Below are 72,089 nucleotides of genomic sequence, written 5' to 3'. Positions count from 1 at the left end.
AGAAATATCCTAATATATATAGCTAATTGGAAGTGGGTTTTCATAAAGCATTATTGTTGACATTACCCTTGAGGTAAAAGGTTGGGAGGCAAAACCATAAGCCCCTATCTTTCTCTGTGTCCGATTAAAACTTCATACCCATAAGTATCGCGTGAGTGTTAGCAATTGTGAAATACTAAATGATAGTTGAGTATGTGGACTTACTGAAAAGCTCTTATATTGACTCTTTCTGATGTTATGATAAATTGCAATTGCTTCAATGACTGAGATTATAGTTTGCTAGTTTTCAATGAAGTTTCTTATTCATACTTTACATTGTGAATAAGATTATTACTTTAGCATAAGAAATCATATGAAAATATATATATATATATGTTGTTGTTCTAAGAATGATCATGATGCCCTCATGTCCGTATTTTATTTTATCGACACCTCTATCTCTAAAGATGTGGACATATTTTTCAATATCGGCTTCCGCTTGAGGATAAGCGAGGTCTAAGCTTGGGGGAGTTGATACATCCATTTTTTATAATGCTTTTATGTCGATATTTATTGCATTATGGGCTGTTATTACACATTATGTCACAACACATGTCTTTTCTCTCTTATTTTACAAGGTTTACATGAAGATGGAGAATGCCGACAGCTGGAATTCTGGGCTGGAAAAGGAGCAAATATTAGAGACCTATTCTGCACAACTCCAAAAGTCCTGAAACTCCAGAAAGTCAGTTTTGGAATATATTAAAAATATTGGGCGAAGAAAGCACCAGAGGGGAGCCAGCCACCGTCCACGAGGGTGGGGCGCGCCCTACCCCCTAGGCGCGCCCCTGCCTCATGGGCCACCTGGCAGGTCTCCGATGCCCATCTTCTGGTATAAGGTGTCTTTTGCCCTGGAAAAAATAAGAAGGAAGCTTTCGGGATGAAGCGCCGCCGTCTTGAGGCGGAACCTTGGTGGAAACAATCTAGGGCTTCGGCGGAGCTGTTTTGCCGGGGAAACATCCCTCTGGGAGGGGGAAATCGTCACCATCATCATCACCATCGATCCTCTCTTCAGGAGGGGGTCAATCTCCATCAACATCTTCACCGGTACCATCTCCTCTCAAACCCTAGTTCATCTCTTGTATCCGATCTTTTTCTCAAAACCTTAGATTGGTACCTGTGGGTTGCTAGTAGTGCTCATTACTCCTTGTAGTTGATGCTAGTTGGTTTATTCAGTGGAAGATTATATGTTCGGATCCTTTATGCATGTTAATACCCCTCTGATTATGAACATGAATATGATTTGTGAGTAGTTACATTTGTTCCTGAGGACATGGGAGAAGTCTTGTTATAAGTAGTCATGTGAATTTGGTATTCGTTTGATATTTTGATGAGATGTATGTTGTCTTTCCTCTAGTGGTGTTATGTGAACGTCGACTACATGAGACTTCACCATTTTTTGGGCCAAGGGGAAGGCATTGGGAAGTAATAAGTAGATGATGGGTTGCTAGAGTGACAGAAACTTAAACCCTAGTTTATGCGTTGCTTCGTAAGGGGCTGATTTGGATCCATATGTTTCATGCTACGGTTAGGTTTACCTTAATTCTTCTTTCGTAGTTGCAGATTCTTGCGAAAGGGGTTAATCATAAGTGGGATGCTTGTCCAAGGAAGGGCAGTACCCAAGCACCGGTCCACCCACATATCAAATCATCAAAGTAACGAACGTGAATCATATGAGCATGATGAAAACTAGCTTGACGATAATTCCTATGTGTCCCCGGGAGCGCTTTCCTTTATATAAGAGTTTGTCCAGGCTTGTCCTTTGCTACAAAAAGGATTGGGCCACCTTGCTGCACCTTGTTTACTTTTGTTACTTGTTACTCGTTACGAATTACCTTATCACAAAACTATCTGTTACTAATAATTTCAGTGCTTGCAGAGAATACCTTACTGAAAACTGCTTGTCATTTCCTTCTGCTCCTCGTTGGGTTCGACACTCTTACTTATCGAAAGGACTACGATAGATCCACTATACTTGCGGGTCATCAAGACTCTTTTCTGGCACCGTTACCGGGGAGTGAAGCGCCTTTGGTAAGTGGAATTTGGTAAGGAAAAATTTATATAGTGTTCTGAAATTTACTCTCACTTGTTACTATAGAAAACAATCCTTTGAGGGGCTTGTTCGGGGTATCTTCACCCCGACCAGTAGAGCAAAGAGTTGCTCCTCAACCTACTGAACCTACTGAAAATGTTTACTTTGAAATTCCTTCGGGTATGATAGAGAAACTACTAGCTAATCCTTTTACAGGCGATGGAACATTACATCCTGATATGCATCTAATCTATGTGGATGAAGTTTGTGGATTATTTAAGCTTGCAGGTATGCCCGAGGATGTTATCAAGAAGAAGGTCTTCCCTTTATCTTTGAAGGGAAAGACATTGAAATGGTTTAGGCTATGTGATGATATTGGATCATGGAACTACAATCGATTGAAATTGGAATTTCATCAGAAGTTGTATCCTATGCATCTGGTTCATCGTGATCGTAATTATATATATAATTTTTGGCCTCGCGAAGGACAAAGTATCGCTCAAGCTTGGGGGAGTCTTAAGTCAATGTTATATTCATGCCCCAATCATGAGCTCTCAAGAGAAATTATTATTCAAAAAATTTATGCTCCGCTTTCTCTTAATAATCGCTCCATGCTCGATACTTCTTGTACTGGTTCTTTTATGATGAAGACTATTGAATTCAAATGGGATTTATTGGAAAGAATTAAACGCAACTCTGAAGATTGGGAACTCAACGAAGGTAAGGAGTCAGGTATAACAGCAAAGTTTGATTGTGTTAAATCTTTTATGGATACCGATGCTTTTTGTGAATTTAGCACTAAATATGGACTTGACTCTGAGATATACTTCTTTCTATGAGTCATTTGCTACTCATGTTGATCGCCCTAAGGATAAGTGGTTTAAATATCATCCTCCCATTTAAATAAAAGTAGTTGAACCTATTAAATTTGAAGAAAAGACTATTACTTATAATGTTGATCCTATTGTTCCTACCGCTTATTGAGAAACCACCTTTTCCTGTTAGAATAAAGAATCATGCTAAAGCTTCAAAAGTGGTTTGTAAGAGTAATGCTAGAACACCTACACCCCCTGGGCAAATTAAAGTTGAACCTAGTATTGCTATGGTTAAAGATCTCTTGGTCGATAATATTTATGGGCATGTTATTTACTTTTGTGATGAAGGTGCTAGAATTGCTAAACCCGATACTAAAGATAAACATAGACCTGTTGTAGGCATGCCTGCTATTTCTGTTAAAATAGGATATCATTGCTATCATGGCTTATGTGACATGGGTGCTAGTGCGAGTGCAATACCTCATTCTTTATACGAAGAAATTATACATGATATTGCACCTGCTGAGATAGAAGGTATTGATGTTACAATTAAGCTTGCCAATAGAGATACTATTTCACTAGTTGGGATTGTTAGAGATGTTGAAATCTTGTGTGGGAAAGTTAAATATCCTACTGATTTTCTTGTTCTTGGTTCCCCACAAGATGACTTTTGTCCCATTATATTTGGTAGACCCTTCTTGAATACTATTAATGCTAACATAGACTGCAAAAAGGATATTGTTTCTGTTGGTTTAGGGGATATGTCCCATGATTTTAATTTTGCTAAATTTTGTAAACAACCCCATGATAAAGAATTTCCTAGTAAAGAATTACCTTATCACAAAACTATCTGTTACCGATAATTTCAGTGCTTGTAGAGAATACCTTACTGAAAATTGCCTGTCATTTCCTTCTGCTCCTCGTTGGGTTCGACACTCTTACTTATCGAAAGGACTACGATAGATCCCCTATACTTGTGGGTCATCATGCCTAGGCACAATGGATTCAGTCAGAGTCTTTCCGACTCACATTGGATCAGAACGCTTCAAATGAGATCATGAGGAGGAGGCACCGGAGTCATCTACTCCCGTTTTATGAGCCAAGGAACCTCTTCAACACACCTGGAGCGGGGACCAGTAACCCGCCGGTGGTGAACCAGGCAGACGAAGCGCTTGGGACTGGAGCATCGGTTCAGCCGCGTGCGATCGACCCGCCACGTTTGAATAATACTCCGCCTCAACATGTTCCGACACCTCCGGGTCATTATTCTAAACTTTTGGATAATATGATTGCTGCGGCAACGCGATTGGCGGCTCTACCAGTTGAAGGCGAGTCTCCGACATCGATAGAGACACGGAGGGCCAAAGAGCTTCTTTAGACAGCTATGGCTCAACAGGTAGATTATTCTTATAGCCGTGAATGGATTCATTCAACCCCTCGACCAAGCTGGAGTTACAGCAGGCACATTGAGTCGCCAGCAGTTTCAAGCAGTGAGCAGCACCGCAACCAGCCTTGTGGGCATGACCCGGTGCACAAAGGTAATAATGCTTAGGCTTTGGTGGATCAGGGCAGGGCGCGTCGGGAGGCTTAGTAGGTGGCTCAGCTGACGGCTCAACAACAATCTTCGGTTTATCCATCGTCTTCGGTGGAGGCAGGTGTAACCTCTAGAACCTTGGGTGTGCCGTGTTTAGTGCCGGCTCTGTGTAACGAGCGTTTACCTAAGGATTTTAAGGGTCCTCGTAAGGTGCCTAATTACACAGCAGATCAGCCCCCTGAGGCTTGGATTGAGAGTTATGAGATGGCCATGGAGATGTTGGATGTTAGTGATGTTGCATGTGCTAAGTATTTCGCCATGATGCTTGATGGGCTGGCCCGTACCTGGTTGAAGGGGCTCCCTGCTAACTCCATCAGGTCATGGGCGGAGTTGAAGGCTCGTTTTATCCAAAAGTTTAAAGACACATGCAAGAAGCCTCTATCGATTTTAGATTTGGACTCCTGTGTTCAAGGGGAGGGCGAGTCAACAACCCATTGGGTGCGCCGAATCTCAGCTGTTATACACTCGTCGGACAGTATCAACGTTAGCTCAGCAGTCCTGATGTTGGAGAAAAACTGGCGTTTTCTCCCTTCGAAGCAGAAACTGGGGCTGCTTAAGCGCCACTGTAATGACATGGGGGAGCTAATGGTGGCTCTTGTTAAGTATGCCGACTCTGATGGTACCATGGACCCCGAGTCTGATTATGAGAAGTCGGGTAAGGGAAAGAAGAGCAGCAATACAAGAGGGCAGCAGCATAACGCGGCAAGTCAAGGTGGCAATGGTAAGCGCAAGGCTGATGGTAGCTTGGATTTTGTTGCTAACACCAACATGCAGAATAATAATCAGCGCCGCAGAGGAAAGCCGCCCCTCGGTTTGGAGGGCCAAAATTCAATCTTGAGGCGATGATGAATTAGCCCTTCCCAAAGCATGGTACGCGGGAAAAGCCGGCCTCATGTCTGGAAAGATTGCTTCATTATGAGGGAGTATAGGAATTCTAATTTTTCCAGAACAATCATGGGCCGGGCGGCGGCTCAGGATCCGGATCTCACGGTCCTGGTTATGGTGGTGGCGGTTCAAATTCTGGTTTTCAGGGCCAAGGCAATCAAGGTGGTTATAGTCAACAGCCTAGTCCACGGAATCAGCAGCAGCAATCTGGTTATCAGAGCAACCCGAAGTAGTTGAATAGTGAACAGTACCACATCTTCGCCACGAGTTTATGCAAGTGGTATCAGAAGCTCCATAAAAGGGCAGTGAACGCAGTTGAGCCGGCGATTCCCCATTACTTGCGCTGGTGTGAACACCCTATCCTCTGGAGTCGTGAGGATCACGCGCCCCGAGTTGATAATCTGGGTCATTTGGCTCTAGTAGTGGCGCCTCAGGTTGGAGGGTACTGAAGGAATTATGCCCTATAGGCAATAATAAAAATTGTTATTTACATTTCCTTATATCATGATAAATGTTTATTTTTCATGCTAGAATTGTATTAACCGGAAACTTAGTACATGTGTGGATACATAGACAAACAGAGTGTCCCTAGTATGTCTCTACTAGACTAGCTCGTTAATCAAAGATGCTTAAGTTTCCTAGCCATAGACATGTGTTTTCATTTGATGAACGAGATCACATCATTAGAGAATGATGTGATGTACAATACCCATCTATTAGCTTAGCACTATGATTGTTTAGTTTATTGATATTGCTTTCTTCATGACTTACATGTTCCTATGACTATGAGATTATGCAACTCCCGAATATCGGAGGAACATTTAGTGTGCTATCAAACATCACAACGTAACTGGGTGATTATAAAGATGCTCTACAGGTGTCTCCGATGGTGTTTGTTGAGTTGGCATAGATCGAGATTAGAATTTGTCACCCCGATTGTCGGAGAGGTATCTCTGGGCCCTCTCAGTAATGCACATCACTATAAAGCCTTGCAAGCAATGTGATTAATGAGTTAGTTGTGGGATGATGCATTACGGAACGAGTAAAGAGACTTGCCGGTAACGAGATTGAACTAGGTATGATGATGCCGACGATCGAATCTCGGGCAAGTAACATACCAATGACAAAGGAAACAACATATGTTGTTATGCGGTTTGACCGATAAAGATCTTTGTAGAATATGTAGGAGCCAATATGAGCATCTAGGTTCCGCTATTGGTTATTGACCGGAGATGTGTCTCGGTCATGTCTACATAGTTCTCGAACCCATAGGGTCCACACGCTTAACGTTCGATGACAATTTGTATTATGAGTTATGTGATTTGATGACCGAAGTTTGTTCGGAGTCCTGGATGAGATCACGGACATGATGAGGAGTCTCGAAATGGTCAAGACGTAAAGATTGATATATTGGAAGGCTATATTCGGACATCGGAAAGGTTCTGAGTGGTTCGGGTATTTTTCGGAGTACCAGAGAGTTACGGGAATTCGCCGGGGGAAGTAGTGGGCCTTAATGGGCCATACGGGAAAGGAGAGAAGGGCCTCAAGGGGTGGCTGCACCCCTCCCCCCCATGGCAAGTCCGAATTGTACTAGGGAGGGGGCGGCGCCCCCCTCTCTTTCCTTCTCCCTCTCCTACTCCTTCCCTCTCTCCCCTCTTGGAAAAGGAAGGGGACTCCAACTAGGATTGGGAATCCTAGTTGGACTCCCCCTATAGGTGCGCCCCTCCTAGGCCGGCCTCCTCCTCCCTCCTTTATATACGTGGCCAAGGGGGAACCTCAAAGCACAACAGACAATCTCTTAGCCGTGTGCGGTGCCCCCCTCCACAGTTACACACCTCGGTCAAATCGTCGTAGTGCTTAGGTGAAGCCCTGCGCCGGTAGCTTCATCATCACCATCACCACGCCGTCGTGCTGACGGAACTCTCCCTCGACCTCAACTGAATCAAGAGTATGTGGGACGTCATTGAGTTGAATGTGTGCTGAATGATACGTCTCCAGCGTATCTATAATTTTTGATTGCTCCATGCTATATTATCTACTGTTTTGGACATTATTGGGCTTTATTATCCACTTTTATATTATTTTTGGGACTAACCTATTAACCGGAGGCCCAACCCAGAATTGTTGTTTTTGCATGTTTTAGGGTTTCGAAGAAAAGGAATATCAAACGGAGTCCAAACGGAATGAAACCTTCAGAACGTGATTTTCTCAACAAACAAGACCCGGGAGACTTGGACCCTACGTCAAGACACAAAAGAGGAGGCCACGAGGTAGGGGGGCGCGCCCACCCCCACCAGGCACGCCCTCCACCCTCGTGGGCCCCCTGTTGCTCCACCGACGTACTCCTTCCTCCTATATATACCTACGTACCCCCAAACGATCAGATACGGAGCCAAAAACCTAATTCCACCGCCACAACTTTCTGTATCCACGAGATCCCATCTTGGGGCATGTTCCGGAGCTCCGCCGGAGGGGGCATCGATCACGGAGGGCTTCTACATCAACACCATAGCCCTTCCGATGAAGTGTGAGTAGTTTACCTCAGACCTACGGGTCCATAGTTATTAGCTAGATGGCTTCTTCTCTCTTTTTGGATCTCAATACAATGTTCTCCCCCTCTCTTGTGGAGAACTATTTGATGTAATCTTCTTTTTGTGGTGTGTTTGTTGAGACCGATGAATTGTGGGTTTATGATCAAGTTTATCTATGAACAATATTTGAATCTCCTCTGAATTCTTTTATGTATGATTGGTTATCTTTGCAAGTCTCTTCGAATTATCAGTTTTGTTTGGCCTACTAGATTGATCTTTCTTGCAATGGGAGAAGTGCTTAGCTTTGGGTTCAATCTTGCGGTGTCCTTTCCCAGTGACAGTAGGGGCAGCAAGGCACGTATTGTATTGTTGCCATCGAGGATAACAAGATGGGGTTTTCATCATATTGCATGAGTCTATCCCTCTACATCATGTCATCTTGCTTAAGGCGTTACTCTGTTTTTAACTTAATACTCTGGATGCATGTTGGATAGCGGTCGGTGAGTGGAGTAATAGTACTAGATGCAGGCAGGAGTCGGTCTACTTGTCTCGGACGTGATGCCTATATACATGACCATAGCTAGATATTCTCATAACTATGCTCAATTCTATCAATTGCTCAACAATAATTTGTTCACCCACCGTAGAATACTTATGCTCTCGAGAGAAGCCACTAGTGAAACATATGGCCCCCGGGTCTATCTTCATCATATTAATCTCCTACTACTTAGTTATTTCCTTTGCTTTTTTACTTTGCCTTTATTTTACTTTGCATCTTTATCAAAAAATACCAAAAATATTAGCTTATCATATCTATCAGATCTCACTCTCGTAAGTGGCCGTGTAGGGATTGACAACCCCTATTCGCATTGGTTGTGAGGATTTATTTGTTTTGTGCAGGTACGAGGGACTCGCGCGTAGCCTCCTACTCGATTGATACCTTGGTTCTCACAAACTGAGGGAAATACTTACGCTACTTTGCTGCATCATCCCTTCGTCTTCGGGGAAAATCAACGCAGTGCTCAAGAGGTAGCTAGAAGGATTTCTGGCACCGTTGCCGGGGAGGTCTACGCAAAAGTCAACATACCAAGTACCCATCACATACCCTTATCTCCCGCATTACATTATTTGCCATTTGCCTCTCATTGTCCTCTCCCCCACTTCTCCCTTGCCATTTTATTTACCCTCTCTCTCTCTCCATCCTCCCACTCTTTCTCTATTTGCCTCTTTTTGCCCGCTTGCTTTTTGTTTGCTTGTGTGTTAGTTTGCTTGCTTGTCACGATGGCTCAAGATAATACTAAATTGTGTGACTTCACCAATACCAACAACAATGATTTTATTAGCACTCCAATTGCTGCTCTTACCGATGTTGAATCTTGTGAAATTAATACTTCTTTGCTAAATCTTGTCATGAAAGATCCGTTTTCCGGCCTTCCTAGTGAAGATGCCGCTACCCATCTAAATTGCTTCGTCGATTTGTGTGATATGCAAAAGAAGAAAGATGTGGATAATGATATTGTTAAATTGAAGCTATTTCCTTTTTCGCTTAGAGATCGTGCTAAAGCTTGGTTTTCGTCTTTGCCTAAAAATAGTATTGATTCATGGAACAAGTGCAAAGATGCTTTTATCTCTAAGTGTTTTCCTCCCGCTAAGATCATCTCTCTTAGAAACAATATTATGAATTTTAAGCAACTTGATCATGAACATATTTCACAAGCTTGGGAGAGATTGAAACTAATGATATGTAATTGCCCTACTCATGGTTTAAATTTGTGGATGATTATACAAAAATTTTATGCAGGATTGAATTTTGCTTCTAGAAATCTTTTAGATTCGACCGCGGGAGGCACTTTTATGGAAATCACTTTAGGAGAAGCTACTAAACTCCTGGATAATATTATGGTTAATTATTCTCAATGGCATACTGAAAGATCTACTAATAAAAGGGTGCATGCAGTAGAAGAAATTAATGTTTTGAGTGGAAAGATGGATGAACTTATGAAATTATTTGCTAATAAGAGTGTTTCTTCTGATCCTAATGATATGCCCTTGTCTACTTTGATTGATAATAATAATGAATCTATGTATGTGAATTTTGTTGGTAGGAACAATTTTGGTAACAACGCGTATAGAGGAAATTTTAATCCTAGGCCTTATCCTAGTAATCCCTCTAATAATTATGGTAATTCCTACAACAATCCTTATGGAAATTATAATAAGATGCCCTCTGATTTTGAATCTAATATTAAAGAATTTATTACTTCGCAGAATAATTTTAATGCTTTGATTGAAGAAAAATTGCTTAAGATTGATGAGTTGGCTAGGAATGTTGATAGAATTTCTCTTGATGTTGATTCTTTGAAACTTAGATCTATTCCACCTAAGCATGATATCAATGAGTCTCTCAAAGCCATGAGAATTTCCATTGATGAGTGCAAAGAAAGAACCGCTAGGATGCGTGCTAAGAAAGATGCCTTTATAAGAGCGTGTTCTTCTAGTTCCTATGAAAATAAAGATGAAGATCTAAAAGTTATTGATGTGTCCCCTATTAAATATTTGTTTTGTAATATGAATCTTGATAATGATGGGACTGAATATGATCCACCTTTACCTAGAAGGTGTTTCAAGAATTTGGAATTTTTTGATCTTGATGCTAAAATTGATAAAAGTGGGATTGAAGAAATTAAAACCTTAGATGTTGCTAAACCCACTATTATGGATTTCAAGGAATTTAACTATGAATATTGCTCTTTGATTGATTGTATTTCCTTGTTGCAATCCGTGCAAAATTCTCCTCACGCTTATAGTCAAAATAAAGCGTTTACTAAACATATCGTTGATGCCTTGATGCAATCTTATGAAGAAAAACTTGAATTGGAAGTTTCTATCCCTAGAAAACTTTATGATGAGTGGGAACCAACTATTAAAATTAAAATTAAAGATCATGAATGATATGCTTTATGTGATTTGGGTGCTAGTGTTTCCACGATTCCAAAGACTTTATGTGATTTGTTAGGTTTCCGTGATTTTGATGATTGCTCTTTAAACTTGCACCTTGCGGATTCCACTATTAAGAAACCTATGGGAAGAATTAATGATGTTCTTATTGTTGCAAATAGGAATTATGTGCCCGTAGATTTTGTTGTTCTTGACATAGATTGCAATCCTTCATGTCCTATTATTCTTGGTAGACCTTTCCTTAGAACGATTGGTGCAATTATTGATATGAAGGAAGGAAATATTAGATTCCAATTTCCATTGAGGAAAGGCATGGAACACTTACCTAGAAATAAAATTAAATTACCTTATGAATCTATTATGAGATCCACTTATGGATTGCCTACCAAAGATGGCAATACCTAGATCTATCCTTGCTTGTTATGCCTAGCTAGGGGCGTTAAACGATAGCGCTTGTTGGGAGGCAACCCAATTTTATTTTTATTCCTTGCTTTTTGCTACTGTTTAGTAATAAATAAATAATTTATATAGCCTCTGTTTTGGTTGTGTTCTTTGTGTTTAATTAGTGTTTGTGCCAAGTAGAACCGTTGGGAAGACTTGGGGAAAGTCTTATTACACTTGCTGTAAAAAAACAGAAACTTTAGCGCTCACAAGAACTACTACCACTTTTATTTGGAGAGTGATATTTAGTTAATTATTTTTGAAGATGATTAATAGATAAATTCCTCACGTTCAGAAATTTATTTTAGAATTTTTGGGGTTCCAGATCTTGCGCTAGCTACAGATTACTACAGACTGTTCTGTTTTTGACAGATTCTGTTTTTCATGTGTTGTTTGCTTCTTTTGATGAATCTATGGCTAGTAAAATAGTTTATAAACCATAGAGAAGTTGGAATACAGTAGATATAACACCAATATAAATAAATAATGAGTTCATTACAGTACCTTGAAGTGTTCTTTTATTTTCCTTCGCTAACGGAACTCGCGAGATTTTCTACTTTAAGTTTTGTGTTGTGAAGTTTTCAAATTTTGGGTAAAGATTTGATGGATTATGGAACAAGGAGTGGCAAGAGCCTAATCTTGGGTATGCCCATGGCACCCACAATATAATCTAAGGACACCTAAAAGCCAAAGCTTGGGGATGCCCCGGAAGGCATCCCCTCTTTCGTCTACTTCTATCGGTAACTTTACTTGGAGCTATATTTTTATTCACCACATGATATGTGTTTTGCTTGGAGCATATTGTATGATTTGAGTCTTTACTTTTTAGTTTACCAAAATCATCCTTGCTGTACACACCTTTTGAGAGAGCCATACATGATTTGGAATTTGTTAGAATACTATATGTGATTCGCTTATATCTTTTGAGTTATGTAGATTTGCTCTAGTACTTCACTTATATCTTTTAGAGCACGGTGGTGGATTTGTTTTATAGAAACTATTGATCTCTCATGCTTCACTTAGATTATTTTGAGAGTCTTAAAAAGCATGGTAATTTGCTTAAAATCCTAATATGCTTGGTATACAAGATTAATAATAAAACTTTCTTATGAGCGTGTTGAATACTATGAGAAGTTTGATACTCGATAATTGTTTTGAGATATAAAGATGGTGATATTAAAGTTGTGCTAGTTGAGTAGTTGTGAATTTGAGAAATACTTGTGTTAAAGTTTGTGATTCCCGTAGCATGCACGTATGGTGAACCGTTATGTGATGAAGTCGGAGCATGATTTATTTTTTGATTGTCTTCCTTATGAGTGGTAGTCGGGGATGAGTGATGGTCTTTTCCTACCAATCTATCCCCCTAGGAGCATGCGTGTAATACTTTGCTTTGATAACTTGTAGATTTTTGCAATAAGTATATGAGTTCATTATGACTAATGTTGAGTCCATGGATTATACGCACTCTCACCCTTCCACCTTTGCTAGCCTCTCTAATACCGCGCACCTTTCGCCGGTATCATACACCCACCATATACCTTCCTCAAACAGCCACCATACCTACCTATTATGGCATTTCCATAGCCATTCCGAGATATATTGCCATGCAACTTTCCACCGTTCCATTTATTATGACACACTCCATCATTGTCATATTGCTTAGCATGATCATGTAGTTGACATTGTATTTGTGGCAAAGCCACCATTCATAATTCTTTCATATGTGTCACTCTTGATTCATTGCATATCCCGGTACACACCGGAGGCATTCATATAGAGTCATATTTTGTTCTAAGTATCGAGTTGTAATTGTTGAGTTGTAAGAAAAATAAAAGTGTGATGATCATCATTATTAGAGCATTGTCCCAGTGAGGAAAGGATGATGGAGACTATGATTCCCCCACAAGTCGGGATGAGACTCCGGACAATAAATAAATAAAAAAGAGAAAGAAAAGAGGCCATAAAAAAGGCCCAAATAAACAAATGAGAGAAAAAGAGAGAAGGGACAATGTTACTATCATTTTACCACACTTGTGCTTCAAAGTAGCACCATGATATTCATGATAGAGAGTCTCCTATGTTATCACTTTCATATACTAGTGGGAATTTTTCATTATAGAACTTGGCTTGTATATTCCAATGATGGGCTTCCTCAAAGTGCCCTAGGTCTTCATGAGCAAGCAAGTTGGATGCACACCCACTTAGTTTCTTTTTGAGCTTTCATATACTTATAGCTCTAGTGCATCCGTTGCATTGCAATCCCTACTCACTCACATTGATATCTATTGATGGGCATCTCCATAGCCCGTTGATACGCCTAGTTGATGTGAGACTATCTTCTCCCTTTTTGTCTTCTCCACAACCACCATTCTATTCCACCTATAGTGCTATATCCATGGCTCACGCTCATGTATTGCGTGAAGATCGAAAAAGTTAGAGAATGTCAAAAGTATGAAACAATTGCTTGGCTTGTCATCGGGGTTGTGCATGATTTAAATATTTTGTGTGGTGAAGATGGAGCATAGCCAGACTATATGATTTTGTAGGGATAACTTTCTTTGGCCATGTTATTTTGAGAAGACATAATTGCTTTATTAGTATGCTTGAAGTATTATCATTTTTATGTCAATATTAAACTTTTGTCTTGAATCTTTCGGATCTGAATATTCATACCACAATTAATAAGAATTACATTAAAATTATGCCAAGTAGCACTCCGCATCAAAAATTCTGTTTTTATCATTTACCTACTCGAGGACGAGCAGGAATTAAGCTTGGGGATGCTTGATACGTCTCCAACGTATCTATAATTTTTGATTGCCCCATGTTATATTATCTACTGTTTTGGACATTATTGGGCTTTATTATCCACTTTTATATTATTTTTGGGACTAACCTATTAACCAGAGGCCCAACCCAGAATTGCTGTTTTTTGCCTGTTTTAGGGTTTCGAAGAAAAGGAATATCAAACGGAGTCCAAATGGAATGAAACCTTCGGGGACGTGATTTTCTCAACAAACAAGACCCGGGAGACTTGGACCCTACGTCAAGACACAAAAGAGGAGGCCACGAGGTAGGGGGGCGCGCCCACCCCCACCAGGCACGCCCTCCACCCTCGTGGGCCCCCTGTTGCTCCACCGACGTACTCCTTCCTCCTATATATACCTGCGTACCCCCAAACGATCAGATACAGAGCCAAAAACCTAATTCCACCGCCGCAACTTTCTGTATCCACGAGATCCCATCTTGGGGCCTGTTCCGGAGCTCCGCCGGAGGGGGCATCGATCACGGAGGGCTTCTACATCAACACCATAGTCCTTCTGATGAAGTGTGAGTAGTTTACCTCAGACCTGCGGGTCCATAGTTATTAGCTAGATGGCTTCTTCTCTCTTTTTGGATCTCAATACAATGTTCTCCCCCTCTCTTGTGGAGAACTATTTGATGTAATCTTCTTTTTGCGGTGTGTTTGTTGAGACCAATGAATTGTGGATTTATGATCAAGTTTATCTATGAACAATATTTGAATCTCCTCTGAATTCTTTTATGTATGATTGGTTATCTTTGCAAGTCTCTTCGAATTATCAGTTTGGTTTGGCCTACTAGATTGATCTTTCTTGCAATGGGAGAAGTGCTTAGCTTTGGGTTCAATCTTGCGGTGTCCTTTTCTAGTGACAGTAGGGGTAGCAAGGCACATATTGTATTGTTGCCATTGAGGATAACAAGATGGGGTTTTCATCATGTTGCATGAGTCTATCCCTCTACATCATGTCATCTTGCTTAAGGCGTTGCTCTGTTTTTAACTTAATACTCTAGATGCATGCTAGATAGCGGTCGATGAGTGGAGTAATAGTAGTAGATGCAGGCAGGAGTCGGTCTACTTGTCTCGGACGTGATGCCTATATACATGATCATACCTAGATATTCTCATAACTATGCTCAATTCTGTCAATTGCTCAATAGTAATTTGTTCACCCACCGTAGAATACTTATGCTCTCGAGAGAAGCCACTAGTGAAACCTATGGCCCCCGGGTCTATCTTCATCATATTAATCTCCTACTACTTAGTTATTTCCATTGCTTTTTACTTTGCCTTTATTTTACTTTGCATCTTCATCACAAAAATACCAAAAATTTATCTTATCATATCTATCAGATCTCACTCTCGTAAGTGGCCGTGTAGGGATTGACAACCCCTATTCGCGTTGGTTGCGAGGATTTATTTGTTTTGTGCAGGTACGAGGGACTCACGCGTAGCCTCCTACTGGATTGATACCTTGGTTCTCAAAAACTGAGGGAAATACTTATGCTACTTTGTTGCATCATCCCTTCCTCTTTGGGGAAAACGAACGCAGTGCTCAAGAGGTAGCACTGAACGCGGAGGTGTCGTATGTTCGCTACTTGGATCGGTTGGATCGCGAAGACGTTCGACTACATCAACCACGTTACTAAACGCTTCAGCTTTCGGTCTACGAGGGTACGTGGACACACTCTCCCCGCTCGTTGCTATGCTTCTCCTAGATAGATCTTGCGTGATCGTAGGCAAAAATTTCGAAATACTACATTCCCCAACAGGTACAGATTTACTAAGGTACTCATGGATGGGGGCAGCAGCATCAATATTCTGTATTATGAAACTTTTCGTCACATGAGCTTGACTGACAAAGATCTTAAGCCGTCAAACACTGTCTTTCACGGCGTGCTGCCCAATAAGTCGGCGTACTTGATACGTCTCCAATGTATCTATAATGTTTTGTCGTTCCATGCTATTATATTATTCATCTTGGATGTTTTATATGCTATTTTATATGATTTTTGGGACTAACCTATTAACCTAGAGCCCAGTGACAGTTTCTATTTTTCCTTGTTTTTGAGTTTTACAGAAAAGGAATACCAAACGGAGTCCAATTGATGTGCCAATTTTTGATGATTTTTTATGGACCAAAGGAAGCCCCCGGAGTAAAATAGTTGGGCCAGAAGAGTCCCGAGCCATCCACGAGGGTGGAGGGCGCGCCCTACCCCCTGGGCGCACCCCCCTGCCTCGTGGATGACTCGGAGACCCCCCTGGCGTGAGACCGACGCCAAAAATTCCTATAAATACAGAGACCCCCGAAAAGAAACATAGATCGGGAGTTCCACCACCGCAAGCCTCTGTAGCCACCAAAAACCAATCGGGACCCTGTTCCGGCACCCTGCCGGAGGGGGGAATCATCACCGGTGGCCATCTTCGTCATCCTGGTGCTCTCCATGACAAGGAGTGAGTAGTTCACCCTCGGAGCTGAGGGTATGTACCAATAGCTATGTGTTTGATCTCTCTCTCTCTCGTGTTCTTGATATGGCACGATCTTGATGTATCGCGAGCTTTGCTATTATAGTTGGATCTTATGATGTTTCTCCCCCTCTATCTGTTGTAATGGATTGAGTTTTCCCTTTGAAGTTATCTTATCGGATTGCGTCTTTAAGGATTTGAGAACACTTGATGTATGTCTTGCATGTGCTTATCTGTGGTGACAATGGGATATTCACGTGATCCACTTGATGTATGTTTTGGTGATCAACTTGCGAGTTCTGTGACCTTGTGAACTTATGCATAGGGGTTGGCACATGTTTTCGTCTTGACTCTCCGGTAGAAAATTTGGGGCACTCTTTGAAGTTCTTTGTGTTGGTTGAATAGATGAATCTGAGATTGTGTGATGCATATCGTATAATCAAATCCACGGATACTTGAGGTGGCATTGGAGTATCTAGGTGACATTAGGGTTTTGGTTGATTTGTGTCTTAAGGTGTTATTTTACTACAAACTCTAGGGCTATTTGTGACACTTATAGGAATAGCCCAATGGATTGATCGAAAAGAATAACTTTGAGGTGGTTTCGTACCCTACAATAATCTCTTCATTTTTTCTCCGCTATTAGTGACTTTGGAGTGACTCTTTTTTGTATGTTGAGGGATTGTTATGTGATCCAATTATGTTATTATTGTTGAGAGAACTTGCACTAGTGAAAGTATGAACCCTAGGCCTTGTTTCAAAGCATTGCAATACCGTTTGTGCTCACTTTTATCATTAGTTACCTTGCTGTTTTTATATTTTCAGATTACAAAAACCTATATCTACCATCCATATTGCACTTGTATCACCATCTCTTCGCTGAACTAGTGCACATATACAATTTACCATTGTATTGGGTGTGTTGGGTACACAAGAGACTCTTTGTTATTTGGTTGTAGGGTTATTTGAGAGACACCATCTTCATCCTACGCCTCCCATGGATTGATAAACCTTAGGTCATCCACTTGAGGGAAATTTGCTACTGTCCTACAAACCTCTACACTTGGAGGCCCAACAACGTCTACAAGAAGAAGGTTGTGTAGTAGACATCAGTACTTAGTGGGCAAAATATCTTTGGGAGTTGCCTTTGGAGATGATCATGATACCATATCTAAGACATTGACTTTTGAGGTGGTTAAAATCAAGATCCCTTATCATGCTCTGTTTGGACGGTCGGCTTATGCTAAGTTCATGGAAAGGCCTTGTTATGTTTATTTTTAGCTTAAGATTCCGGGTCACAAGGGCACCATCACAGTGCATGGAAACCGGAATATAGCCTTGGAGTGTGAAGAAGGCGATGTTGCTTATGTTGAGTCTGTCTATGCAACAAAAGAATTGAAATTTTACAAGGATAATGTTGACCCAGCGGATATGACATCTTTGAAGAAGCCAACCACAGAGCATGGCCCCCTATTGAAATTTAAGTCGGCGGATGACACTAAGCTAGTTGATTTCGTTCCTGGCGATTCATCCAAGCAGTTCAGCATCAGTGCTAATTTGGATCCGAAATAGGAAAGCGCGCTCATCGAGTTCATCCGTGAGAACCGGGACATTTTTGCATGGAAACCTTCAGACATGCCAGGTGTACCGAGGGAACTTGCTGAGCACACTCTCGATATTGATCCAAAGTTTAAACCGGTCAAGCAATTCCTTCGCCGTTTCAATGAAGATAGGCGCAAGGCCATTGGTGAAGAAGTGGCCCAACTCTTGGTGGCTGGGTTTATTGTTGAAGTTTTTCATCCTGAGTGGTTGGCTAACCCGGTGCTAGTACTTAAGAAAAACGGTATTTGGCGTATGTGTGTGGATTACACGGACTTAAACAAGGCTTGTCCGGCTGATCCCTTTGCTCCCCCTCGTATTGATCAGATCATTGATGCTACGGCGGGTTGTGAGTGTTTGAGCTTTTTGGATGCTTATTCTAGTTATCATCAGATGATGGCAGTTAAGGACCAGGAGAATACAACCTTCATCACTCCCTTTGGAGCCTTCTGTTATGTGTCTATGCCTTTTGGGCTCAAGAGTACCCAGGCGACTTACCAGTGGTGTGTGCAAAATTGCCTTCATGATCAGATTGGGCGCAATGTTCATGCTTATGTGGATGATATTGTGGTGAAATCCAGGAAGAAGCAAACTTTGATAAATGATTTGAAAGAGAGATTTGACAATCTCCGGGTCTACAAGATGATGCTTAACCTGGCCAAGTGTGTCTTTGGTGTACCAGTAGGCAAGCTCTTAGGCTTTCTGGTTTCTGAACGGGGCATTGAACCTAACCCGGAGAAAATAAAAGCTATCACTTCCCTGGCTAAACCGGCGTGTATTAATGATGTTCAGCGTCTGGCGGGTCGTATTGCGGCCTTAAGTTGGTTCATAAGCCGGCTGGGTGAAAAAGCTATCCCTTTATACCAAATGATGAAGAAGAAAGATCACTTTGTCTGGAGTGATGCTGCTGATCAGACGTTTGAAGCCTTGAAGAAACAGTTAGCTGAGCCACTGGTTCTTGCTACTCCCATTGATAAAGAGCCCTTGTTGTTGTACTGGTTGCCAATAGCCGAGCTGTTAGCGTAGAAATTGTGGTGGAGATGAAGGAACCAGGCAAGGAATATCTGGTTCAGCGGCCGGTTTACTACATCAGTGAGGTGCTCATTGAGTCCAAGAAGAGGTATCTGCATTGGCAGAAGCTTGTATATGGGGTGTTCATGGCTAGTCGGAAGCTCAAGCAATATTTTCTGGTTCATCCCATCATTGTGGTTAGTTCTTCTCCCTTAGGGGATATCATTCAAAACAGAGAAGCCACAGGTCAGGTAGCCAAGTGGGCCATTGAGCTTGGACCCCATGGTCTGAAGTATATGCCTCGCACAGCTATCAAATCGCAAGCACTTGTGGACTTCATAAATGATTGGGCAGAGCTACAAATGCCTGAGGAGAAGCCAGATAGCACATATTGGACTATTCACTTTGATGGATCCAGGCAGTTGGAAGGCTCGGGGACTGGAGTTATTCTGACTTCCCCACGACGTGATAAATTTTTTTATGTTTTAAGGTTGATGTTCCCTTGTACTAACAATGCAGATAAGTATGAGGCCTTGCTCCATGGTCTTCGGATGGCTAAAGAGATGAACTTAAGCCGGGTGAGGTGTTTTGGTGGCTTGGATTTGGTAGCTCAGCAAGTTTCAAGCACTTGGGATTCTAAGGACCCACTCATGGCGGCTTATCGCCGAGAGGTTGATGCTACTGCTGGTCACTTCAAGGGCTATCAAGTGGAGCATGTTGATCGAAGGAAAAATGAGGTAGCTGATGCTTCGAGCCGATTGGGGTCCCAGCGTAAGCCGGTGCCACCCAATATTTTCCTTGATATTCTGCATAATCCTTTAGTCAAACTGCCTACAGAGGAAGATCTTGCTATTCCTGACCCGGACGCACAGCTGGTGGCGGCTCTTCATGCTATTCCTGATTGGACAGTTCCATATTTGGCATATATGACCCGGGGTGAGTTACCTGTAGATGAAACCTTGGCCAGGCAGATAACCCGGTGGTTTAAGTCAATGACTATTGCCAATGGAGAGTTGCATCATCGCAGTGTTACAGGGGCGTTTCAACGTTGTGTCTCTCCTGAAGAAGGTTGTGAGATCCTACGAGAGATTCATGAAGGAGATTGTGGTCATCATGTCGGCTCTAAGTCTCTCGTAGCCAAGGCTTTTCGTCATGGATTTTATTGGCTGGCGGCTCATGCAGATGAAGAGGATTTGGTCAGTAAATGTGATGGTTGTCAGAAATTCTCAAGATGAGTTCATGTGCCGGCTCAAGAGTTGAGGATGATTCCAATTGCTTGGTCATTTGCAGTCTGGGGGATTGACATGGTTGGACCTTTCAAAAGGTCCAAGGATAAAGAGACCCACCTTTTGGTGGCGGTTTACAAATTCACAAAGTGGGTTGAAGCAGAGCCGGTTAGTAAGTGTGACGCGGCCACAGTGGTTCAATTCATCAAAAAGGCAATCTTATATTTCGGTTTTCCACACAGTATAACAGATAATGGCACCAATCTGTCCAAGGGTGCTATGAAAGAATTTTGTCAACGAGAACATATTCGACTTGATGTGTCATCAGTGGCTCACCCCCAGTCCAATGGTCAAGCTGAAAGGGCCAATCAAGAAATCTTGAGAGGCATCACGCCCGGGCTTATGGTCCCTTTGCAGAGGACGCCAGGTTGTTGGGTGGAGGAGTTACCCTCAGTGTTATGGAGCATCAATACCACCCCCAACAGATCTAAGGGTAACACGCCTTTCTTCATGGTTTACGGAGCAGAGGTGGTTCTCCCTAGTGACATCCATCACGACTCGCCCCGTGTGGCGGCTTACATTGAAGCTGATAATGAAAAAGCACGTCAGGATGCTATTGACCTGTTGGATGAGGAGTGTGACCTTGCGGCGGCTCGTTTGGCGATTTACCAGCAGGATCTGCGCCGTTATCACAGCCCTAGGTTAAAACCAAGACCTTTCAAGAAGGCGATTTGGTGCTCCGGCTTATGCGCGGTCAAACTGATATGTACAAACTATCCCCACCTTGGGAAGGACCCTTTGTGGTTAGCAAAAATCTGAACAATGGGTCATACTACCTTATCGATGTTTGAGACCACAAGGACTCACACATGTCGGAGAAGGAGACCCACCGGCCGTGGAATATTGCTCATCTTCAGCCTTATTACACCTGAGCCACTGGCTCTTATGATGTACATATTTTGACAATGTATATATTATGATGAATATAATAAAGTCGGCATCCCTGCTACGTCAGGGCCTCTATCTTTTCATTTCTGAGAATAATGAGTCTTTATTGTCACTTCATACAATCACTTGGGGGCTTCCTGCTTATTGAGCATAGCTATGACTACCCTCTTGATCCGGCTTGTACACCATGATTACAAAATACTTGGGGGCTTCCTGCTCATTGAGCATAGTTATGAATACCCTATTGATCCGGCTTGTACGCCTGGAATGAAATATTACTTGCACTAGTGCAGAACCTTTTTTCTAGGCTTTGCTTTCCCACTACAAGAGGATTAAAAAAGTCAGCATGAGTTTAAAGATGTTGAAAGATCAGATAAAGTTGGTACCCAGGAGCAGTCTTGAAAGCCGGAAGCAAAGTCTGAGATGAGTCGCCAGACGAAGAATGAGAAGTTCCCTGGTAATTTGAATCGGGATAACTAAGTATTTGATGAATAAAATTTACCTGAGAATAAATAAGAGTTAGAGTTTTGGAAGTACCTCATTCTGGCGTTTACGTGGGGCTGGTGTGTTGGGCAAACAGGAGGAAAGTTCTTCGCCTCCACTGGTCCGGGTTCTGCGCCGGTTCTCATGTTGTTGTTGCTTCAAAATAAAGTTGGGATCCAAGTGAGCTAAAGGGTTAGAAAACCTTACATTCCGGATCACTCGTCAAATTTCCTGGCTTGACAAAGGCTCTGAGTCAGAGGAAATAATAGTTACCTCATCGTCACCCGCCTGGCTGGTTTCCGCATCATCCTGATAGCAATCAGTGTCAATAAGATGGATAAAAAAGCCAAGGGAATCAAGGTCTACCTCCGACTCATCATCATCTTCATCTAAATTGAGCAGATTAGAAGCGGTGGATTTCTTCTTGTTCCTCTTCACAGCTTTGGTCCTCTTGGTGGCTTTTTCATCATATATTGCTCATCTTTAGAAGCGGTGGATTTTTCATCATATTTTTTATCCCAAAAGGCCGATTTAGCCTGCAAACAAATTACAATAAAGATTGGGGATTTCCAGGTTCTATAAACAATGAAGAAAAGTATATAAACCGGACAGACTTACATCTGGTGGCGGTTTAAGTGTACAGTAGGGATTTAACCCCACTTGGCTGCAGCTCTCCAAGATTTCATTGAGAAGAGTATTGGTTATTTCATTGATGGCTTTGTCAGACAAACATGTGGAACTGTAGCGCAGTGGATCTTTGGTGTCACCAGTATATGTACATATTAAGCCGGACCGGTGACTTAAGGGTATGATCTGCCACGCTACCCAGCATCGAACTAAATCAACCCCGGTCAATCCATTGCCCAATAGCGCTCTAACCTTTGAGAAGATAGGCGCAAGTTTGGCCCATTCAGCAGTGCTAAGACGGTCAGGGAGAGGATGTTTTGGGTTGAGCCGTTGGTCACGAAAGCTGGGCATGGGGTTTTCATCAGCAGGAGACGTGTCCTTGCAGTAGAACCAGGTTTTATTCCAATCCTTGGGATGGCTTGGAAGTTTGGCATAAGGAAAAAATGGCGTCTCTGCGTCGTTGAATTGAGATCCCTCCGAGCTCCTGACTAAGCCCATCAGTAAATTCATTTTGGCGGTTCAAGTAAAAATACTCCCTAAAGAGTTCAACACTTGGTTCCTCTTGAAGATATACTTCACAGAAGACTTGAAAATTGCAGATATTTGACATGGAATTGGGTCCAAAGTCTTGAGGATGAAGTTGAAAAAAGTACAAAACGTCATGAAAGAATTTTGACCCGGGCGGTGAGAATCCCCGGTTCATGTGATCAGTAAAGACAATCACTTCACCATCCTGTGGTTGAGGTCTGACTTCGTTTGGTTTTGGAATACGCCACTGAATGATGTTTTTTGCTGGTAAGAAGCCAATTTTGACGTACTCCTGGAGCATTGCCTCAGTAACAATGGATGGGACCCAATCACATGATGTGATGGTCTTAGTCATGGTTGGATGCACAGCCTACACAAGGTGGTTCAAGATGTTATTAAACCGGCAGATATATGGTGACTTACAAATTATTGTTCAATTCGTTGTACAAGGCTAATGGTTATGGAGATATAGTTCAAAGTATGCAATTGTTAAAACTAGAAGGATATTACATAAGTTATTGACTAAGGTAAATGATGGCGGCTTAAACGGGGCCTAATGATATATAATAGGTTACGGTTTATGTCATAACACTACTAGGGAAAAGCCTATACACAGAATCTTACCAGCAGCGCGCTATAAAATCAGGCGTTGGTGGTAAGTAGCAGTAGCGCGGGCTGTGGAAACTCGCTGCTGAAACAAGTTTATCAGTAGCGCGCGCACTCCAAGCGGCGCTACTGCTAAAATTCCCACGACGCCGCCGCGAGGCCAGTTATAGCAGCAGCGCGTTAAAATAGACAGCGCTACTGCTACGTAACGTAGCAGCAGCGCATTCAGGCAATAATCGCTACTGCTAAATTAACTACAGATCTCACCAGCTAGCCTCATCCACAGATCACACTCACACACACTCACGGTCTCCTCCTCACCCCCCGCGCCGCCGGTCCTCCCTCGTCGCCCCTCCCCCGATCTGCGCCGATGTCGCCTCATCCTCCTCCGTCCTCCCTCCACTCACCACTGGCTGCCCCCTCCTCGCTCTGCCTTCCTCCTCGATCCGTCCTCCCTCCACTCGCCGCCGGCCAGCCCCTCCTCGCTCCGCCTTCCTCCTCCATCCTACTATCTTCTCCCTCCTCGAGTCGCCCCTCCTTGTCCCTCCTCCCTGATACATTTTGATTTAGTAGGCTTTCATATGTAACATTTTGATTTAGTTGATTTAGTATGCTAGTGGATTTAGTATGCTAGTTGATTTAGTATGCTAGTTGATTTAGTCGATTTAGTTGATATGATTCAATTGATTTAGTAGGCTAGTTGATTTAGTTGATTTAGAACATTTTGATTTAGTTTATTTAGTAGGCTAGTTGATTTAGAACATTTTGATTTAGTTGATTTAGTAAAATGGCGCCACCAGTAGCACCACTATGTCGACTGTGCAAGTCAAGGTGCGCCAGCAGCCTTGCAACTGGCAAGCTGTTCGGCATCTACTTCCATCCGAGTTTTCGTCATGCGGCGGTAAGAAATTAGATGAAATGTAACAACTATTTTATTTTTAGTGTTGGCATTACTGCATTGTGTCATTTTGCTTTTCTTACACAGATCGTCCCATGCAATGTGAGGTTGAAATTCAACAAGCTGACAGGAGACACTGTGACATTTGAGGCTCCTGGGGGGCGTACACTATGGAGGTCGAGAAAGGACGCAATATGTCGCAGATTGGAGGAGATGGATGGGCCCGTTTCCTCTCTCGCATGCGTCTTACTGGTGGTGAGTTGATCAGATTCTCCTTCAGAGCAGAAAGACCCAAGCTGGTTGTCATTTATATCAACCTGGTGGAAGATGATGAAGATGACGAAGATGATGAAGATAATGAGGACCCACTCAATGAAGGTGATGAGAACCCACTTCATGAAGCCATCATAGCTCAAAGAATGAGGCTGAGCGAGGAGGAGGTGTGCAACCTATGGGACATAATTCCGCCACGTGATGACTTTGTCGGGGTGCCATTCATGACCCGCCTGACAAGTACCATGGTCGATCGGCATGAAATGGTATGTTATACGTACTGCATGTAGTAATTTGATGATATATACATGTTGTATTGTTATACTTACAAATCTAGTCGATGATATACTTTAGTGTAGAGTCTAATCACATGCTTAGGCTATTTATTAATTGATATGTTTTTCTTATTCAGAGATTGCCAAAGAACCTATCTGTGAGTTGTGGTATCGAGCCTGATGAAGAAGGCTCAGTTGGACTACGCCTTACCGCAAGGGGCTCCGTCACCACATGTACTTACCGCATGGGCACAGATGGTCGCACACACTTGAACTCGGTTGGGTGGAAGAGATTCCTCGTTGGCAAGAATCTTCGTGCTGGACAGGCCATCCTAATTACTATCAGGAACACCCACCGCCCAGGCTTGAGGATGATGATCGTCGTCGATATCATCTAGAACTACATATGTGTATGTGGCTATATCATCTAGAACTACATATGATGATTGTCGTCGATATCATGTAGAACTACATATGATGATCGCCGTCGATATCATCTAGAACTAAATATGATGATTGTCGTCGATGTCACCTTGTACTGGTTGAGGATGCATGTTGAGTATATATGAAATTGTTATCTAGTACTCCCTCGGTTCCAAATTACTCGTCGTGGTTTGAGTTCAAATTTGAACTAAAACCACGACGAGTAATTTCGAACCGAGGGAGTACTACCTAGTACCTATAATGCTTTATGAAATTGATATCTAGTAGTACCTAGTATCTGGAAATTGCAGCTTATCGAAGCCGGAATGGGGAAATGGTGAAAGATATAACAGTAGCGCTGGACCGGGAAATCGCTACAGCTAAGTAATAGTAGCGCGTTCCTGAAAAGCGCTGCTGCTATAGTCAATAGTGGTAGCGCGGGTACAGGCAGCGCTACTACTAAGAGTTAGCTGTAGCGCCTTATTGGTAGCGCGGGTACCCGCGCTGCTGATAGGCCTAAAACCTGCGTTGTTGCTAGCCTTTTCCCTAGTAGTGTAAGCCGCCATGACAGTGTTGGTGCTTCAGATTGGTCGAAAGAAAATTTTGCTAAGGTGGTGGAAAAACATATTTCACAAGTTCAAGCTATATTTTTGGATCTATGGCAGTTCAGAAAAGCAATAAAAGTAAACCTAAGGTGGCGGCAGCGGAAGGTTGTGATGCTCTGATGAGGGTTTCTATGGAGATATGTTACTCTGATGATGAAAATGAATGTTAAAACTACTTCCGCGCAAAGCTTAGGACTTATCCATATTGAAAGCTATCAAAGTGGATGGAAACAACGCAAGAACGGCAAGAACACCGACAAACGGCCTGAACCCTAAATACAGATCTGAGATGAAAGGGGGAGATGCACTTACAGGTGATGAGCAGCAGGGGTGGCGCACCGGAGTTCTCTGGTCCGATCAGGTCGATGCAGCGGCCTAGGTTGGTGCAGTGATCGGAGGTCACGGCGGTGGAGCTCGAGTACTAGTGCGGCTGTGCAAGGAAGGAAGACGAAGGAGGAAACGAGGGGGAAATGATAAAGGACCCTTGACCCTATTTATAAGGGGGTGGATACAAGGCATGCGCGAGAATCGAGGAGGTCAAAATCATCATGTGGCTATATGGATGCCTCGATTCTCGGGATGTTTATTAAGATAAGGATCAGTTAAGATGTTCTGAGCCTCGTGCGAAGTTAATGTGAAATGACATCATGGCGGTTTAAGAAAATTCTATGAGCTGACGTCATGGCATGTTACAACAAGGTTTATCAGACAAGCGATGCAAGATTTTGACAAGTCAGACATTGAAGATTGACATGAACAAGTTCAAATCAACTTGGGGCCTAATGTTGGGGATATAACTACTGGATATGAACCACCCAGGAGGGGACAGGTCATACCACTAACGGCTTACCAATGAAGATGGCAGATCATACGAGCCTGGTGACGGCTCAAGAACCATAGGTGACTTAAGGCCCAGGAGGATGAACCGCCATGTATGTATGACTTGTATTGTAAGGCAAGCATAGTTAGTCACCGAGCCGGACATGTTGTGTATGAGCCGACCAGGACTCCATGAACCGCCGGGCATCAACCTGTGTATATAAAGGGATGACCTGGCGGTGGCTTAGGAAAAGAGACAAGAGCTCGAGAACTAGGTCAAGTGTATTCGCTCCTTGGTAATCGAAACCCAAGCAATACAATCCCAAACTGGAGTAGGCCTTTACCTTCACCGCAAGGGGCCGAACCAGTATAAATTCTCTGTGTCCCCTGTCCCGATTAACCCCTTTAATCTAACTTAGTTGTGATGGCTCCACGACTAAGTCCTTCCGCTAGGACATCCGCCGTGACAATTCTATGACAAGTAGCACGGGCCCAGAGGCGCACTGCTAGTACTTACTAGTAGCGCGTTACCAAAAACTCACTACTACTAAGTAGGTATAGCTGTAGCGCCTTATCAGTAGTGCGGCACCACGCGCTACTGCTAGGCCAAAAACCAGTGCTACTGCTAGGCTTTTCCCTAATAGTGATCTACCACAAGTGAAATCAACTGAAGTTCGAGGAACTTCACGCTGAGGAGAATAGGACGAAGAGAGTTTATCTTCTGTGTTCAATCATCTTGCTACTTGTGAGCTGCGTTAGAATTTTCCCGAAGAGGAGAGGATGATACAATACAGTAGAGATAAGTATTTCCCTCAGTTAAGAACCAGGGTTATCAATCCAGTAGGAGAATCACGCAACACCTCATTAGCAGTACATGCACACAAAATAACAAATACTTGCACCCAACGCGAACAAGGGGTTATCAATCCCTCGGCGGTTAATTGCAAAGATTAAATTTGTAGTGATAGATAGATAAACAAAGACAAAATAAATAAAGAAAAGAAAAATTGCAGCAAGGTATTTTTGGATTTTAATATATGATAAAAGTAGACCCAGGGGCCATATTTTTCACGAGAGGCTTCTCTCTTGAAAATAGCATACGATGGGTTAACAAATTATTGTTGGGCAATTGATAGAAAAGCGAATAATCATGACGATATCCAAGGCAATGATCATGTATATAGTCATCACGTCCGAGACAAGTAGAGTGACTCCTGCCTGCATCTACTACTATTACTCCACACATCGATCACTATCTAGCATGCATCTAGAGTACTAAGTTCATAAAGAACGGAGTAACACCTTAAGCAAGATGACACGATGTAGACAAAGTAAACTCATGCATGAATAAACCCCATCTTTTTATCCTTAATGGCAACAATACAAATATGTTTCATGTCCCTTTCTATCACTCGTATTGAGCACTGCAAGATCGAACCCATCACAAAGCACCTCTCCCTTGCAAGAAAAAACAATCTAGTTGGCCAAACCAAATCAATAGATCAGATAGAAATACCAAGCTATAATAATCATGCATAAAAGAGTTCAGAGAAGACTCGAATAATATTCATGGATAATCTAATCATAAACACAGTTCATCGGATCCCAACAAACACACCCCAAAAAGTGATTACATCGAATAGATCTCCAAGAACATCGAGGACAACATTGTATTGAAGATCAAAGAGAGAGAAGAAGCCATCTAGCTACTAACTATGGACCAGTAGGTCTATGGTAAACTAATTACACATAATCGAAAGGGCGGCAAGGTTGATGTAGAGCCCCTCCATGGTTGGTTCCCCCTCTGGCAAAGTGCCGAAAAAGGCCTCTAGATGGGATCTCTCGAGAACAGAAGCTCGCAGCGGCGGAAAAAGTATTTTGGGTGGCTCCCTGTTGGTTTCCTGATTTTAGAGAATTTATAGAGGCGGAATTAGGTCAAACGGGTGAACATGGGCCCCATGAGCCACAAGGGCGTGTCCCCCCCCCCCCCCCCGGGCACGCCATGGTGCCTTGTGGGCCCCTCCTTCATCTTCTAGCCCTCTCCCGGAGCTTCCAAGGTCTCTTTTGTCCAAAAAAATCTCAAAAAAGTTTCGTGGCATTTGGACTTCGTTTGGTACTGATATTCTGGAAAACTAAAACAGGCAAAAAACAGCAGCTAGCATTGGGCACTAAGTTAATAGGTTAGTCCCAAAAAATGATGTATAATTGCTTGTAATTGCATATAAAACATCCAAGATTGATACTATAATAGCATGGAACAATGAAAAATTATAGATACGATGGAGACGTATCAAATCACAAGTCCCTCCAACTAGACATAGCTCTTTTGCAAAAGAGTGAACTGGTCTACCAAATCATCTGTCGCCATCGAGCACCACTAATTTCTATCCTACGGCATTTATTTCGGTAGTTTATTTCTGGTGCTATTTTCCATTGATAGTATCTATTTGTGTACAGTGATACTTTATCTTCCAAGCATTCCTTTCAGTACTGTGACAGTTTTCCATTGCATTTTTCTTTCGCGGCGCTTAAGGTTGCTTGTCTCTATGTTCATTTGCTTTTCATATGGTTCTACCTAATCATTCTACTCTGATAGTCATTTCACAGTAGTGTGCATGTTTTGTATTTGTGATGTGTGCAAATGTTTCATGTGTACAATTCTATCTATGTTGATAGTTTCGTTTCCGTACTAGTTTTGTTTCAGAACGAATTCTGTTTCGGAACTAGATTTGTTTCAGAACTAGTTTTGCTTCGGAAATGGTTTACTTTCGTAGAACTAAAAATGTTTAGTTTATTATCTGATGTGTTGTGTTGAGAGTATTCAACATTTCGAGAGAAAAATTGAATCTCCCATTCACCCCGACCCCCTCCCCCCCGCACCCCTCTAGTTGATACACTCGAGTCCTAACAATCGCGAAAACCCAAACCACCTCTCCTTTTTGGAAGACAAAGCTTCCACCAGGCAAACCAATGTATCTTCCTTCCTTCCTTCCACCAGGCAAACCAATGTATCAAGCCCTAACAAATTAACTCGATTACATGATAAATCTCATCCAACCCCATCGTTGTCCAGCAAGCCTACGAAGAAATTACTTACTCCCGATGGTGAGCATCATGTAATTGGTGATGATGATGGCGACGAATCCCCCTCTCTGAAGCCCCAAACGGAATCTAGATCTGGCCTCCCGATGAAAAATAGGAGGTGACGGCGGCTTCGGATTGTAAAACGTGATGAAACTTCTTCTCTTATTTTTTTCTCAGGGAAAAGGAATTTATAGGCTTGAGATTAGGGTTAGCGGAGCCCTGTGGGCCCCACAAGGCAACCTAGCATGCCTGGGCGGGTGGTCGCGCCATGTTGCCTTGTGGGCAACAGGAGGGGCCCTCTGGTGGGTCTTAGCTCCAATATTTTTTATATATTCCATAAAAGTTCTCAAAAAGTTTCGTCCAATTCCGAGAACTTTTATTTCTGCACAAAAAACAACGCCATGGTAGTTCTGCTAAAAAGAGCGTCGGTACGGGTTAGTTTCATTCAAATCATGCAAATTAGAGTCCAAAATAAGAGCAAAAGTGTTTGGAAAAGTATATACGACGAAGACATATCAAATTCCTTTACATTTTTTTCGGAAGCTTAAATGCATACATCACATATGTCCAGATGGCTTCTGCCACACTTTCAGAAGCACTTAATTACCTCGAGCAGATAATATCTTCTCTTTCTACCCATTAATTCTTTCAATGATCATTTCCACCAAATGTTCAAACATTCACTTCTATCCACCCCAACCAATAGAGGTAGCCCCAAGTATTTATCCAACAGGGCCTGCATGAGTATATCGAGAACAGTACAAACATCCATTCTGACTTCGATAACAATGTTTGGGCTAAAATATATGCTAGATTTAGTTATACTTACTCGCTGCCCGATGAAGTGCAATAAGAATTCATAATGTTTTTTAGATAAATTACATTCGTCATATTCTCCTTCAGTAATACAAGAGAGTCGTCGGCAAATAAAAGATGAGACGCATGGAGCATCTATGCAAACTCTCACCCAAGATAAAGCCCCTTCCTCTTTCACAAATAGTAACATTCTTGACAGGCCTTCCGCGCACAACAAGAATAGATAGGAGGATAGAGAGTCCCCTTGTCTCAACCCCCTCGATGGCAAAAAAAACAGTTTCAATAGAATTGAACCTTGTACAATATCTGGGACCAACTTGGCATCAATGTGCAAGGTCCTATTCCAATGGACACAGCCTTGGAGTAGTGGTTGAGCGAAAGGAGGAACTTTCGGAAGGGCGGCAGGAGAGGTTTCGACACTTTGATCATTGTTGTCACTTGGTCCCTTTGAAAGCAACGCAATGCGCGGGTATTCAATGGGTAGATCATCAAAGAACACCGATGGGGCTATCTACTCATGTGTTGAGCGAGGTTGCCGAGTGAAGGCAAGCGGGCGTTGGTGTTGGTGGTTTGCACCGTTTTGTGAGAGGTTACCTTAGGTTTCCTGGCACAGTGTTGGAATAAGGAGAGGGTCTCATGTTTACCCGTATGTTCGCATTTATGATAGACTCCTTGTAATTATGTTTCTACCTTATATAAAAATATGATACATCTTTGGTGTACTCTTAAAAGAAATATAATTGAACCGGACAGAGGAGAGGACATACGTCCATGTTCATATCAATCCGCTCTCTGGCAAAGCCTAATTTCTCCGTCATTGCCCTCAAAGGACCAGATCGCCGAATAGATTTAAACGAACCTAACCCAATGGCCATCCCGGAGCTCATTCCTTTAGCAAAAGACGACACAACGCTTGGGGATGTAGATAGCTTGTATTACGTCCATTAACCATCATTTCCAGTTATGCTAGAATCTTTTTTTAAAGGCAAATGCAGCAAAACATTCCCTGCTACTCAACTAGTGTTCCACCAACTTCAGCATCGAAGACAACAAGTTTGTTAACTAGACACAACGGAGGGGACTAACATGCGCAAGATCATAGCTCAGCTATCTGACACCGTCTCTTCAGACGACGCGCCGGTGTCGCTCGGGGTGGCCCCGCTCGGCCCTGCCACCATAGCAGCGGCCCTCTGGTTTAGATCCAAGGTGTCACCACTGGTCCAGAAAAGCTTCTTGCCTAGACTGCGCCACTCCGCTTTCCTCTTCAGCGCCAGCTTCAAAGAGGCGTCAGGCATGGCATGTGGTTTCTTGTCGTCGGGGAACAGAAAGGCGGCAGCCCTCAGGCTGTCATTCAGTGGATCTGCGACAGAATGGCCTGGCGCCTGCAACGCGCTCGACCACATCTCCGGGTTGAGCCAGCTTTTACCGGTCTCGGCGCCCTTGGTAAGCCACTGAGGAAGGCTGTTGATTGGCTGTTGGTTGATGGGAAGGAACTGAGCCGGCATCCTCTGTGGTAGTTCTTGGCACCAGTGCGACCTGTTGTCATAGTATGGCTTTTGAAGCTTGGTTGTCTTCCTACGCCTGCTCCCAGTTCTCCCCTGTGAGGAAGAAGCTCCAGGGAAGCCTCCCAGAGACAAATTTCTCGGCACATTGTCGATTCCATGAAGGTTAAACCTGCCAAGGTTTGACAAATAATGTTGGCCTCTATCTGAAGAGTGAGCATTCCGAAGGTGCACGTCGCCCAAGGAAAGGTCTGATTGGGCTGCAAGAAATGGAGGCTTTGAGCATCCAGTGCACGAACTGCTTCCAGCATAATCTTCTGCTATATGGGGAGGCGGTGCAGATCCTAAAGCAGATGCTCTTATTGATTGAAGATCTACGCCTAGAAGTTTCTTTTGCTCCTTGTTCCATTGTTTAGCAAGGTCCTCAGCCACTCTTGAGCTTGAGAACCGTAGCCGTGTATCCCTAAGCATTGCGTTCCAGTTATTCGTTCCATACCTCCTCACTCCAATCCACAGAAAATCTAACTCTTCTTCCGACCAGGTAACCTGACGTCTTCTGTAGGAATATGTGCCGACCCTTTCTGTCAGTACATGAGATCCACTGGACTTGCCTCCATGAAATAACTTATCGTGACTCAGGGCAGACATGCCACTGTCTTGGAAACTATCCAAGCGGAGTTCCAAACTGGACTCAGGAGCCCTATCCATTATTCTGAATTTCAGTTCTGAAGGCATGCTCTTTGGTTCCTTGGAACTCCCAGCTTTCCATGACAGAGCCGGGTCATAAAAATTGGGGTACAATGTATGCAATGTTGAGGTTCCCTCTTGATGTTGTTCTTTATCATGGACGGTTTCTTTCTCCTTTGTAAAAAATAACCTTTCAATTGGTTGAGAAACTTGTTTTTGTTCAGTACCAAAATGATCCTGTAAGCAGTAGAAAATGTTTAATGCATGGATATATATGAGGCAGTATAATACATGTACCAACAAGCCTGTAAACTCAGATAGAATTAAATACAGTTTAGTAAAACCATCCACAGATTGATAAAATATCAAGAAAAAAACAAACTCGTTTGAAACAAAGGGCAGAACTACATACGATTTGGGAAGGGAAAACGGTTTTACTGACTGAAAATAATCCTCTAAGCGGGTGAGGCATAGAAATTCTTGACGCAAGCCAAAACTACCAATGAAGCACTTCCTAAAACATGAGCCAACTATGTGATTTTGTCATTCTCACCTGATCTGGCAGCCTTTGAACAGACGAGTCATCCAGATTGAGAAGCCTCTCTTGAGATAATTCAACCGAATTCAGGTTGAACTTCCCAAAATTAAATCTGCTTTTGTTTTCCTCCTGGATAACTTGATCAGGAACCTTTGAATTTTCCAGCAGTTTACCCCTGGCCCTCTCATCATTATCACCATCCAAGATAATTACTGGAATATGTTTTGTTGAACCTTGGGATTCTGGAGGATCATCTGTACACAGATACACTGGTCAGTTTCAACCTATTTAAATTTATTTATTTTGCCTTGCTGACTATGAAGAAGCCCATTACCATGTAACTCCTTCATTTCAACAACTTTTGGTGCTTCATTAACACGACCTAGAGTTTTGCTCAAGTCCTCCGCTCTTACATCTGGCTCACTGATCACTTGCACGCTAGTAAATTCTGAAACTGGTGTGCCATCCCGTTCTGAAGTTAAGGCTTGGTTTACATCTTCAAAATGCTGTGTGGAAACCGTATGCTGCACTTTAGATTTTAGCATGCATGAACTACAAAAGAAGAATTGAATTAGTCCTTCGAACATGTAAGTCTAGCAATAACATCACTCTGATATCAGATCACAGCACTTAACAAACACAATTTTGTTACCTTTTTCGTTCAAGCAAGCATTGAGCTGGTACAGTTAATCCAATACTTGTTCCTTCTGTAGCTACCTGCACACAGAATATGTGACAGAGTCAATGCTACATTATAATTTTGGACACCTTTAGCCATCACGGAGTACACCATTTACTGGCACTGGTGAAGTATTCAAGTATTTGATATGTTTATGTTCTCTTTCACTGATAATTTTACCATATAGAGCGAGATAAGTAGGGCAATATCAACTTGCATACAGTGGAGCATATATGAAATTCTCTTTTGTTGATGCATGACTTCTTTGGCATCTGCACATCTATGTCATAGTTACGATGCAAATCTCTTGCATGTAATATTGATTGGTTGTTCCATATATAAATTATGCAGTCATATAATAAAGAAACTAGTCAGAACTGAGTGCTAGCTCAGTGGCACGAGTTCAGGCTGTTGAACGCGCACACCAGCGTTTGAATCCCCACGGCGGCTCCACTGACCCCGTGAGGACTCGAACGCTGATGGGCGGGTTCAACAACCTGAACTCCGGCCACTGAGATAGCACTCAGATCTCAGCACCCATTTTTTTATGTAATAAAGAAACTAATAGCCACATTATTCTTGTTTGTCAGCTGGGTAAAAATTGTGAAGTCCCTTTTCACAAAGAAAAAAATATATAATCAGCATAAACGAGATACAGAATATATGCTTTCAAAATTATTATTATGGCTTGATAACATCATGCTTCAAAAGTAGATAAAAAAACAGCAGTAAGTAAGGAGATCATTACAGTTGGGTACAAAGGCAACTGAATTAACTTTCCATTCAATCTGAACTTCAATATTAGCCTTGTTGTTAACTTACCATATTCAAATCCAAGTTCTTAAGCAAATAGCCATGTAAAAGGAAAACCATAGCATCATGAATATGAGTAAAGAATTAAAACAATGCCATTTTTGCAGCACAGTACAAGAGTACGGTAGGACGAGTGAGAAAGCATACCTTATCTGCAATATCCAAAGAATCAGCATCAGTTACTTCGAGCGAGGCTGTAGCATTAACTGACAAATTTGCTGGGCTACATGCCAGTGTTGAGTACCCTTTGCCGTTATTCATATAATTTCCCTCTGCTGCCTCGTCCAAATCAATTTTCCTTTTAACACGCCTCCGGAAGGTGAGCTGAGGACTAAATCTGTTCTTACATTGACTAGGTCTGATAGTATCTTCTGGGCCTTGATGAGAATTTATTGCCACATGAGCAGAGTTATTAGAATCCTCTGCTCGATTAGTTGTCCCATCAGCATGTCTGAGATAGCATAGAGAACTGGAGGCAGGGATGGGATTAACTGCATCATTGGTGCATTGTAATTTACCATTACACGCCTCTGCTATTGGGAGAGTGGTGACAGAACAAATCTCAGGTTGCTCCATCCGTGGCAATGGTTCGCACAATGGAATTTCCTTTTGTTCTTTCTCTGGTGCATGTGCACATGGCTTAGGTGTTTCTTCTATGGCGCTTTCTTGCATTGACTTGCAGACATGCTGTTGCTGTGTAGAGGCAGGCTGTCAATTTTCCAGAGGAGAAAAGGTATAATAAGATGCAAAAGAAGGTAGATGATGAACATATGGATATAGAATTAAAATGTCATAAAGCATTGAATTTATGGCAAAATAAACATTCAGAGTAATATTCTATATACTGCTTATCATAAAAAAATAGAATATTCTCAGAACATCCAGCTATTGATATTTTCAGATATAAATGTCTGCATCATTTTATTTTATTAAAAGAAGGGCCACCCCCTTTGATTTCCATTATAGAAACCATATGGTTCAGAACCTAGTACAAGCTACTACCAACGCAAAGCAACTACTAAGTATTTATCTTACAGACATCAGCTCCACGGCCAATGCGAAACCAGCCAAACCAAAAGGAGGAGCTATGTCTGCATCATATTGTACCGGTTGGCGCAGCAACTTACGTGCCCTCCTAAAAATGGCGCGAAAATCCACCATCTTAGAAGGCGGGAAAATCAGTACCGGCAGAACTAACGTGGACAGACAGAAGCAATAGAGATAACATCAAAAATCAATAACTCTATGACGACGAACAGGAAAGAGAGAGAACACTCAAGGTTCCTTACATGAACATATCCGTTCGACTGGTCATTATCCGCGTCCGCGCCGTCTTCCGGGGCTTCTGTGGTGGCAACCCCACTGCTAGAAACAGGAGGACACTTTGGAGTCGCGCCATCAGCCGCCTGGGGGCGCGACGAACCACGCTTCCTCTTGTAGGTCACGGTGATGCTGGCGCTCATCTCGAACCGCGCCAAACCTCTGCTCGAGCGAGCCTGCGTAATAACAGAAGAAAACGATGACTGTGATTAATCTCCTGGACTTGGTGGAAAGAGAAATCGGGGTTTCGTCGCAGACCAATCAACACTAGGACATATGAGGGCATGAGCCTCGGCCTATCCTCTCCATACAGAAATGAGAAGATGCTAACTAGTAACCCCATGCCCACCTATTCCCAACTCTCCAAGTCTCCATCAGTAACAAGTAAAGCTAAGGCAGCACTCCCCCATCCATCAAACAGTAGGGAATCGATTCCCCCGTCTAAACAGAGAACCCACCGCATAGTACAGCACTGGACAAAAATCGAACTGAAACGCACATGGGACTGCTGTCCCCGACCCTAATCGCCCCAGCACCAGCAGGACACCTACAGAAACAACTCGAACGCCGAACCCATCAGCGAACCCCAATTCCGCACACGCCAGAAACTCCACCCGGAACCGAATCCCGTTGGAAACCGGGCCCGCCGGAGCGAAATGGCCAATAACGGCGGCGGCACGGCTCCTTGCCCCCATCCCTTTTCCACGCCACCAAACTAACAAACAGGGCGAATAAACCAGCAGGCGCCAACCGCCTCCCGCTGGCACGCGCGCGCGGAGGCCACGCGCCGGCCGAGAACGCCACGGCGGAGAGGATGGCGAGGGAGGGAGGGAGGGAGGGAGGAAGGAGCCCATTACCTCGATACGGCGCGGCGGCGGAATTCCGGGGGCGAGGGCGGGGTCGGAGAGGGACAGGGGCGGGTTCTCGTGCAGCGTTCCCCTCGCTCGCCTTCCTCTTTTTTACCCTTTTTTTGGTCTCCAATTCAATTCGGTTCCGCCGTATTCATTCATTCCTCACCACTTTTTCCAGCGGCTGAGGTCATTGTACGGGAATGCCCTCCCACGCGTGCGTGCGCAGGCCAGAGAGGAGGGGTAGATTCGGGAACGTCACCCGCCCGCCCGTCTTTGTTTTTTCGCTTTCGGCTCGGGGGAATGTCACGGTTGGCGCCAGAGGGTTCCAAATTCTACCGCCGCTGCGGCCACCCTCGCGTCGCGTGGTCCGGACGCAAGCATAAAGCATTGCTTTGCTGCTGCAAGTTCGAAATCAGCATCTATATCTGTGGGTGGTCTCAAGGTCAAAACTAACAAATCTCAATCAGATTTGCGCGGAAAAGTTAAAATCGTTGTTGAATCGGTGGGTTTTTAGTATTCTACCTGGTGTCAACTTGCAGCTTTCTTCTTTAACTTTGTGCTACTCCCTCCGTTCATAAATAAATAACGTAGTTTTAGTTCAAATTTGAAATAAAATCAAGTCGCTTAATTACGAGCGGTGGGAGTACAAGCAAAGAAACCGCACTCAGATGGTGGATTGCAGCCTAGAACCCACTCCTTCAGTGAAAAATATTATGTTGATACCCGCAGAATATACCGAGGTGAAATGCCACACCACTGAAGAGAACGATGCTTATAAGGTGGGCATCCTCTGTCATTTTCAACACTCCACACACAACTTGAATCCAAAGCGACATTTGCTTTCAGACTTTCGACAATGCGGCACACTCATAGGACAAAAAAAAAAGCATAATCTAACTGAGATCATCAAGTGCCGCACACAGCATTTTTGTAGACAAACACAGACACAGGAAAATGTTCCGGAGCACAATGTCACTTTGGTATATGGATTTCTTTCTTCTTGCACTGTTGATTTACACTGTAAATTTGTACAATCTATAACTGTGGGGGGGAATGGAATACTACCAACACATTACTACAATGACTTTTTCTCCCAACGACCCCTGCCCCTGGGTAAAACCAAAAAAAAGACTGACCGACTGGCTGGCTTCAACTTGCCCTACAAAGAATGATTTGCCTCCATTTAAAAGGTGTGGCTTTTTCTTCTACTATCAAGGGAGGAAATCCCATCCCAACCCTAGTGACTACCCTATATAATAAAGGAGAGAACGTAACCCCCAAAGAAGGCACGCACGAATGCTGCAGCAGAAAAGGGTAGGAAAAAATGTACAACAAATGAAGAAACAGATCTGATGAGGTATCTAGCGGTAGTATAAAGCTCGGCCCTAATCCTGTAAAAACTGGAACGCGGGGTTCTCGAGCAGCTCCTCAGCTGGTTTCACGTCTGAGAAGTCCTTCTCCTGTATCGCGTTGGTGATATCCTCCACTGAGAATGGAATGCTGTGGATTGCAAAAGAAACACAAAGCAAAAAATAAAACAGAACCTTGAGAATGCTGTGCATCAGTACAATTATACAAACATCATTAGATGAAATGGTGCTTATGTTACCTTGAATTATCATCCAACAGAAATGAACTGCTTTCTGCATTGTTCGAATCCTCCGTCATTAGGACCCGCATGTTACTAAGGACCTGAAATATTAGAGGGGTCGAGTTATGTTTGTCCTTTAATATCGTGTGGAAAGTAGTATCTCGCTGATAAGAATGCATAGTTGCAAATAAAGCGGTGAAGTTCTTTAATGAAATGGAGCTCACATCTGACGATACGCTTTGGGTATTGTACTTGTCGTCCCAGTACTGTGTACAAATTCGGTATAGCTGTTGGACACTCAAAATCTACACAAGGAAAACAATTGAACCTTGATTAGGGCCAGGACGATTTCATACTTCACAAAAGTAAGAAAACATAAACCAGAAAAAGCATGAGAAAATCAACAAAATCAAAAGGTGGGTTAACAGTTTTGAGATTTTACCGGACATAGGTCATGGACTATCTCATCATAAGATATCCTGAACTTCTGGAATATAACCTGAAAGGAGTATTAAGAATGTATGAGTACTTGCAAGTTACAATCCACACAGTGCAAGATCAATTGAAATTCAAACAACTGCTAGACTTGCTTTATTGAGCTGAAAGTTATGAATTACGTCATCCAAAGTTATAAATTATGAAGCTTACTGAATCCAACGATAAATGACTACGTTATTGGATGATAATAAGACAGATATGCACAATGCGTTTGTTAAAACTATATACATGTAACTGAAAAAATTAGAGGACCGTACCAAAAAGCCAACAGCCTGTCTGATATGCCTGATTTCATCCCATGATGATGCTGCATACTGTAACCAAGAAACTTCAGTAATTTGAATCAAATACAAAAAGAAACCAAGGAATCACACAGGAGGCAGATCACCTCGGATGTTGCCTTTGCACACCACAATTCCAACTCGGCTAAGCCAGCTTTGACATACTCTCCATTGCTGAAGGAGCAGCACTCACGGCGAAGGAGCAGACTGTAGAACAAACAGTAAGCATGTATTGCACTAGCTTCCATACAATCAAAAAACAGAACTTCAGAAGTTAAGCTCACCTATTGAATAGCTGTACATTGATGTATGAGAATATCTGGGTAAAGATTTTCTGAGCCAAAACTGGGGGTACCTGAGGATAAACAAAATGACAGTTAAATATACATCCAGCTGAAGCGAATCCCACATAAACAAAGGGTCAAAGAGAGATATGCATACATGGTTATCTTGTAGAATTTTTAGAAGGATATCCAAGTTCTCAATAATTTTCTGCCAGTGGTTGCTCTGAGTTTGACCAGATGACCTTCCAGAAATTCGCAGCATGCTAGCTTTCATTGTTCTTGGAGCCTTGTGATTAACAAGAGCATGTGGTTAATAGTAAATCACAAATATGTTTATGCTCATATACCAACTGGAAACTTATAGGACCCAATGCCAGCTATCAGCAAATAGAAAAAAATTCTAAAGCGAGGATATGTTACCTGGATGCATAAAGAAATCAAAGATGACAATTCCTTTTTAATATTATCACGGATGATTCCATAAATCTTCTCCACGTAAGCAGTCAACTGCTGCTTGAAAAGCAACGCAGGATACTTGGCCTCAACTTGGCGCACAACATCAGTCGCTTCAACGTGCATGTTGGCAAAAGATGCAGAGCGCAAGCCCTAGACAAATAAATTAACATCAAGATCCAATTATCACATTCAACAATTCTCCCCGTTTACTTATGAGCATGAAAAGGACAATAACATACTTGAGCCATTCTACCAAACAACGATGTCGGCTGAGGAGGTTTCTTTCGTGAAACAGTCCCAGGTGCACCAGCAGCTTTGAGACTTCTTTGTAAAAGGAACAGCAAGCTAGACGTATTTGAGAGCCAGTAAGCAAGGTTGTCATTGTCCTCCTCATTCTGCATCAAAGATAGATCCAAAATGTAAACTGACTTTAAGGGAGGGGGGAAAGCAGCTTGACATGTTCAAAATTCAAAATAACAATAAATTAATTTGTAATTGTAGGTGAATCCAATATCCAAGCTCATTAAAAAGATGATCAGACTACATACAAGGTAAAGTCTAAAGTAAGCCTGAAGAATAGTGAAGTAATATGACTATCTCATCGTTGTTTTCTTCAGTAGTGGAACTTTGGACAGAACCAAATTCTTTCAAAATTCTAAAAACATGGCATCAAAAGTTCAGAGCTTATCCATACAATGGTAAGACCAAGAAAATTGAGCTTCCAGAGCAAAAAAATAACTTCTAACATGAGGACAACTTATGAAAATAAAAGGGCACATCTAGTTTTCCTAACATGCAGCTAGATGTGAAATGGACCATGGTCAGCTCCAAAATGATAAAAAAATCCAATGATCACTCATTTATACTATTTTGACTTATGGCTTGAAAATTAAGACCAAAGTTTAGGTTTCAGATTACCTCTATTGCAGATCCTATCAACTGAATAAGACGGTCAAAAACACTGGTCTTCTCAGCCTCAAAAGATTTCCAGTGAAGTAGACATTTATATATGGTAAAAGCAGCAACTGGCTTCCCCTCACAGTAGCCAAGATTTTTTGCTACACAGTCAATAAGTGCATCGACATTTTCCTACAGAAAGATTAGTGTTAAATAACCTTGTTTACAGAAGCAGTTGAAGGACTAAAAAGTGTTGACTTACCTGTTGCTTCTCAGCAGAAGATTTTCTCAACTTTGAATCGCCATTCCCATAATCCTTAAGGGCAGGGGGTGCACTTTGGGGTTCCTGAAAAAGGATAGCAGTTTTTGCCATGAGATTAAGGGTGCAACTGAAGTTGAAGAGACTAAATAGAAATATAAAGGTGTAAAATCCAAACCTTTGGCTCTTCAGCCTCATGATAGCCATTCTCCAGGTTCTGAATAACAGAGAAAGAAGCAGAAGAGTTGAGTAAAGAAGCATGAGCATTAACAGCAGAATTAACAAGAAACATCATTTTAAGCCATCAATCCTACCTTTGGAACAATTGGAATCGACAAATGCTCAGACATGCTCCTGACCGGCGTGCTCAACAACGCTTGTCTTTGCACTTTCTCATCAGTTTCCATGTTGGATATTTTTTCTTGAAGCCTGAAGCAGAATATAAAAACAAAAAGGTCAATCAATAAATACTAATTATGGTTTTCTCAGCAATCAACGTACATGCGGAAGTGCTTATATTATCAAGTTGGGTTAGGAAAAGAACAACCTTAGCATTGCCATGTTCAAATCATCAATTTTCGACTCAGCATCCATTGCCTTCTTTAGTCTTTCCTCGCTGATTTTGTTTGTTTCGTCATATTTCTTCTCAGTATCATCAATCTTCTTTTCAAGAGAACTGACAAGAGTCTGTAGTCATGAAATGCAAAGTGTTATAAACACAGCAAGTAACTGCAAAAATATCAGATCGTGCTGAATAGTACTAGAAGGCAAGAAATCTCCGCAAAAAAAGGAGTAAAGCAAACCATAACAGTTTTTAAAATCTATAACAGAAGCACCAACAGATTACAGGCCTTTGACAGTCAAGATTATGTTCAGGTCTCACCTTAAGTTTATCATTTTCATCTCGAAGCTTGTTCATCAGCTCTGTATCTATAACGGGAACCTCTTTAATAACTGGAGCTATCTCTGCGACCTTTTTGGCCGCCTCTCTCTCCTTCACTAGTGTGTCTTTTGTTTCCTTGTACTGTTGTTGCACCTCTTGCAAGGCAGCTTGCAACTTTGCATTCTCTTGTGATTTAGATTCCTCAAGATCAGCCTACAACGAACAGCCACGCATTAAGCAATAGTACAATATCCTCAGATCAGCTAATCAAGTGTCAACATTTTACTTCTACTGAAGAACAGGACAACAAATAAATACCTCCAATCCAAATTCCAAAATGCTTACAAGCACATTTTACTTCACTCAGATCACTTCTTTAGACAATAATGTTATTGTTGGATGTGTGTTATCTTATGAAATGCACTTTTTAAAACAAGTCCAACAAACGGCAGGTTGAACCATTAACAACATATTTGAGTATGTTAAATCTCGCATACAGTATCTAAATTGGTGTGCATAAACCCACATTATGTTATATCAGTGGCTTGCGGTATTCCCAAGGCTACAATGATATGGAGAAATTTTGTAACAAAATACTCACTCGCATGCGCTTCTCCAACTGTAGGCGCCACGTAAGCTCTTCGACTTGCTTTTCCAGTTTATTTTTGGCAGCTTGCAAAGCGCCAGTTTCCCGTGCAGCCTGGTGAGCAATGAAAATGAATAAGAAAGAATGGACCCTGATATGAGAGAGTATATTTGCACTATTCACCACCAGGGCTTTTCAGACCAATTCCATTACTAAGGCCTATAGCAATCATGCACCATCAGGTATATAAGAAACCAGCAAATGTGACATTGTACAATACCCTGTAACACCGAATTACTGGTGGCTCCAGGAGTGAAAAAGGCAGCATGTTGAGAAGTTTTACCCAAGGCAATTTCCAGTGCCCACATCAAGATATATTCGTAAAAAAAATTGTATATGGAATATAAGAAGTGCCTATTACACATAAACATACCAATTTGAGTTTTCGAAGCTCCTTCCTAGCAACTTTTCCTCTCCAGAAGCACTGTGTAGTAATAGCAGCTTTTCTTGTTCTTGAATAAGCCAACCTCGCCAAGAATTGACGGCAGCGAGTCTGAAACAGAAATATGGATTATAAAGTGAACATTTTGATCTGATCTGCTAATTTGGGACTAAATGGTACACTTCAGAGACAGCTAATGTATGGACGAATAGTAGCAACGAAGTTGTAGGGTTTCATCATGGTAATAATATAAAAGACCAGATATATGTGTCATGTTTAGAAAGATAGCAGAAAAGAGCACTGTAATTCATAGTCCACAACCCATAATTATGCATACTAAGCCAGCTCTCGATTTCATGAAGAAACTGAACTGGGATGACTGGAAATATGTGACTTTCACTACAAAAGAGGAAACTTCATAATCTAGAACTCCCTCTATATATAATGTTGAATGGTAAAAAAGAAATTACGAAGAAAATTAGCTTTCAGGAACTGTATTGGCTTATTGCAGTTTCTACCAAGGATACAATCAACCAGACAATGACCCAACTGCTGAATAGAGATACAATCAGCAAAACATAACATGATCTCTACAGTTTCAGAGCAACCAATAACTACTGATTAATCTTATATATCAACAGAAAAATTGAACACCTATGCCGGTTATTATTCCCAACTTTTGTCCATTTGCTTGTATTTACACACGCACATAAAACAAGTTATTTTAATTCTATGTTACCTGGATAATGATAGCAGCTCTTGTTTGACGTCTGAAGTGGATCTCTTTACGTGCAGCCATCCCACGTAACGATGATTGAATGGTAAGCGCGGAAGCAGAAAGTTCAGTGTATGCCTTTCTCGCATTATGCATGCGGTATCTAGTCTGGATTTTGAGAGAAGCAGCTTCTCTGCGGAGACCCTGGTAAACTCTTCTTGCAAGCTCTCCTTCAAATATTCAATAAAAGCCATGTCAGAAATTCATTGCATGAATAAAGCTAATTAAGTAGGGCCAAACAGACTACGATTCGAAAGAACAAAAATCTCACCGCGACAAACCGTCTGAATTTGTACAGCTGATCTTCGTAGTGCAATGAAACTCTTCTTGGCCAAAAACGAGCGGACTTTCCTCTGAATCATGTTAGCTGAACGCCCTAACACTTCATTTCTACGAGCATCAAGTTCAGCCATTTGACCAGAACGAAGAAAAACTTTTGTCTTGCCAACCTAAATAATAACATTTGCAAAAGCATATACAGTTTAGTCCATACACCAAGGATGCAAAAGGATAGCATTATTACTAGATTTATTTCAGAAAGGAATTATATTCTGGGGGATATATCAATTTTAATTGATTCACCTAATCAACTACAAAGTGATCTTACAGCATATACTGCACACTGTTTTGAACATCTTGAATTTGTAGTCTATACAAGTATACATAACGTAGGTGACTTTTTTGAATTAGCATTAAGCCAATATGTATCCCCAACATACAGCCAGTATCAAATACGTGGACCATCGAAGGTCACATATAAAAAGCCTATATCAACCCACGTTAATTAGCAATGGTGTTCCTAATCGGAAAAAAATATGCTCATTAAATTATCAAATACCACAGATTAACAACACCAAAAATGTAAGTTTCCTTCAAATGTCCATACCTGGTAACCTTGCAGATCTACCTTCTCTAAGAGCCTTCTTACAGCAGTAATCTCATCAGAACTTGTATCAATGAACACAAGCCAAGATCAGTAAAAGGCTCAACCAACTAAACCAGGAAGCAAGAACAGTTATTCATTTATAAGTTACAAATTAGTACCTTCCAGTCAAAACATCAGGCGCAAGAATACCGAAACGGTCAATGAACTCAAGGAATGTTCTTCTAGTTGGATACCCAGCACAGCTTATCCTAATTGCTTCCATAACCCCCTGAGAAAAAACAATATTAGGACTGATGTTGGAAGTTTGAAGCAAACGGAAATGCCAACAACAACAACAACAACAAAACTTACTCCGCATCTGAGCTGCTGAAGAACATTCTGGTTCTCAAAAATTGCTGGCTTCAATAAACTATTAGGCTTTACACAACGGATATAGTGGGGCTCAGTTGAACTCAAGGTTTCCAAGAGAGATTGCAGTTGTTGCTGCATTTTTTATATAAATTGCAAATATTAGAAGCATGAAGAACTGGAAGCAACAAGAATTTCAGTTGAATCATTATAATAATAAAAGCAATTCATTATGCACCTTGAATCTGGAACCAATCGATGAAAACTTTGACGACTTTGAGGAGTCATCAGAAAGAAGCGGGAAAAGGCCTGAAACAAACGAACATCCTGAAGCACCCAAGAGAGCCTGATGTTCAGCAATAACATAATCCTTGTTCTTGTCCAGAAATAACTCGGTTTGATAGGTGACCTACACATCAATGCTTCCATCAGATTTATTAAAAAACAACTGTAACTAATAGAGCAAAGGCAGTTCATACTTACATCTCCGGCATAATGACATATTGTAAAGTCTGACCGAGATAATTTTGGCTTCACAAAGCGCTTGTGATTTTTGAAAGTTTGGTACAACTTCTGAGCAAATGTCTCATGTGTCGATCTTGGTAACATACTGCAACACAAAATCATATGTGCACAGATTAAACTATTTGTAAGATTGAATTTTTCTATGATAGAAAACTAGTGAACAAAATGAGATCTTATCACTCATCCATACCAAGCTTCATCCAGAAGGGCAATAATTCCACCAGGTTTCTGAAAAGGAAGAATTGAGTGCTTAGATGGAACACGACAAGACAATAAAGCAACATAACATACCGACATAAGTTATGTCTATGTAAGAATTGGGGCTAAGTATCAAAGTGGTAGAAGCAGCTTTACTTTTTTGACTAGGTACGTTCTGCATTGACAAGATGTATGGCATGGAAACCTCGAATTGTCCACATAGATAAAAAAAATCAACATAAGAACTACTACTCCCTATTATGGATAGGAGGGAGTAACAATCAGTGCTTATATTGTAATCAATCGACAATGAACCACTATTGATCACTAGTAACCAATGCTAGTAGTGACCATTTGACATTGCTGATCAGAAATCACTAACCGTGGATAATTACTACTAACACCAAAAGATTAAATGGGCACTCATGAACTCATCAAACATCGGTATGTAGGGGGGGCATTCCAATATACACAATTACACACACTCATTTGAATGAACTTGTTTATTTTAGGCAGGCAAACAGCAGGCTGTGCAGATACCAGATCATGTCATGCAAGGAGACAAACCCAACCCTACAGCAAAATAACAAAGAAAGAGGGCAGGGGGATACCTTATCGATGAGATCAAGAATATCCTGATTGTCAACAAACTCAATGTAACTCCAGTCAATTTCTTCTTTAGTGTACTCTTCCTGCTCCATCTTAAAGACATGCTGCAGAAAAGCAGAACTTCAGAGTTAACAACTCTTCTATAAATAAAAGAACTCCATAACAGTGAAGCTGCTGGGTTAGGCTCCACCCAAGAAAGCTAGAAACTTGCCTGATTGAAGTGTTGTTGCAGTTTTTCATTTGTCAGGTTGATACAGAACTGCTCAAAGCTATCAAAAGCCAAAAAAAGTGCATCAGATCTGAGAACTACACATAAGAAGTCCATAATAACTAGTAGGTAAAAATTAACAATAGAAATGAATCAGTGAGGAAACAAAATTTGTGAAAATATAATAATGACAAAATACGGTATGCACAAAAATAGAATGTTAGTCTTAGTTAATTGAAGGAAACCTTAAACTTCATGATGACAGTCCTAAGAGTAACAGATACAGATGCACAAGCAGACCTGCACACACCTACTGTTCAACTAATATCACTCAATTGATGGTGCGATCATAATTCATGATCACCGGAACAAAAACAGTAAGTTCACATCAAACAAGCAAAAAGCAATAGCCAATGTTCTTAAAAGAAAAAGCAGCATCCAAGTAGTTTGTACCAAATGTTACATTTCTGCCATGTACTACAGGCAATACGTGATGATCTTGAGGAAAATCCAACTGATGAGTCTAGCATGTAATCAAAGGTGAAAAGAAAGGCCTAGCACGGTGGCACCTTTCATCAGTGGACTGAGTTCAGTTCTTCAACAAAAGAGAACTGCAGCTCAGCTGTGAACAAGAACCTCAAGATGGAGAAGTGATCATGTCATGATCACTAAAGGGTTTGCAAGGGTTTGCAGTCAAATAGCCCCTCTTTCACCTAGAACTAAAGCGGGCCCAAACCAACTGACAGTTTTCTCTCATTGTCATTCTGTCAATCAAATTGACCAAGACACATCCAACACACAATAAATCTATAAAAGTGTACCAGTTAAGCACCTGTTTGTCTTGAAGCTTTCAAACCCGTAGATATCCAGCACACCAATTAAGCATTTTGAAGTTGGATCTTGACCAATAGAGTTGTTTATCTTAGTCACAAGCCTAGGATCAAAGGACATTTGTCAGATAAGAACCAAAAGGAAACATTTGTAGAACAGTCAAGCAGCTGCTTTTGAACTGGAATAGCAATCGGTGTATAACTCCAAAATGAACTCACCAATCAAACAATCGTGAGTACACGGTCTTAGCAAGTGCATCTCTACTACCCTTGGCAGCCTCAGCGTCCAAAGTTTTTACTATGTTCTCATCACGAGTCACAATAATACGTTTACACAGTGAATCTTCTAGTGCTTTCTCATCGCACCTACAAGACCAAAGTTTGAGATTTTCGTGAAATGCATAAGGATTCAACAGTTCCTAAAAAGAAGCTATACAGAGTACATACATGAAGAGCTCGGCAGCTGTCCTTAAATGAAACATAGATTTTTCATTTTTAGGTTTCGATGAATCCACATCATCCCCTTCTGCAAACTCAACATTTCCCAAGTGGAGAATAGCAGCAACAATCCGGAAAATTGCTTCCTAAATTTAAAAGCAACAAACAAAGCAAGGGGTTAAGTCAACGAGGCCTCAAGTGATCAAAAAGGAGTAGCAGGAGATCATTACAGAACCAAATATGTACCTGCTCTTCAGAACTGATCCCGATAATATCCATGGCCTTTCTAGTTTCAAGATACTCCTTCGATTCATCGAGGCCATCAATCTTATAGCAGTTGGACTGATTAAGATAGTGAAATGTACTGGGATCCCCTAATTTGTATTTCTCCCGTTCCTGGTATGTAAAATAGCATAATTTAACCATACATTGCTTTCTAATATGAAATACAGCTATTTAAAGCAGAAGCTTATGATGTTTAGTGCCCTGATATACAGTGATGTTAGCAAAATGGTAGCCAGAGGGGCATGTCATTGAATAGCTTCCGTGTAGAGAGCTTTGATTCACAAAGGCTCTGCTACTCCCGTTGTGACAGTAACAAACAATTAGGAGAGGGGAAAATGTCATGGGACAGAGAGTAGAATTCTTGAATTTCAATAAAGTAGTGCATGCCACAAGAATTGGTAAAATACGAATAACTCCTCAGGTTTAATCTTAAATTTTATATAAATATGTCTAGTAAAAAACAGGCATGAATGGACAGGTAAGGGGCAGCACCTCAGGTGAGCCAGCGCAAATCATGTAGAAACAATGGTAATTTCTCTCTGATTCCGATATTTGACAGACACGAGATCTCTCGAGAAGATAAGTTCTGACAGCAGCTCCTGATATCCTCCCCTTCTGATCAAACTGGATCTCGACAAATTTACCAAAGCGACTGCAGTGATGACAGATAAAAAGAAATTGGTTGAGTGAACCAACAGTTACCCACAACACTAATTGCAACAATCATATAAAGAATGCCTCTTACCTTGAATTGTTATTTCGCACAGTCTTTGCATTTCCGAATGCTTCAAGAACAGGATTTGACTGTGGAGGGATGCAGATTAATCAGCCGTACAAAAACACCAGATGGTCACAGAAATAGTTACTCAGGACAAGGTGGGTCTATAAATTAACTACCTGAAGAACTTGCTTCTCCACAGTTCGGCCTTCAGAGGCAGCCTTTCCACCCATGTAAGCAAGATAACGCATGATCATTTTAGTGCTTTCTGTTTTACCAGCACCACTTTCTCCACTAACAAGGATGGACTGACTTATTCCTTCATTTAGCATCAACCTGTAACGACATTAATCAAGATTTTTCCTCAAGTCAAAATGGGAAGAGAGGAAAAAAAACTGTTCATTTCCTGTTTTTGGAAATGCCTGCTTCAACTATAAAAACCTAGTGATCTCAACATGAACCTACCTATATGCAACATCTGCAACAGCAAAAGGATGGGGGCTTAATTCACCAAAATCTGCTCCTTTATACTGTTCCATCATCTGAATATCGTACAAATGAGGCAGTCTTCGGAAAGGATTTACAGCAATCAGAATACTTCCAGTATACGTCTGGTTTCAAACAAAGAAATAAGGAAGGCATAAATGAGAAAAATGAATGACATTCTTAACATAATATTAGTGGAAAGTATATGTGTCGGACAGTCGGACTACAGTAATAAGTTATACAAAGAGATCCTGACTTACATAGATTTCGTTCATGTCATATCTAGACTTCAAATTTTGAAGAACCCCAGGTTCATGCAGATACGCAAGTTTTGTCATGTCATCAACTCCACATGGTGATTCCTCGGGATCCTTAGCATGGACATGAGATGCTTTTGCTGTAACCTGGGAAGGGGGGGGGGGGGCAAATTAGAACATAGTGCAAACACACCCTTTTCAACGTGGCTAGGCTTTTATGAAAGGTCAGATTCGCATGGTATTTCTAAGCAGTTTTGTCATTAATAATCCACACAGAATAAACTGGCCAGATGGCCGAATCCTAACAATACATACAAACAACTTACTGTTTTCTCATTGGAGCACTTGACCGTAATCGTGTCTCCATTGACCTTTAGGACCTCCCCGTCAATCCAGGCCTCGTCAGGATCCTCAACCCAAACCTGGGATCCCACCGCGATGGAAGCTTGAGCCGCCTGCATGAATAGATGTGACATTAAACACTAGGCACGCATTGCTTACTCTGAAAAAACATGTGTCTCTTAAAATGTTGGCCCTCATGCATTCGGCGTTAACCACCAGCGGCGCTATATCGAAACAAGCAACCTACGCAGACATGAAAACTCTTTTTTGTCTGCGTAGGTTGCTTGTTTCGATATAGCGCCAACATATGTACGCAGACATGAGAACACAACCATTTTCTGGCGCAAACAAGGCCAGTATGACAACCCAACAAGCAGGTCAATTAGCCACATATCGCCAACCCTGAATAAATGCATATTCCTAAAATGTTGCCCCCCGCGCATTCCACGGTAAATCATAACGGCGCTACATGGAAACAGATAAAACACACCAGCATGAGACATCCATCGACCATTTTCTGGCGCGAACAAGGCCGGTATGACGAACCCAACAATCAGCAGGGTGGCGGGGGATGCAACAGGCAGGTCAATTAGCCACATATCGCCAACCCCGAATAAATGCATATTTCCTAAAATGTTGCCACCCGCGCATTCCGCAGTAATCACAGCAGCGCTACGTCAACTCAAAACAAATAACAAACGCCAGCATAAGACATCCATCGACCATTTTATGGCGCGAACAAGGCCGGTATGACGAACCCAACAATCAAAAGGGTGGCGCGGGCAGCAACAGGCATACCAATTAGCCACATATCGCCAACCCTGAATAAATGCATATTTCCTAAAATGTTGCCCCGCGCGCGGAATGCGCTAATCATAGCAGCGCTACGTGGAAACAAATAACACACACCAGCATAAGACATCCATCAACGATTTTCTGGCGCGAACAAGGCCGGTGCACCGGGCCAAACAATCACAAGGACATCAACAAGCAGGTCAACGCCTGCGCCACCAGAATCTGCCGCAACCATCATGCCCATTTCTCCAAGGGCTAGGCTTAGCACGGGGAGCATAGGGATTCATTCAGTTGAACGGTGAACCCCCGAAATTTCAGGGGAAAAACTGCTGCCGGTAGCACTAGTCTAGGGTAACAGAGAGTTACGAACACGCTTAGAACAGCAATCCAGAGCAAGCTAGGGCTCCCTTACCATCGGTCAGAAGTTGAGAGCAGCGGATCTCCGGTCCAGCCCAGTACAGCGGGAGGAGTAGAGCAGTGACGGCTGCTGACCCCTAGAGGAACCGGGGGTGCGGCGAGATGACCCCGCGGCCGGCGAGATCCTGCCAAGTCCGGCGCCCCGCGCCGCCGAGATCCAATCCCCGCAGGCAGGAGGAGACGCCGCCCCGAAACGCCGACGGGACGCCGAGATCGGGGTTACTCCCCAACACCGCCCGCGAACCGCGGTCGCTGGCTCCTCCGCCGCGCGTCCTTCCGAATCTCCGCACGCGACGCCCTGCCTCCCTGCCTTCCCAAATCTCTCCTGGCTCCGACGAAATGCGTCGCGTCGGCTCCCCCCACACGCCGCCGCCGCCCTCGTGCGGCGCTGGCTTTTGTCTCCCGCTTTGCTGCGCGCAGCGGCTGGGGGGTGGGCGGTGGTGCCGCGGCGCTGCCTTTGCTTCGGCGTGCGCTGTCTGCCCCTCCCAAATCTCTCTCTCTCTCTATGTTGCTGCGGAAGGGAATGGGGAGAGAGAGAGAGGGGGGGGGGGGGCACGCTTTTTCTGTCTCTTCTTCTGGTGTTTTGATTTCTTCGCGTGGAGTTTTTCCGTTTACTTGCGGCGAGTTGGGTCTGACCGCGGCCGCGGCCGCGGCGCTCGCCTTTCTCCTCCGGGTTTTGGGTTCTAGCGGGTTTGGGTCTCAAACTCTTTTCTTTCTTTCCTTTTTTTACGAGAAAACTTTCGATCTATTCATTTTTAATCATGGCAGTACAACGAACATCAGAAATAATAAAAATTACATTCAAATCCATAAACTACCTAGCGACGAGTACCAGCACTGAAGCGAGCCGAAGGCGCGCCGCCGTCATCGCCCCTCCATCGCCGGAGTCGGGCACAACTTGTTGTAATAGACGGTTGGAAAGTCTCGTGGTAAGGCCCCGTAGGACCAGCGCACCAGAACAGAAACCGCCGCAGATGAAGAATAACGTAGATCAGAAAGATCCAATCCGAAGACACGCGAACGTAGACGAACAACGACGAGATCCGAGCAAATCCATCAAAGATAGATCCGCCGGAGACAGACATCCACACGCCCACCAATGGTGCTAGACGCACCGCCGGAACGGGGCTAGGCGGGGAGATCTTTATTCCATCTTCAGGGAGCCGCCGCCGTCTCGTCTTCCTGAGCAGGACACAAACCCTAGCAAAACTGAAAGAAACGACTAAAAACGGAACCCTCCCGCCAGCCCTTGCCGAGATCCACCGCGCCCTCATGGCTCTAGGGCCACCGGAGAGGAGGCGGACCTGCGGCAGCGGCGGGAGGCGGAAACCCTAACTTTTTGTGGAGGAAGGAGGAGGCGGCAAACCCTCGCCACCCTTGTTGAGTCATGGTTGTGGCCACGTGGGAGGTCGGGGAGAATGCGACGCGCTGGGGTCTCACCTCTTTTCAATCCGCCTAAATAAAACACTAGACATTCAATTTGGGTTCGGAAGCATTTGATCTTGCCTGTCAAAAATATTGTCCTAAATGTAAAAAAATGCTAGAAAATTTAGGCATCTACGTTTTCATTCATGTCTAAATGTTATCTGCAAATGTTTAGGCGGAAAAGTCCAAGCATTTCGATCCGTTCAAAAAAAAGCAACTTGAGCAGTGAGATTTTCGCATTTCTCAACTACTTAACTTTGTTTTTTTATTAATGGAGCATAGTTGTTTTTTCCTTTCGCATGAAATTTGGCATGTGTGATTTGAACGCTAATATGAACATGTGCGGAAAAAACGTGATTTTAAAATTTAATTGCTATTTATTTAAAATTATTGTTTATTGCTGGAGCAAATGCTCCCCGGAGCCAAGACGCCATACCCTAGCTTTACCGGCTAAGAAATAAAAGTCTAGGAGCTTCACGAGGAACACATGGCATGTTTTTTTGGTAAACCTAACTCCTCGAAATGCAGAAAGGAGTCTCCTACCCTATGGCGACTACAACATGTGGTGTAGAGAAAGATTACTACAATTTAACTGCGATGGGTCTCCCGTGGGGGCTTCAACCTTTCCTAAGCGGTTTTGTTTATGCCGTGGTGGCTAGCGCCTAGAGGAGCCAAGAGGTTGTTGAAAATCAAGAACAACTAGATGAAAAGTTTGGGTTGAGTGTCGGGATGAGGGAGGGGGTGGAAAGGAAAGTGGCGAAAAACGTCGAGGATTGTTGGGGAGGCGGTGAATCGTGGTTGAGCAGGTGGCGGGAAACGTGGGAAGAAAGGTGAACGTGGACACGAACGCCTTGTGGTTTCCCTAGGTTGGTCGATGACGAAATGGAGCTTTCTATAAATGAAAAATGCATGGCATGGTAGTAACATTAATTTTGCAGCATCAAGTCTCGGTGACCGTTAATGTATCGTTATGGCTTACGCTATTAGTTTGGCACCTCCCTAGCAAAATTATCCGGACTTGATGTGCAAAACAATTGTAGGGTACACGCTCGACAATTAATAGACAAGAGAATACTATTAAGAGCGGTAGTTTGACAAGTGAATACTAATATTTGGCTCAACCTTCATCTGAGATTGATCCCCTAGTTCAACTCCATGCGGAACAGTGTTTAAAAAACTCCATGTGAAACAAGCCAAACTCGAAGTCATACGTAAAGCACTTCTTTTCCTAATTGAGAGCCTTGTCACGGAGAGTTACGGGTGAGTCGACCTCGAGCCTAAATGAGCTCTCTTTAAGCCATAAAGTAGAATGACTTTCTTGAGGTTTATGTCATCGAAGACCCAGACTGGAGCGTCCAAGATCAACAGCTGGTGAATCGGTCTGGCTGAGATAACGGACCTTACTAGCATAAGTCGCCTGTCCCTTTGAATGAACCCTCTCTACTAGGCAATGACAAATTTTCCACCCATATTGGGCATTGGTTCTCAATAATTCCTTGGATGCGCTCTTTTTTCTAGGTAGGCAAAGAAAAAGCAAATGGAGGTCGGTGTCTGGTCGCGTGGAACACTATATGCAAGCCTACCTACTTCAGTGGATTGGGAGTAAAAAATCTGAAACTACAAGCTATGTCGCTTAGGGTCAGATGGGAATGGCTAAGAAGAGTTGATGTTGATAGACCTTGGAGCAGACTTGCGCTCGCATGATTCTGGATGAACTTAGAGATTGGAAGTTAGCATTTCAAGGCGTAGGAGGATTACAACGTTTCATGAGACAATAGGATAGTGTGAGCGTGTGGAGTCGGTGTTACCACGTTGATGTTGGATTGTTGTAAATCTATTTCTTCTATAAAAATATGGTACGCAATTGTGTGCTCTCAGAAAAAAACTTTCATGAGGTTGGGCTCACTGTATTGCCTGTCATAACTACATCCGCACAAGTAGTCACAAAAAAGACTATATCCGACCAAAAACAACTTATACAAAGGTCTTTGGATCAATTTTTGATCTGAGTACAACCCCTAGTCAAGCTCGATGTACATCTCATGTTCAAGTTCGTTGCAAGCCAAACGAAAGAAAACCTTGCCAAGCCCAAGCTCATATATAGAAGCACATTTTCTAAATTAGGAGCTTTGTTACCCAGATGAATTGCACACAAATGTTACTGGTGCATCAACCTTTAAGTACATGTACTCCGCTCAAGCCGCCACAAACTAGCTTGACCTGGTTGAGACAGTGTAAGATCATTGATTTCATAGATATATGCACTTGAGAAATTGAATACATATTACCCAGATAATTATCCATGTCAATAGGATTTTTTTACTTAAACATAAGCAATGAATTAGATGCTCTAGAAATCTATGGCGGGATATTTGTTAAACGTATTCTCTAGTGCTCTTTGACGTTATATCTTAGGGACACTAAAAATGTATTCTTTAGCGCTCTTTGATGGAGTATAATGCACATGGTTTGAACAAAATAATCTATGTATGAATGGGGTTTTCCTAGATCTTCACGGCATGCTATTTAGCTCATTAGAAAAATAGTTTTCAATATAAAAACAAATGTACAATACAGTTGTATAACAAATGACATTGCATCTCTACGTGTATAGCTATTGTGTGGTATTCCTACTAAGTGTAATAGAAAACTATAGTCATTTAAGGAATTAGAGGAAAACGCTTTTGGTTTCGTCTTTGTCGATGATTTTTTCGTATCGAGCATACAATTTAACTTGTTAAAAAAATTAGTTATCAATTAAAAAACAGATGTATAACACAATTGTATAACAAATGAGATTACATCTCTACATGTGATATAAATATTGCATGATTATTCCTACTAAGTGTAATAGAAAACTCTATTAGTCATTTTCTTCGCCGAGTTTGATTCTAACCGAGGTGTTACCTTTCTCCTTCGGGTCCTCTAGGTTACAGCGTGTTTAAGTTTATGTAATACTTTGATTATCCGTGGAAATAAAACACTGTTTGGATATTCAATTAGCCCTGGAGTATTTGTTTCTTCCAATAATGTTTTTATAAATGTAAATAATTCTATTGTACTAAAAAACTTAGACTTGTATACATTCATTCATGTCTAAATGTTATCTGCACAAAAAGGTAAATTGGATGATAATTTTTTGGCATTTCTCAATTATTTAACTTCTTTTGGCACAAAATTTATCATGCACGTTCTGAACGCTGACATGAACATGTAAAAAATCATAGTGTCTTTAATTTGTTTTGATTTTTGTTGTTCATACGATGAGCAAAAACTCCCCAAAGACAAAACGCCATGCCCTAGCTTTACCGGCTACAAATAAAAGCCTTTCTCCTGGATGAACTTCATGGGGAAAACATGGCATGTATTTTTGGTAAACCTAACTTCTCAAAATGCTAAAAGGCATGTCCCACCATATGGCGATTACAAGATGTGGTATAGAGAAAGATGACTACAATTTAGTTATGATGAATCTGTCGGGGAGCTTCAACCTTGGCTCCTAAGCGGTTGTCGATGTCATGGCGGCTAGTGGCCTAGTCGAGTCGAGAGGTTGTTGAGAATCGAGAACAACCGGATGAAAAGTTTGGATTGCGTGTCGGGATGAGGGAGGAGGGCTGGAAAGGAAAGCGACGAAAATCGTTGAGGATTGCTCGGGAGGCGGTGGATCGTGGCTGAGCAAGTGGCGGGAAAAGGGGGAGGAGAAAGGCAGACGTGGATACAAGCGCCTTGTGGTTTCCTTAGGTTGGTCGGTGGCGAGATGAAACCATTTACAAATGAAAAATGCATGGCATGGTCGTAGTTAATTCTCCAACATCAATTCTTCGTGGTCGTCAATGTATTATTATCACTTATGCTATTAGTTTGGCACCTCCCTAGCTAGCAAAATTATTCGGACTACTTGGCGTGCAAAACAATTTTCGACATAAGCCCGGTAATTAATAGGCTACAATATCTGATCTATTATGAGTGGTAGTTTGACAAGAGAATACTAATCTTTGGTCAATCTTGATCCGAGTTTGATCTCCTAGTTCAACTACATGCAAGACAAGCCAAAACCCTAGCCGAACTCGAGGTCATACATAGAGCACTTTTATGGGTGCATCGACCTCGAGTCTAAATAAACTCCCTTTGAGCCATAAAGTAGAATGACTTAGTTGAGGTCGGGCTCACCGTATTCCTATCATAACCACACTCGCACAAATAGTCACAAAAAACAACTATATCCCCACGGAAACAACTTACACGAAGGTCTTTGGATCCAATCTTGATCCGAGTTCGACCCCTGGCCAAGCTCGATATACATCTCATGTTCAAGTTTGTGCGAGCCAAACCAAAAAAAAACTTGCTGAGCCCGAGCTCATAGATAAAAGCACATTTTTCTTGATTAGTAGCTTTGTTGCCCAATGAATCTTATGCAAATGTTACTGGTGCATCGACCTTGAAATACATGTACTCTGCTTGAGCCACAAACCAGCTTGACCTGGTTGAGCTAGTTTAAGTTCATTGACTTCATAGATATATCCACTTGAGAAATTCAATACATATTACCCAAATAATTATCCATGTCAATAGGATTATATCTCTACTACTTATAAAGAATGTAAGGTTTCATGTTTCATGTTTCACTTTTCTTCCCACTGGCCCTTCATCCAACATTCCCAGTATGATAATCAATCAACTTAATGTACCCACCTTCTGAACCAATTCCACTTTAATTTGCTGACCAAACTTTTCATCAAAATATAAGGTAAATCACGAGTAGAATTTGATGAAATTTGTTTACACAATCACATTAATATGAGCAAGTAAATCACAAGCTAACATACTAGAGTATGTATATCTGTTACAATGTACGGGCATTGTCCTAATTTACTTAAACACAAATAATGAATCTGATACTCTAGAAATCTATGTCGGGATATTTGTTAAATGTATTCTCTAGTGCTCTTTGACGATATATCTTAGGGACACTAAAAATGACCGGGGATGTATAGCACCTGATTTAAACAAAATATTATGTGCATTAATGGAGGAGAAAGTGAAGGGAATGGAGGACGGGACGCTTTTGGTTCTATCTCTTATCAATTTTGATTTTTTTGTCTCGAGATTTTCCAAAGTTTGAGTCTGACAGTGATGCTTCCCATTCCTTTTCCTTCCGAGTCATCTAGACCCCCCCCCCCCTCTACCACACTTCTAGCTCTATGCTTTCTTGATTTATCCATGGAAATAAAGCGGTAGCTTTATCAACTAAAAATAAAAAATCCCCTAGATGAACTTCATGTAAATAAACATGACACTTTTCTTCTTTCGGTAAACTTGACTCTTTGATATGCTCATAGGAGTGCCCCGCCCTGTAGCGACTACGAGGTGTGATCTAGCGAAAAATGTCTACATTTTAGCGACTATGAGGTATGATCTAGCGAAAGATGTCTACATTTTAGCGACTATGAGGTGTGGTCTGTTGGTGGCCTTCAACCTTGGTTCCTAGGTGGTTAATGTTGGCGCCTAGTCAAGCTGAGAGGTTGTTGAAAACCAATAACAACCGAGTGAAAAGTTTTGGTTGTGTGTTGGATGCAGACAAGTGAGGGAGGCCCAAAAAAAGCAACATACATCGTTGATGTTTGTTACAGCGGTGGTACATCATGGTTGAGCAGGTGGCTAGAGACGTAAGTGAAAGAAGGCAGACGTGGACACATACACCTCGTGGTTGCCCTAAGATGGTAGCTAGTGAAATGGAATTTTTTATAGATGGAAATGTAGGGTGTCGTAGTAACATTAATTCTGTGACGTCCAATCTCGGCAACCATCAACGTATCGGTATCACTAACACTATTAGTGTGGCACCTCCCTAGCAAAATTATCTGGTCTTCATGTAAAAAATAGTTGCCGTATTTATCTGTCAATTATATTGATAGGCTACAATATCCGATTTATCAAGAGAGGTAGGTTGACAAGAGAATACTAGTCCTGGTTCATTCTTGATCCGAGTTTGAACCCTTAATCGAGCACAAGTTCAACTCCGTTCGAACCAAGCCAAAACCCTAGCCGAACTGAGGGTCATACACAGAGCAAAAATTGTCGTAACCGACAAATACATGTCTGGCGCATATATTGATGGGCCACCGCACCCGATTTAATAAGAGTGATAGGTTACCAAAAGAATACAAATTTTAATCCAATCTTGATTAAGACATAACTCTAGCCGAACTCGGAGTCATAGATAAACAAAACGTTTCCCTCGATTGATCTTTGTACCTACATGGACTCTTTCTTCTCTCTTTTTTTTTTTTTGACGGGAGAACTTACATGAACGCTGCTCGAGCTAGAAACTACACTGACTATGTCGAGCCAATTAAGCTCATTACATCGACTCTCAGGACTATATCCACTGGAGAACGACTTGTACGAAGGTCATTCGAGCTTGAAATGACTTAAAGTTGCACCTTTGAGGCTTAGACTCAAAGAATTCTACAGAGTACAGTACATACATGTACGCTAAAGTGGTGGCTCGCTCGCTTGCGTGGTCGGTAGGCGGTAGCTGTTGACTTTGTCGTGCGAGCCTGGCAAAACGCACGCCCGAACCCATCCCTGCCCCGACCCGACCCGCGAAGCCAGCCGCAACCACGCCCGGACCCGCTGAGGTCCGAGACAGACGGACGGGGTTATTTCCACGGCGTACGTGGCGCCGTCCCATTGGCCAGGCCCGGATTTGGCAGGCAATTAAGAAGTAACGGAAATCGCGGGCTGTAGCCGGGCCGGTGCGATGCTGGCCAGCGTGGCCCGGGTGACCGCCGTGTGGTCCCGGGCGTGTCGGTGAGCGGTGGGGTCGCTGGAATGGGAATGTGACAGAACGGGCTGGGTTTTAAGCGGTGTGGCTCCAGCGTGTCCTCGTGACCCTTTCGGTGTGTGTGTGTGCGCGCAGCTGGGGCGAGCAACAGCGACGCGCCGCGCATATGCCACACGGTTTCACAACGCAGAGGATTCGGAGGCCAGGGCGTTTCGGGGATTCCTGCGCGAATGGTCGGTGGCGAATTTCTCTTCTTTTAGGCCTCCCTAAAAAAGGCGAAACGTTTTATTATGCAGCTAAAAATCCATCTTATTTATTCAATTAATAATAATACTTAATAATATGCCTTTAAAATGCTTAATTATTTGTGCGAGTAAGACCTTGACCACTAATACACACATAATTACATTAATAATCTCTATTTTTTAGTTTTAAAAGACATAAGGTTATCTTTTCCGGCACGCAAAACGCTTCGTCCAACCTTGCGTAAATTATCCCTCTTTCTTTGTTTTGACTTCTTTTTTTCTTCCATCTCTAGGGTTTTTAATCAGTTTTCTTGAAAAACGTCTTAACTGTATCATCTTTTATTAATGTATTACTAAATTAAATAATGTTTTCTCTGGTAAGACAATATTTTTTTAACAAATAAAATACTAAATTTTATTTAGATAGGTAAGATAGGATTTGATAAACATTTATTTACACAATCAAATTAATATGAAAGGTGAATCATGGGCCAATTTACTAAAATATGTATATCTCGTTGCAACGCACGTGCAATTATCTAGTAAAAGTAAAAGTAAAAGGCTAGCGCTCAACCGGTTGATTTTCGTGGTGTTGTTCGCAGGCTCGCGCGTGACACATGTCTCTATGGCAGCTCAACCGAGACTTTGCAACATGGCCCATGTTGCAATCACAACACTAGCTATGTTGCAAAGGACGATGGGGTAGTGCAAGGCACATGCATGTGTGGAAGCTCAGCGTGGGATTGCAACATGACACATGTTGCACGACCACATGTCAAAACATAGACCATGTTGCAATTAAAATGTTTTTTACATGAACGTAGAAAACAATTTAATGGAGCGCGACATGGCTCGTGTTGCAAAGCCCCAAATGCAACACAAGCCATGTTGCAAGCGGGATGGGGCGCACGACTGACGCGGGGACAGACCAAGTGGCTGTCTAGCTTGCCATTCGACGACTGTCCGGGTGGTGATGCGACCCGTGTATCACCCGACCGACGCGTAGCGCTGCCTTGTTGTTTTCCTTTTTTATTTTGCAAAAGGACTAAGAGTTGTTACAAAGGTTCACCATACAAAGTGTTGCAAACATTATAACAATTACATCGAGGTCTCTCGAGTATTGAATGACCACTACCATCACCATAACAGGTCGTCGATGTGTCATTGTCGCTACTCCTTTATTGGAGCCGACCTGACTAAGTTGACGAAAGCGAGAGAACTCTTCATGCACATTCCCCTAAGGACCAGTGCCAAGGAGTTGCAGTCGTCGCCATTGAAGGTTTTGAGTGACTCGAAGACGCATGACACCAAATATTATTTTGCATGCACGACTGCTACCTCTTGAGCATGCGTTGGTTTTCTCTTGAAGAGGAAAGGGTGATGCAGCAAAGTAGCGTAAGTATTTCCCTCAGTTTTTGAAAACAAAGGTACCAATCAAGTAGGAGACTACATGCAAGTCGCCTAGTACCTGCACAAACAAACAAGAACCTCGCAACCAACGCGATAAATGGGTTGTCAATCCCTTCATGGTCACTTACAAAAGTGAGATCTGATAAAGATAATAATATAAATATTTTTGATATTTTTACGATATAAATTGGAAAATAAAGATTGCAAAATAAATAGCAAACTAGAATTGTAGATCGGAAACTTATATGATGTAAAGTAGTCCCGGGGGCCATAAGTTTCACTAGTGGCTTCTCTCAAGATAGCAAGTATTACGGTGGGTGAACAAATTACTGCCGAGCAATTGATAGAAAAGCGCATAGTTATGATGATATCTAAGGCAATGATCATGAATATAGGCATCACGTCCGTGATAAGTAGACCGAAACGATTCTGCATCTACTACTATTACTCCACACATCGACCGCTATCCAACATGCATCTAGAGTATTAAGTTCATAAGAATGGAGTAACGCTTTAGGCAAGATGACATGATGTAGAGGGATAAACTCAAGCAATATGATATAAACCCCATCTTATTATCCTCGATGGCAACAATACAATACGTGCCTTGCTGCCCCTGCTGTCACTGGGAAAGGACACCGCAAGATTGAACCCAAAGCTAATCACTTCTCCCATTGCAAGAAAGATCAATCTAGTAGGCCAAACTAAACCGATAATTCAAAGAGACTTGCAAAGATATCAAATCATGCATATAAGAATTCAGAGAAGAATCAAATAATATTCATAGATAATCAAGTCATAAACCCACAATTCATCGGATCTCGGCAAACACACCGCAAAAAGAGTTACATCGAATAGATCTTCAAGAAGATCGAGGAGAACTTTGTATTGAGATCCAAAGAGAGAGAAGAAGCCATCTAGCTAATTGATACGTCTCCAACATATCTATAATTTTTGATTGCTCCATGCTATATTATCTACTGTTTTGGACTATATTGGGCTTTATTTTCCACTTTTATATTATTTTTGGGACTAACCTATTAACCGGAGGCCCAGCCCAGAATTGCTGTTTTTTGCCTATTTTAGTGTTTCAGATAAACGGAATATCAAACGGAGTCCAAACGGAATAAAATCTTCAGGAACGTGATTTTCTCACCGAATGTGATCCAGGAGACTTGGACCCTGCTCCAAGGAACAAAAGAGGCGGTCACGAGTGTGGGGGGCGCCCCCCTAGGGCGCGCCCCCCTAGGGCGCCCCCTGCCTCGTGGGCCCCTTGTTGCTCCTCCGACGTACTTCTTCCTCCTATACACATACCCCCAAACGATCAGAACAGGAGCCAAAAACCTAATTCCACCGGCGCAACTTTCTGTATCCACGAGATCCCATCTTGGGGTCTGTTCCGGAGCTCCGCCGGAAGAGGGCCGTCATCACGGAGGGCTTCTACATCATCCTAGCCCCTCCGATGAAGTGTGAGTAGTTTACCTCAGACCTTCGGGTCCATAGTTAGTAGCTAGATGGCTTCTTCTCTCTCTTTGAATCTCAATACAAAGTTCTCCCCCTCTCTTGTGGAGATATATTCGATGTAATCTTCTTTTTGCGGTGTGTTTGTTGAGACCGATGAATTGTGGGTTTATGATCAAGTCTATCTATGAATAATATTTGAATCTTCTCTGAATTCTTTTATGTATGATTGGTTATCTTTGCAAGTCTCTTCGAATTATCCGTTTGGTTTGGCCAACTAGATTGGTAGTTCTTGCCATGGGAGAAGTGCTTAGCTTTGGGTTCGATCTTGCGGTGTCCTTACCCAGTGACAGAAGGGGCAGCAAGGCACGTATTGTATCGTTTGCCATCGAGGATAACAAGATGGGGTTTATTTCATATTGCATGAATTTATCTCTCTACATCATGTCATCTTGCTTAAGGCGTTACTCTGTTTTTAACTTAATACTCTAGATGCATGCTGGATAGCGGTCGATGAGTGGAGTAATAGTAGTAGATGCAGAATCGTTTCGATCTACTTGTCACGGACGTGATGCCTATATACATGATCATGCCTAGATATTCTCATAACTATGCTCAATTCTGTCAATTGCTCAACAGTAATTTGTTCACCCACCGTAGAATACTTATGCTCTTGAGAGAAGCCACTAGTGAAACCTATGGCCCCCGGGTCTATTCTCATCATATCAATCTCCATCACTTTAATCTTGCTTTGCTTTTACTTTTTACTTTGCATCTTTATACCAAAAATACCAAAAATATTATATCTATCAGATCTCACTCTCATAAGTGACCGTGAAGGGATTGACAACCCCTAATCGCGTTGGTTGCGAGTAGCTATCGCTTTGTGCAGGTACGAGGGACTTGAGCGTGGGATCCTACTGGATTGATACCTTGGTTCTCAAAAACTGAGGGAAATACTTACGCTACTCTACTGCATCATCCCTTCCTCTTCGGGGAAAACCAACGCAAGCTCAAGACGTAGCAAGAAGAATTTCTGGCGCCGTTGCCGGGGAGTCTACGCAAAAAGTCAACATACCAAGTACCCATCACAATCCCTATCTCTCGCATTACATTATTTGCCATTTGCCTCTCGTTTTCCTCTCTCCCACTTCACCCTTGCCGTTTTATTCGCCCTCTCTCTCTCTCTCTCTCTATCCTCCCTCTCTTTCTCTATTTGCCTCTTTTTGCCCGTTTCTTGTTTGCTCGTACGGTTGGAATAGTTGTTTATTTATTACTAAACAGAGAACCTAAGATCTATGGATCCTCATCCGCTTGCTAATCTCTTTAAGAGATCCAATTATGTTGAACCAATTGCTAGTGAGTTTTGTGCACTAGATTATCTTTATGAAGTTTTGCTTGAAATTCGTGAATGTGAAAAGTGCGATGAAGTATTTTATGAAGTGATTCACGATAGATCTTTGAATAAGAAGCATGATTGCAATGATGTTATTATAAATTCTATTAATGTCAATTGTGCTAATAATATGCAAAACCCTAAGCTTGGGGATGCTAGTTTTGCTATGTCTACTACTTGTTGTAATGATCATGATTGGGGTGATTCTTCTTATGATATTGAAAATTTATTTAAGCCCCATGATGAATATGAGATTGATTATAACATTTGCAATAATATTGAAAGTGGGTTTGGAAGAATGTCAACTTTAGATCCCATGTATTTGGAGAATGTTCAATTTTATGAAGTTTTTGATAAAAGTCTGTTTGGAAAGGTCATGACTTTAGTTAGTGTTAATCCCACTATTTCGGAAAAGTGCCAACTTTGCATGCATGTGGATCATGTTGAGAATATTTTATGTGATAGCTATATTATTGAATTTTCTTATGATCCTACATGTAATTACTATGAGAGAGGAAAATATGGTTGTAGAAATGTTCATGTTACTAAATTACCTCTCATTATGTTGAGATTGCTATTGTTTCTTTCCGCTTCCTTGCATATGCTACTTTTTGCTTGCCTTGATAATTTGTTTGCCTATAAGATGCCTATGCATAGGAAATATGTTAGACTTAGATGTGATTGTCACATGTTTTATGATGCTCTCTTTGTGCTTCAATTCTTGTCTTTCTTGTGAGCATCGTTAAAATCGTATGCCTAGCTATAAGGCTTTAAAGAAAAGCGCTTGTTCGGAGACAACCCAATATTTTCCCTTACTGTTATTTAATAAATAAATTATTTAGCCTCTGTTTTGGTTGTGTTTTTTGTGTTTAATTAGTGTTTGTGCCAAGTAGAACCGTTGGGAAGACTTGGGGAAAGTCTTGTTGAACTTGCTGTAAAAAACAGAAAACTTTAGCGCTCACGAGAACTGCTGTTATTTTTATTTGAAGAGTTCTATTTAGTTAATTCGTTTTGCATATGATTAATAGATAAATTCCTCACGTCCAGCAATTTATTTTAGAATTTTTGGGGTTCCATATCTTGCGCTAGATACAGGTTACTACAGACTGTTCTGTTTTTGACAGATTCTGTTTTTCGTGTGTTGTTTGCTTATTTTGATGAATCTATGGCTAGTAAAATAGTTTATAATCCATAGGGAAGTTGGAATACAGTAGGTTTAACACAAATATAAATAAAGAATGAGTTCATTACAGTACCTTGAAGTGGTCTTTTGTTTTCTTTCGCTAACGGAGCTCACGAGTTTTCTATTTTGAGTTTTGTGTTGTGAAGTTTTCAAATTTTGGGTGAATTCTTTTGATGGATCATGGAACAAGGAGTGGCAAGAGCCTAATCTTGGGGATTCCCATGGCACCCCCAAGATAATCCAAGGACACCAAAAAGTCAAAGCTTGGGGATGCCCCGGAAGGCATCCCCTCTTTTGTCCACTTCCATCGGTAATTTACTTGGAGCTATATTTTTATTCACCAACATGATATGTGTTTTGCTTGGAGCGTCTTGTATTATTTGTGTCTTTGTGTCTTAGTATGCCACAATCATCCTTGCTGTACACACCTTTTGATAGAGCCATATATGAATTAAAATTTGATAGAATACTCTATGTGCTTCACTTATATCTTTTGAGCTAGATAATTTTGCTCTATGTGCTTCACTTATATCTTTTGAGCTAAGTAGTTTTGCTCTATGTGCTTCACTTATATCTTTTGAGCTAGATAATTTTGCTCTATGTGCTTCACTTATATCTTTTGAGTGTTATAATTTTGCTCTATGTGCTTCACTTAGATCTTTTAGAGCACGGTGGTGGATTTATTTTAAAGAAACTATTGATCTCTCATGCTTCACTTAAATTATTTTGAGAGTCTCTTAATAGCATGGTAATTTGCTTAATAATAATATGCTTGGTATTTAAGATTTGTGAAACTTTCTTTTGAGTGTGTTGAATACTAAGAAAAGATTGAAGCATGATAATTGTTTTGAGATATGGAGGTGATAATATTAAAGTCATGCTAGTTGAGTAGTTGTGAATTTAAAGAATACTTGTGTTAAGGTTTGTGGTTCCTGTAGAATGCACGTATGGTGAACCGTTATGTAACGAAGTCGGAGCATGATTTATTTATTGATTGTCTTCCTTATGAGTGGCGGTCGGGGACGAGCGATGGTCTTTTCCTACCAATCTATCCCCCTAGGAGCATGCGCGTAATACTTTGCTTTGATAACTTCTAGATTTTTGCAATAAGTATATGAGTTCTTTATGACTAATGTTGAGTCCATGCATTATACGCACTCTCACCCTTCCATCTTTGCTAGCCTCTCTAATACCGCGCACCTTTCGCCGGTATCGTACACCTACCATATACCTTCCTCAAAACAGCCACCATACCTACCTATTATGACATTTCCATAGCCACTCCGAGATATATTGCCATGCAACTTTCCACCACCTAGTTCATCATGACACATTCATCATTGTCATATTGCTTAGCATGATCATGTAGTTGACATAGTATTTGTGGCAAAGCCACCGTTCATAATTTCTTCATACTTGTCACTCTTGATTCATTGCATATCCCGGTACACCGCCGGAGGCATCCATATAGAGTCATACTTTGTTTTAGAAATGAGTTGTAATCATTGAGTTGTAAATAAATAAAAGTGTGATGATCATCATTCAATAGAGAATTGTCCCAATAAAAAAAGTGAAAGTGCGTTATATCGACTAGAGGGGGGGTGAATAGGCGATTTTTATGAAATTCTTCACTGAGGAATTTGCTGGTGAGGAAATTCCTTAGTGAAGAACTACTAGCAGTGGAATAAGTACTCAAAGGTAAACATAACAGAATACAAGCATAGTCATCATGATGAAATAAAGACAGGCACAGAGTACAGGAAGCGTAATCACAGGATAACACAGGATGAAGACAAACAGACTGAAGAAATTGAACTGAGGAAATTGAGAAAGTCTTCAGTCAAGGTCTTCTAACACAGATATAAACAACATACAACACAGTTATGAGGAAATGAAAAGAGTTGAGGAAATAGAACCAGTAAGCTCGGTGAAGACACTGATTTGGTAGAACAGTTCCAACTGTTGTCTCAGTTGTACGTCTGGTTGGAGCGGCTGAGTATTTAAACTCGATGACACACAGTCCCGGACACCCAGTCATGGACACTTAGTCCAAGACAACCAGTCCTCACCGTATTCTCCTTGAACTAAGGTCACACAGACCTCGTCCAATCACTCGTGGTAAGTCTTCAGGCGACTTTCAAATCTTCACAAACTTGGTCACCCGGCGATCCACAATTCCTCTTGGATGCTCTAGACCATGACGCCTAACCGTCTGGAAGAAGCACAGTCTTCAAAGGTAACAAGCATCGGATCCACTCAGGATCAATCTCTTTAGTGATGCTCAATCACTTGGGGTTTGTAGGTGTTTGGGTTTTGGGTTTTTCCTCACTTGATGATTTTCGCTCAAAGTCCTCGGAGGATGGGTTGCTCTCAAATGACAAGTGGCAGTTTCTCTCGGAGCAGCCAATAGCTAGTGGTTGTAGGGGGCGGCTATTTATAGCCTAGGGAGTAGCCCAACATGATAAGACATAAATCCCTTCAATGATATGACCGTTAGGTGGATAGATATTTTGGAACAGCTGGCGCATAGCACAGCAACGGTCGGAATTTTGAGTAGCAAAATCCTCAGGGCTATCATGTTCCTCATTGTGTAGGCAATCCGCATTGGCGAATTCCTAACTCCTCAGTCAGGAAAAATTCCTCAGAGACCAGAAGAACTTCGTCTCTGTCACTGAAGAAATTGACTGAACTGTATGAGATTTCCAATGGCTTCACTCGAAGGGATTGGTAGGTGTAGGATTTTGAGTTGAGCATCACATGGAAATTTTTCCTTAGTGTTTCCTCGACCCCCTTTAACAGTACGGTGTTTCCTATGACTCAAGAAAGAGAAAAACAAAACTATGAAAATGAAAGTCTTCAAGCTTCATATTCCTCGCATGGATATCAAGTCTTCACGGACACACCAATTTCTTCACTTTCAAAGTCTTCATGAAAGTCTTCAGAAATACCAAAATCTTCAGTCGAAGATATTCATTTTTAGGGGTCGACTTTTCCTGTAAATATCAAACTCCTCATAGACTTATAAACCTGTGTACACTCACACACGCATTAGTCCCTTAACCTATAAGTCTTCAATACACCAAAATCACTAAGGGGCACTAGATGCACTTACAATCTCCCCCTTTTTGTTGATTGATGACAATATAGGTTAAGTTTTCAACGGGGATAAACATATGAAGTGTAAATACTAATATTGAGGAATTTGATTGCAAGATATAGAAGAACTCCCCCTGTAGATGTGCATAGTGAGGAATTTGCTTTTGAAGCAATGCACACTTGAAGAGTTGAATCATGGAGATCTCCCCCTATATCTTGTAATTCATACACGCATTTAACATATAATATGAAGAATTTGAAATGCATGATGAAATATGGTGCCTGATGAAATTCAGCATGCGTGCAATAATATTAATCGAGGAATAAGCATGCAGAAAAGAGTATCAGAGCATAGTGCATCAAAAGTATCAGAGCACCTTCGGGTTTAAGATTACAACTCGATCCAATAAAGTTTCAAAAAAAACGAGAGTTGTAACTTAGCAAAAAAAAGTTGTATATGGGCGATAAAATAGACCCGCTTGAAGACTAACTCAAATTTCTCCCCCTTTGTCATCAAATGACCAAAAGGATCGAAACTGAGGACTAACGCCCCTGAAGATAATCAAGTTAATGAAGGAGCGCCAACGTTGTTGGGGTCGTTGGTTGATGTAGGGCCTGCCGCAGTGTCGTCTAAATATTCATGTTCATCAGTGTCGCGCGATGAAGAATATGAGCTGGTCACCAGAGAAGGAACCTTTAGCTTCTTGAATTTCTTCGGTGGAGGTGCAGACCAGTCAAAATCTTCATTAAGACCCATGTTCTTCAGATCTTCTTCACCCTACAGATGTGACAGGATTGCCCAGGTGCGACCGAAGACTTGATGGACGTAGTAGTGGTTTTTCTTCACTGCATTGTGTGTGGCAGTCATGTTGTGAAGAAGTGAACCAAACTGACGCTTAACCCATTTGTGATTTCGATCCACCTTCTGGTGAAGACTAAACAGAAGTTCACGGTCTGTCATCACGCGCGGAGCAGTGGCTTGAGGAGTGGACTTGGGAGCATTGGCAGAGTCATGTGTGGCGGAGTCATCATTGGTGGAATAAGATGCAGCTTTGCGAAACTGACCATCCAATGGACGAATGCCTTCATCAATTACAGCTGGTGCCTTGCCCTTTCCATCAACTGAGGAATATGTCTACTTGAGAACTTCAATTGGGGGCAAGTAGCTGAGGTGATTCTGGAAATCAGCTTTGTAGTTGAGTGAAGACCTTGCCCCGAGGAATCTCATAATCCAAGGTGCATAAGGCTTCAGCTCAAACAGAGACAGTGCAACATTTGCCATAGTCCTCATGAAGAAATCGTGATAATTGACAGGAATGCCATGAACGATGTTGAATACCAGATTCTTCATGATGCCAACAATTTCCTCATCAGATGAGTCGTGGCCTTTGATGGGACTGATTGTCCTCGTAAGAATACGATAGACAGTTCTGGGCACGTACAGCAATTCCTTCACGAGGAATTTTGTTCGTGGTGCCTGACCTGGTTTCAAAGGCTTCATCAGCACTTGCATGTAATGATGTGTGAGCTCAGGTTCACTGTAGATGCAGCGAGCTTCTTCAAGGGGAGGACTGAGTGGTAGAGCACGAAGCAATTCAGAGGCTGGTGCAGTGTAGTGAGTGTTTTCAGACATCCAGTCTAGCACCCATGAATTCACATCTTCAGCATTTCCGGTGATGTGCAGCGTTGCATAGAATTGAAGAATCAGTTCTTCATTCCAATCGCAGATGTCAGAGCAAAAATTGAGCAGTCCAGCATCGTGAAGAACACTGAGGACTGCTGCGAAGCACGGTAGAGATTCCATATCCATGTGAGGAATATGCTCATGGTAGAAAATCTTCTCCTTGTTGAACAACACTGAGGAATAGAAATTGGCTTGACTAGCAGTCCAGAAACGCCTCTTCCTAATGCGAGCAGAGTCATATGGGTTATAATCTTCGAAAAAAGGGTCCCGCCCGGAAGTATGTAACTTTTCTGAAAAAGGGTCCCGCCCGGAAGTTTGAACAATCGAATTCTCTGAAGAAGTATGTAACTTTTCTTCGAGGAACGCTACAAATGAGTAAAGTTGATGAGAACCTAGTGATTCAACAGCTGACATGTGTACCCTGAATGAAGAACACGATGAACAGTGAGGTGAAACAGTGGAGTTCGTCGGTGTAGATCTTCCACGCCCTAACTTGGCGGAGGAAGACGTCTACGGTGGCGGCGGAGGTGAAGATTTCCGCGGTCGGCGCGAGTACGACGACGACGAGGTCGAGGCAGTGAAGCTCTTCCTCACCGGCGACGATGGAGTAGCGACGGTGCTAGGGTTTGGGAAGCTCGAGTGGGAGAGAGAGATCGAGCGGAGTAAAGGAAGTGAGGAAGGGATGAGGGGGTATTTATAGTAGCAGTGAAAAACTGTTCGCCCGAAGATTTGGGACGAACATGCCCCTGACCCTTTTCCTTCGCACGACATGTGTCACCCACGTACTGTGTAGTGGTGATCGTGTAAGATCATGGGTGAATTAAAAAATTTATCGTGGGATGCAGAACGATTTGAGCGGCAAAACCGAAAATTTGGATAAGATTAGTTTTAAAGTTTCGTTCTCAATTTCTTCAGCTAACAAGGACACAGTGAAGATTTTGAACGAGTTTCAAATAGAACGCACATGAAGAATTTGTGAACAGATTGGGTTGAGTATAGCATAGAGGGGAAGGGTCCGATCACATTCACTTAGCAGAAAACCAACTTGAAGAAATAGCAATAAGTGAATGCTGTAGAGGACATAAACTCATATATATAGCCAATGAAGAAAAACAACGGAACCAGTGAAGACTATGCAAAGTTGAAGAATATGAATAATTTGAGGAATTTCAACTTTTGGTGGTGGCGTGACCCACCGTATAAGAATGATGATTTCAGACACCGCGTACAATTATCGTAGGGTTCTGAGAATCAAATTCTTCACACTAAGAGTGTTATTCTTCATTGATTGAAGTAAAACGTTTCTTCATATGTTGCACATCTAAGTCATCAATTTTGCAGAAGTGTCAGGATGAGTGTCCTTTTCAAAGAACATTCGAAGATTCTAGGATATTTAGCTCACACCGCAACTTGCTAAATCTCTTCTCATCCAAGGGCTTTGTGAAGATATCGGCTAGCTGTTCTTCAGTCTTCACATGCTCAATAGAAATGTCGCCCTTCAACACATGATCACGAAAAAAATGATGACGAATCTGAATGTGCTTTGTCTTCGAGTGCTGAACTGGGTTGTGAGCAATCTTGATGGCACTCTCATTGTCACATAAGAGAGGCACATTCTTCATGTTGACGTTGTAGTCCTTGAGAGTTTGCTTCATCCATAGCAATTGGGCACAGCAAGAACCAGCGGCAATGTACTCAGCTTCAGCAGTAGATAGTGATACACAGTTCTGTTTCTTCGAGGACCAACAGACCAAAGATCGTCCGAGGAAATGACATGTACCAGATGTTGACTTGCGATCCACATGATCACCAGCATAGTCAGAGTCAGAATATCCAACAAGATCAAAAGCCGAGCCCTTGGGGTACCATAATCCAAGTGTTGGTGTGTGAGCTAGATATCGAAGAATATGCTTCACAGCCTTATGGTGTGATTCCT

The 72,089-nt window shown here is 42.1% G+C and overlaps 2 protein-coding genes across 4 annotated transcripts; both read right to left on the bottom strand.

Annotated features, from left to right (window-relative positions):
- Window positions 1-31,695: 31,695 nt before the first annotated feature.
- On the bottom strand, window positions 31,696-37,332 carry LOC125515442. Of its 3 annotated transcripts, none has more exons than XM_048680910.1 (7): window positions 37,179-37,332; window positions 36,291-36,497; window positions 35,149-35,709; window positions 34,162-34,226; window positions 33,844-34,061; window positions 33,525-33,763; window positions 31,696-33,208 (listed from the first exon to the last, which is right to left on the bottom strand). In XM_048680910.1, exons 2-7 carry the CDS (start codon window positions 36,462-36,464, stop codon window positions 31,886-31,888), a joined length of 2,580 nt encoding a protein of 859 aa, XP_048536867.1. In that variant the 5' UTR covers window positions 36,465-36,497; window positions 37,179-37,332; the 3' UTR covers window positions 31,696-31,885. The 3 variants fall into 3 exon arrangements, with proteins under 3 accessions (XP_048536867.1, XP_048536869.1, XP_048536868.1); XM_048680912.1 differs by having other exon boundaries at window positions 35,149-35,694; XM_048680911.1 differs by lacking the exon at window positions 37,179-37,332 and adding an exon at window positions 36,580-37,013.
- A 795-nt stretch (window positions 37,333-38,127) lies between these two features.
- Window positions 38,128-52,027, bottom strand: LOC125515441 (myosin-6-like). The gene is made up of 39 exons (XM_048680909.1): window positions 51,462-52,027; window positions 50,239-50,367; window positions 49,916-50,059; window positions 49,635-49,780; window positions 49,349-49,505; window positions 49,197-49,255; window positions 48,944-49,103; window positions 48,413-48,562; window positions 48,176-48,312; window positions 47,948-48,094; window positions 47,731-47,832; window positions 46,902-46,959; window positions 46,693-46,794; window positions 46,074-46,111; window positions 45,842-45,968; window positions 45,597-45,767; window positions 45,362-45,493; window positions 45,169-45,278; window positions 45,011-45,071; window positions 44,396-44,573; window positions 44,089-44,294; window positions 43,341-43,460; window positions 42,923-43,021; window positions 42,322-42,534; window positions 41,986-42,125; window positions 41,753-41,867; window positions 41,617-41,655; window positions 41,442-41,525; window positions 41,201-41,371; window positions 40,522-40,677; window positions 40,247-40,432; window positions 39,984-40,112; window positions 39,827-39,897; window positions 39,650-39,749; window positions 39,519-39,575; window positions 39,206-39,262; window positions 38,988-39,068; window positions 38,782-38,864; window positions 38,128-38,672 (listed from the first exon to the last, which is right to left on the bottom strand). The coding sequence occupies exons 1-39, from the start codon at window positions 51,462-51,464 to the stop codon at window positions 38,558-38,560; spliced, it is 4,533 nt and encodes a 1,510-aa protein (XP_048536866.1). The 5' UTR covers window positions 51,465-52,027; the 3' UTR covers window positions 38,128-38,557.
- Between the last annotated feature and the right edge of the window lie 20,062 nt (window positions 52,028-72,089).

This window comes from Triticum urartu, chromosome 6 (genome assembly GCF_003073215.2).
Source record: "Triticum urartu cultivar G1812 chromosome 6, Tu2.1, whole genome shotgun sequence".
Classification (NCBI taxonomy): domain Eukaryota; kingdom Viridiplantae; phylum Streptophyta; class Magnoliopsida; order Poales; family Poaceae; genus Triticum; species Triticum urartu.
The sequence above is the reverse complement of the archived record's forward strand: the minus strand, read 5'-3'. Positions and strand labels throughout refer to the sequence as shown.

What these genes read in the sequence shown, in the direction of transcription:
- LOC125515442 (XM_048680910.1), bottom strand. Translation starts at nt 36,464, where the DNA reads ATGAGCGCCAGCATCACCGTGACCTACAAGAGGAAGCGTGGTTCGTCG. An exon ending in AGTCGAACGGATATGTTCAT is followed by an intron (nt 35,710 to 36,290) that starts GTAAGGAACCTT and finishes GAAAATTGACAG; the next exon opens with CCTGCCTCTACACAGCAACA. An exon ending in TGCTTGCTTGAACGAAAAAG is followed by an intron (nt 34,062 to 34,161) that starts GTAACAAAATTG and finishes CTTCTTTTGTAG; the next exon opens with TTCATGCATGCTAAAATCTA.
- LOC125515441 (XM_048680909.1), bottom strand. An exon ending in GTTGCAGATGTTGCATATAG is followed by an intron (nt 49,506 to 49,634) that starts GTAGGTTCATGT and finishes ATGTCGTTACAG; the next exon opens with GTTGATGCTAAATGAAGGAA. An exon ending in TTGAACATGGCAATGCTAAG is followed by an intron (nt 41,868 to 41,985) that starts GTTGTTCTTTTC and finishes ATTCTGCTTCAG; the next exon opens with GCTTCAAGAAAAAATATCCA.